This window comes from Stylophora pistillata, chromosome 2, assembly GCF_964205215.1.
Source record: "Stylophora pistillata chromosome 2, jaStyPist1.2, whole genome shotgun sequence".
Classification (NCBI taxonomy): Eukaryota; Metazoa; Cnidaria; class Anthozoa; order Scleractinia; family Pocilloporidae; genus Stylophora; species Stylophora pistillata.
Genome location: NC_142520.1, coordinates 32,119,235 through 32,180,182, shown reverse-complemented (window position 1 = coordinate 32,180,182; position 60,948 = coordinate 32,119,235). Strand labels below are relative to the sequence as shown.

At 39.2% G+C, this 60,948-nt stretch overlaps 2 protein-coding genes, 1 long non-coding RNA gene and 1 pseudogene across 6 annotated transcripts in view; 2 read left to right on the top strand and 2 right to left on the bottom strand.

The window, feature by feature from the left end:
• Window positions 1–2,087: 2,087 nt before the first annotated feature.
• Window positions 2,088–15,525, top strand: LOC111347199 (cytochrome P450 4V2). 4 transcript variants are annotated; one of them, XM_088750834.1, is made up of 15 exons: window positions 2,088–2,277; window positions 4,157–4,198; window positions 4,338–4,453; window positions 4,532–4,604; window positions 4,807–4,819; window positions 9,812–9,932; window positions 10,588–10,657; window positions 11,044–11,113; window positions 11,357–11,483; window positions 11,807–11,989; window positions 12,465–12,567; window positions 13,462–13,526; window positions 13,839–13,905; window positions 14,042–14,221; window positions 14,812–15,525. In XM_088750834.1, exons 1-15 carry the CDS (start codon window positions 2,106–2,108, stop codon window positions 14,970–14,972), a joined length of 1,563 nt encoding a protein of 520 aa, XP_088606960.1. In that variant the 5' UTR covers window positions 2,088–2,105; the 3' UTR covers window positions 14,973–15,525. The 4 variants fall into 4 exon arrangements, with proteins under 4 accessions (XP_088606960.1, XP_088606961.1, XP_088606962.1 ...); XM_088750835.1 differs by lacking the exon at window positions 4,157–4,198; XM_088750836.1 differs by lacking the exons at window positions 2,088–2,277; window positions 4,157–4,198 and adding an exon at window positions 2,403–2,830.
• Window positions 15,526–17,060: 1,535 nt separating this feature from the next.
• Window positions 17,061–31,727, bottom strand: LOC111325112 (cytochrome P450 4V2). Its single transcript, XM_088750841.1, has 14 exons — window positions 31,292–31,727; window positions 30,516–30,628; window positions 29,497–29,569; window positions 28,807–28,819; window positions 27,479–27,599; window positions 26,946–27,015; window positions 26,011–26,080; window positions 25,376–25,502; window positions 24,870–25,070; window positions 24,138–24,240; window positions 23,617–23,684; window positions 19,412–19,478; window positions 18,655–18,834; window positions 17,061–18,198 (listed from the first exon to the last, which is right to left on the bottom strand). Exons 1-14 carry the CDS (start codon window positions 31,452–31,454, stop codon window positions 18,041–18,043), a joined length of 1,527 nt encoding a protein of 508 aa, XP_088606967.1. The 5' UTR covers window positions 31,455–31,727; the 3' UTR covers window positions 17,061–18,040.
• Window positions 31,728–47,138: 15,411 nt separating this feature from the next.
• Window positions 47,139–49,811, top strand: LOC148738368 (uncharacterized; annotated as a pseudogene).
• An 8,828-nt stretch (window positions 49,812–58,639) lies between these two features.
• Window positions 58,640–60,948, bottom strand: part of LOC148738367 (uncharacterized) — a 4,613-nt gene continuing 2,304 nt past the window's right edge. The window contains exons 2-3 of the long non-coding RNA XR_015997271.1: window positions 60,813–60,934; window positions 58,640–60,588 (exon numbers count right to left, since the gene is read on the bottom strand). This is a non-coding gene — a long non-coding RNA (uncharacterized LOC148738367). The remainder of the gene's footprint in view (window positions 60,589–60,812; window positions 60,935–60,948) is intronic.

Below are 60,948 nucleotides of genomic sequence, written 5' to 3'. Positions count from 1 at the left end.
TTGTATCCACTCTTCTTTGTTGTACTGTTCCACTGTTTGGGGTACTTGCCCTAAAACTCTTCTTCTCCGTCTACTTCGTCTTCAAAAGCAATCAGCTCGCCTTATCCTTGACGCTGACTGGCATCAGTCCTCAGTCAGTCTCTTTGCCAAACTCAAATGGCTCCCCATTTTTCTCTTAGTTAACCTTAGAAAGCTTGTCCTCCTCTTTAATATTCTTAAACGGAATCCTGAAGCACCAAGCTGTCTCAAACAATCTTTCCATTACTTGTCTTCTAGACGAATAACTGGTGCTATTACTAGAGCTTGTAACCTTGACCTTCAACTTCCTTATCCCCGCTCAAACTGCGGTAAACGCACTTTCGCTTTCAGTGTAGCCTCGCTCTTCAATTGTTTTGACTCCGACCTTAAAGAACTTCTACGCTTCCCAAACCCCTGTACCTATTTTTCGACTAATCTCTCTGCCTTCAAAGGTAAAGTTCTCTCTCTTTTTCTAACCTTTACCTCTCGTGCTTCTCACCTGGAAACGTTGCCTTGTCCCAATTGTCGCTACAAACTTCGTCGCAGTTGTACATCGTAGTCTTTGGTTTTTAGTTTTTCCAATAGTTAATCTTAATCAACAATGCTCCATGATAATCTGTAAGATAAATTTCTATTTTCACTCATATGTATATACATGTTCATTTATTATTTATACTTTGTCATTATGTATTTTTTATGTCAATGTTTCAGTAGTGTGAGGGTCTCATGTTAGATAACTCCTTGGGTTAATGAGCGTCCCTCTTTACATAAAGTTTATTGATTGATTAATTGATTGATACCGGTGCAGTGCCATATCAACCGAGCTAACAAGCCAACTAGGAGCTGGTTATTATGTTGATTCGTATTAAACTCGTGAAGTGATGAATAAATGATCGCGAATATTTGAAAATCATCTATGTGAACTGCGGTTTAAGAAATGAATATGAAAGCGATCTTCGCATTAACGAGATTCGCAGCAATAAGAGATTCGAGTAAAGATGTGTTTGCACTACGACAAGTTTAATTTAGTCTTCATTGCTTCTTCCTCTCCAGTTTTCTGGTTTAAACGAGGGCCTGTATAAACAACAAGAAGGCCAGGCATAACGGGAGCTACGTTGGTACTCCATTCAAGAATCGCTTGGGTTCTGCTGGGGGGTAAATGGTTCTAACCCAACAGTTGGCTGTGCCAATGAAAATCCGATGAAAAGTAATTACAATATAAGTAAGAAATTTAATCATGAAGGATTCTTTTAAAAACCTGTGTGTTTGGTCCGGTCCGGGACTTAAAAACTATCGACCTCCCGTTCGGCACTCTAACATGGTAAGTAAATCTTTCAAATCGGTGCTGCATTAGTGGGTTGTTGCTCGGTTACCGTGGTGACGTCCTTGCTGCTTAGGAGATTTCTGCACCCTTCCTTCATGATACGGCAACCATTCCATCACTCTCTGGCTTATAACCCACATCTACACGTTTGGCGAAAATTACCTTAATCTAATGACCCACGCTTTACTACAAAATAATTGAAAATACTAACTGCACTTCTCTAAACATTAATTGACCAAGATACCTATTCTATTATGGGGTAAAGTTCTGTGTCTTTTGTTAAAGACGATTGCATACAAAAGTTCAGAGAAAATCAAATAAGTAAACGGATCGATAAATGAAAAAATTGAAAACAAAAGAAAAAATTCATAGAAAGCGAAGACACATTTTTGAGCATACGCCATTTTCTCTTTGTAATTACAAGGATTCCCTGGGAACTATGAACTTTGCTGATGTGACTCATTGTAAGACAAGGGTTCAGGGTGCTTTATTAGGAATATACAAGTCACGAGAACCAACTCATTCGCATTTAGTTTTCTCCCTCACTTTTACTTTCCAATAATTCTGCGTTGAAAATTCTCTAGTAAACTAAAGGAAGAATAATGTGAGAGGAGGAGTGAAAGCTTTTCTCGAATGCAAATAACAAGGTTTTGTAAACAAAGCCGACGAAGCTGCGATCTATGAAGCATGAACAATCCTTCGGATGTTTGATTAGGATGCTATTGCAGCTTAATCGACCACACAATTGACGTCATGATCAAAGATGGCAGGCCTCATCGCGGTAGCTGTACTGACACTCTTACTATTGTTCATCACGTTTGCAATTCTTGCCTTCGTCGCTAAATATCGATCTGTGGCTGACTTGAGAAAGTTGCCAGGCCCGAAGCCAAGTATTTTATTTGGAAACACTTTGCAATTGACAGGTGAACCACACGGTAAGTTTAGTTTAAGACCTCGGTTTAGCTGTGGCTTAGATGCATGATTAAAAACATATCCTTTTAGTTTGCGCCCGCGTCCGTCGGGTTTTCCTTTCCTAAAAAGTAACTATTTTAGGTTGAAGTGGAATACATCTATTCCTTACATCTGCGATAGAAAATGAACAAAATCATCTTCGAAATTCACCTAGGTTATTCAAGGTAGATTGTTATGTTCACATGACCCGCGCTGTAATTGGTTAGCGGGTTGACTCCTCCACCTGCCGTATAACGAGCTGTTGTCGGTGTTCAAAGGGTAACACGAACCATGATCGAATATGTGGGTCCACACGCTCTACTAGAGGGGTTTGTAACCAAACAGATGAAATTCTCAACTCCTCAACCACTGCGATCTATTTCAACACTTAATCACCAAGAAGGAGACGCATATTAGGTCCATGCGAATGAAGTCGAACCGTGGAGATCAAAACACCGAATAGACTGATCCACCTGTATTGTCAAAAACTTGATGAAACCGCGACAAATACGACGAAACAAGACCAAAAGGGGGAAGGTGGATATTTGTGCTAAGCACAGCTAAAATCGACGTATTTATCTGAATTGGGAATAAACTTCCCAGTATAATAATAATCAGTGTTGTCGATAGAAGGTGATTCAGTGTTTGAACTCACTCGTGTCAAGTTCCTTATCCATCATGCAGAAAATTAGTTCTAAGGCAAGACTGAAACACCGAAAGAAATACAAAACCAAACAAAACAAAAATGTTACTGCAGTGTGACTGAAATAAGGTAGACAAATATAGATAAACGCGACAAAAATACATGTAACAAGGTCACTGACTTCGAATGACTGACAATAATATTGCCAGTTCGGGTGAATTATTCTTTGCGAATCATGGCAAGATTTATGTAGATGATGAGTGTGATGTGTTTTTGAGGGTTTTTTTTAGGTTAAGTTCACATATTTGCCAAATATGTCATGATTAGGAAAGCAGCCACTCTGCTTATTTTTTGTGCATGAGTAAATAACTAAGAGCATGAAATTCGTCGATGTGGTCCATTATCAAGAAAATTTCTGTTCATTTGCATTACAAAGCTATTTCTGATATTCTGCACGACATGATACCAGAAAAGTTTCTTATTTTATTTGTTGTTGCTATTTCTCCAACCCAAATTGCAAAATCTTAAGGTTTTCCTATCCTGTAACAGGGAAAGAAAGGAAACAGCATCGATTACAGCATCCTTTTCAGTAAAAGTAGACTGTAACGTGAGTCACACACTGGTATGTCGATTGTATCACGCAACTACATGCGTGTCCAGTGATTTTAAAATAGCCAATAGAATGGCGCAAAAAAAATAATTGGGAAGGTTAGATGTTGGAATAGCCCTTTCCGTGTGATGGTCATGTACACTGGCGTGCTTAACCGTGAAAGAGCTTTCTCGTTTCATCACAAAGTTTTACTCAGTTTAATTAACGAAAAACCTACGTCGCGGTTGGTGTCTGAAGCAAAGTAACGGATCAGGATTTTAAGAAGCATAACACACGCCCCTTGCAGCCCTTTTCTTAGTCGAAGAGGTTAAAAAAGGGGTTGGGGACTAGGGATCCGATTAGGGTTAGGGGATGCCATCTGCGTTAGCTTTTTTTTGGGGGGGGAGAGGGGGGTTAGTGGTATACTTTCATATCCGGAAAATGGTGATGATAATTAGTATAAAAACAATAGTAATAATGAACGATTACGATAGCCATGGCGATAGGGATAACGTTGAGGACGACGGGAACGATACCGATGGCATTAGCGATGATAATGATAACGATAACAGCAATCAGCCAAACTTGACAATTCGCCGATGTGTGTGTTCTTTGCTTTTCCTGCCTCAAGGACACTACAAGATCGATCCTCGGCGGATACCCTGGATAGGAGGTGTCTTGCGGTTCTCTTAATTCACTCAGTAGAGACCAGTGTTCATTGGCGACCTTACCCTCCGAATTTGTCAAGCCAAACATTAGGATGGTACCTCTGGTTGACAGAGACTCATGCATTTTTTTTAATTTAACAACAGTTGTCTTCGCGAAAGTAAATCATTGGATGTATCATATATATCGGGAGGGAATCATGTGTCTGTGGCTGGGGCCTACTTATCCCTTGGTAATGATTTACAAGCCGGAATTCGCAGAGGTAAGTGCATTGAATTGCAAAAGAAAAACAGAAAGCGGTCGAGCTCATAATGTTTAAACATATTTTCTTATTTTTCAGGTCATCTTGAGCACCTCAAAACATATAACAAAAGCTCCAGATTACAGCTTGCTTCACCCTTGGCTCGGTACAGGTCAGTTGCTCAACTTAGCCTTGATACGACTGGCATACCTGTGTAAAAAAACATAATATTTTAGGAATTATAATTGTTGCCTTTGGAAACATAATTTCATGCTTCTTTTTTTCTCACTGGAGATTTGCACAATGAACATTTTACCATAAACATAATTTTTTTTTCTTGTTTCATCTTGGCTGATTTCTCGAATTACACCCAGGGCTATTAACAAGGTACGTAACATATGTTAGGTTTAAGTGTAAAAAATCCCCTGTTAACCTTTATATGATAAGCCACAGGCAGCCCAAGCTCTCTTTGAGAACCACACTAGGAACACAATTTGCATATCGATTTAAAAGGATTTGTATGGGATTTTCTACAAGATAGCCATAGCCATAGTTAAAAGTGAAAATATTACATAAAAATGGCTTACCTTATTCCATACGTGTGTTGCTTGCTCCTGGTGTCGTTATTTTACCGATTTAACTTGATTTAATCGGTTTTTTCGAATCCTGGTTTTCTCTTCTTAAAGAGTAGACAAGGCCGAACACTTCTGTCTAGACAGCCTCCCGAACGAAGTAAAAAATCCCGAGCTAAAATGTACCCACAGCCACAAATCCACAGCAGAATTCAAGGGCAAAGGTTGACCTTTCATTTCGATTCTCTAGCCACACAATCTAAGCCCTGCGATCGACGCCAGGTGGCTCTTCGTGTCCTCAGTGAAACGTTAAAACGTTTGTTGACATCCGAGTCCTTTTTAAACACGACACAACGACCGTTGAAATTGGCTTGGTAACCTAGTAATAATTTGGATATATCAACAAAGTTGAAATAGTAAATTGGTCACCGTAATGATTACAAAAGCTGACGTTTCGAGCGTTAGCCCTTCGTCGGAGCGAATAGGGGAATTGTGGGTTGTGTGTGCTTTTAAAGGCAGAAAATGGAGCTACGTTATTGGTGGGAGCATGGCAACGAGAAAATCATGAATAAATTAGTGGAATGAAAAGCGTTCGTTGATCCCTGTGGGATTTAGACTGCCGGTTTGAAAGATGAGCTTTGTTCAAGATTTTTACGGCTTTCCGTGCCACCTAAGTGCAAGGAAAGACCGCAGATTGCCATATGTTGCTTAGAATGATTAGTGCAGTAAATGGTTTGAACCCGGGGGTAACATGTGAAGGTGTAGTCTGATCGTCCGGGTGAGTGTAGTCCTGAGAAGGACTGTTGTCGGTGGTAGTGACTGACGTTTCGACAACCTGTGCGGAAGTCATCATCAGAGTCAAGTGAATGATTGTTGTCAGTAGAATGTTCTTATTCCAGTTCGTGTGAAATGATCGGTTGGTTTTGCCGTGATGTTATTGGCTGTAAGACTCAAGTGACGTAAGTCGGTCGTGATTGGTCTGTTTCGATCTGTGGGTAAAGTTAGGTCGTTCTTTTTCGGTCGTTTGTGATGTTTATGTCGTGAATGGGTCGTTTGTATGGAGCGGGTAGTTGTTGACATCTGTTTAGGGGAGTCTGTTCTAAGTTAGTAAACCAGCTTTCCAGAGTCAGTCGTTGAAAATAGTCAGTGCTGTAGGTTAGGCATTGCGCAGAGTCCCAGTCAATGTTGTGGTTGGTAAGTCGATGGTGTTCAGCAATGTGATTGCTGACATCACCTTTCCTCGTCGCCCGTCTGTGTTCAGTCAGTCTTGTTGTGAGGTTTCTGCCAGTCTCACCGATGTAGGAGGCTTGGCAGTCGGAACAATTGATCTTATAAATCGTTCCCTGTCTGTTCCTCGGTTCGTCTTTGTCTTTAACGTTGGTTAGTAACTGACGTAGTGTGGTGATGGGTTTGTGGGCGACGCGGATATTGAAGGGTAGTAAGATGCGCAAGATGTTTTCAGACATGCCTTTTATGTACGGTATGGTTGCTGTAGTCGTAGAGGTTGCGGTGTCGTTTGTTTCGGTAGTGGTAGTGGGTCGGTGAGTGTTTCGTCGGATGAAGTCGTTGTTGTAGTTGTTCTTCGTAAAAACACGGTGAAGGTATTTTTTCTCGTCGGATAAGCTGTCTGTCGAGTCGCATACTAGTTGTGCGCGTCGTGTTAGAGTTCTGATAGTTGTGGCTTTGTGTGATGTAGGGTTGTAGGATGACTCGTCTAGTAATCTGTCGGTGTGTCGGTTTCTTGTAAACTGTCGTCCGTAATGAGTTGTCGTTGTGGCTTACCAGGCAGTCTAGAAAAGGAAGTTTGCCATTTTCTTCGACTTCTCTGGTAAACTGTATGTCAGTGTTTTGTTCATTAAGGTTTCGGTGGAATGCGTCAATTTCGTCGTGTCGAACGGCGGTGAAGGTGTCGTCAACGTAACGTAACCAAAGCGGTATCGTTTGTCGGCAAGACTTGCCGACAAACAAACTTCTTTTCACCATGGATATTACGTCTCTTTACACTGTCATTGCTAATGGCAAAGGCCTTCTGGCCCTTAAACATTTTTTTGATCAACGTACTGTTAAGGAACCTAAATCTGAAACACTACTACGCTTAGCCGAACTAGTGCTCACACTCAATTGTTTTTCATTCGGAAACAACTTCTTCAAACAAACCAATGGTGTAGCCATGGGGACCACAATGGGACCTAGCTATGCCAATCTTTTTGTAGGTTTTGTCGAACATCAATTTTTCAGCCAATACAACGGGTCCAAACCTGAACTCTACGGTCGCTACATCGACGACTGTATCTGCGCTACCTCCTCTACCAGAGAGGAGCTCACTACATTCGTAACCGCAGTCAATTCTTTCCACCCGGCTCTGAAATATACTTGGGAAATTTCTGACAATTCTTTATCCTTTTTAGACGTCAAAGTTTCAATTGAAGGTAACGGTTTATGCACTAGTGTGTATTAGAAACCTACAGACTCGCATAATTACTTGTTACATTCGTCTTCGCATCCATCTCACGTTAAGAATTGCATTCCTTTTTCTCAGTTCCTAACACTTCGTCGTTTATGTAGTGATGACTCTGATTTCCACCACAAATCAGCGTCAATGTGCCAGTTCTTCGATAAACGTGGTTACCCTGTTTTTGTCGTTCAAGCGGGTTACCACCGCGCTCAAGTTATTGATCGACATTCAGCACTACAAACGTCGCATAAGGAAGATTCCGACCGCATTCCATTCACTCTCACGTTTCACCCTCACAACCACTCAGTTAAATCCATCATTCTTAAAAACTTTAAAGTACTTCAAAACGATCCAGAGACAAGCACTATCTTTTCGCAGCCTCCGTTCATTTCATTCAAACGCGACAAAAACATAGGCAATTTTCTGGTCAGAAGTTCTTTTCAGACTAATGACCAACCAGGCACTTTTAAATGCGCTCGTGCACGATGCAAAACGTGTCCTTTCATTCACAACACTGATAAAATATCGGGACCTAAACGATCCATTAAGATCACCGATCACTTCACGTGCACCTCCGCCAATGTAATCTATTGCATAACTTGCACTTATTGCAAAAAGATATACATCGGCGAAACAGGCAGAAGACTAGGTGACCGTTTCCGAGAACACCTTCGAGACGTGGAAAGGAATGACAAGGACACATCGAAACCAGTCGCTAGACATTTTAATTTACCTAATCATTCTAAGCAACACATGGCAATCTGCGGTCTTTCCTTGCACTTAGGTGGCACGGAAAGCCGTAAAAATCTTGAACAAAAGCTCATCTTTCAAACCGGTAGTCTAAATCCCACAGGGATCAACGAACGCTTTTCATTCCACTAATTTATTCATGTTTTTCTCGTTGCCATGCTCCCACCAATAACGTAGCTCCATTTTCTGCCTTTAAAAGCACACACAACCCGCAATTCCCCTATTCGCTCCGACGAAGGGCTAACGCTCGAAACGTCAGCTTTTGTAATCATTACGGTGGCCAATTTACCATTTCAACTTTGTTGATATATCCAAATTATTTCGTTACTCCCACCGACGCAGCCCCAAACAGTTTCTTTCGAAACTATCAGACCTTTATTCATTGGTAACCTCGTAATTTTGGCAAACCAAGACTCGCGGGGGTACTAGACCTCAACTTGTCAACAAAACTTCTTGTAAAACCCGGGGTCCCCTCAGGTTTAGTACCCCCGCGAGTCTTGGTTGGCCAACATGACGAGGTTACCAAGCCAATTTCAACGGTCGTTGTGTCGTGTTTAAAAAGGACTCGGATGTCAACAAACGTTTTAACGTTTCACTGAGGACACGAAGAGCCGCCTGGCGTCGATCGCAGGGCTGAGATTGTGTGGCTAGAGAATCGAAATGAAAGGTCAACCTTTGCCCTTGAATTCTGCGGTGGATTTGTGGCCGTGGGTACATTTTAGCTTGGGATTTTTTACTTCGTTTGGGAGGCTGTCTGGACAGAAGTGTTCGGTCTTGTCTTCTCTTTGAGAAGAGAAAACCAGGATTATTAAAAAAAACCGATTAAATCAAGTGAATTTGGTAAAATAACGACACCAGGAGCAAGCAATACACGTATGGAATAAGGTAAGCCATTTTTATGTAATATTTTCACTTTTAACTATGTCTATGGCCATCTTGTAGAAAATCCCATACAAATCCTTATAAATCGATATGCAAATTGTGTTCCTAGTGTGGTTCTCAAAGAGAGCTTGGGCTGCCTGTGGATAAGCTGAATCCTACACGGTGCACAGTGCATGATTTATTGGCGAACATACCTAGCGATGCTGTCACCATGAACAAAAGTTCCTTCTAAATTGAACGACACGAAGCTCAATTACCACTTTATTACGGTCGTTTTGAAATCGAAAAATTCAGTCGCCCACATATAAATTTTCTCAGTCTGCACAGTTTTTTATTGATCCAGTACCGAGCTGTTTTGTAATAATATCCTGTAATTTTATTGGTTACTTTAAACAAGCCTTGAAATCTGGTTGGTTGTTGTGTATTAGTAAAGCATCCTCATTGGCCGAGGAAGAGATGAGTTAAAACTTTCCATTACGACGTCTGTTCAAGGATATAGCTTAACATAATAAAACAAGTTTTCCTCAAGTACCCTGAGTGATAAAATTCGGAGTTGATTTTATAATGGTCTAATTGGTTGAAAGGCAGGCGCAAGTTAATAAGACCAATCAGTAGGCGAAGTAAAGGGAAACTAATCCACTGTTACTTTGAACAACCACTTGAAATGTTGATAAAAACGACGATAAATAGTTGTTGCGATCAATCATGTTTCTTTTTTAGTGAGGGAACCAAGTGGAAAACCCGAAGGAGATTAATAACGCCAACATTCCACTTTAGCATTTTAAACCAATTCATTCAAGGAATCGAAGAACAAGCTGAAATCCTAGTGAAACGTTTGGAGGTAAACTGTACGTTTTGCTGTACAGTATCAAAATTCAATTCAATTTGCCTTCTATTTCTGAAGCTACCAACTTGACATGATATATGATTTACTCATTCGTTCGATTGCAAGTTTATTTGCTCATTTGTGTCGGATCTACTTTAGATTGCTCAGGAATTGTCGTTTATTATTACGCTTGATTGAAGAGTGAGTCTTAAGGTGCGTGTGACATAATCCCCCTGCCCTCTAAAGTGAATAATAATAATGATAATAATGATACTGAAAACAATGACGGTGATGATGATGATAATGATAATAATAATGATGATAATAATGACAACGATGACGATGATGATAATGATGATGACGATAATGACGATGACAACGGTAACGATGACGATAACGATAACGACAGCGATAACGAGTACGACAAAGATGACGATAAAGATAACGATAACGATAATGATAACGATAATGATGATAATGGTACTAATACTCGCAAATGAGAAAAATTGCGGGGAAATCGTGGTCATGTGGTCACTCTCGTCGGTGCTAAATCTCTAATGGCGACAATGATACTGACACTAGCAATGATAATAATCTGCAATGTTATATCACGTTGTTTACGCTCCTTCTCGATTACTTGCAGTCATATTTTTTTTTTGAATCCTTGTAGGAGAAGGTAGACAAAGGTGTCTTCAACATAGCGCCTTACATAGCTTTATGCACATTGGACATAATATGCGGTGAGTGTACATTTAGTGTAAACAAATCATTCGGTTCGTCTCTTTTAGTCTGACTTTTTTTGTTTATTCGGTCGGTTCTTCGGTCAGCTAGTAACATGGTTGTTTATTCACTCCTTCGTTCGTCAGTTGCTTGGTCGCTCGATTGTTCATTGGCTCAGTCGTTGAATAATTCATTTGTATGATAAACGTTCTTCTCCACTCGCCCAATCGATCAGTTTATTGATTTTTATTGTTTTGGCATTATCAAGAAATGCTCTCTGTAAGAACAATTAGGGGAAGCTTGAATGATATCTCCATTTTATAAGTTTCTGTTGTCTCCAAACTTACGAGGGAAAATTACCTGTTAATAAACAAAAAAGTTTGTCCTCTGCCGCATTGAACTTCAGCCACTGCGATGGACGTATTTCCAAATGCACAGGGAGCTAGGAGTTCGCCGTATGCCAAAGGAGTTTTAAGGTAATAAAAATTAAAAATCTATCAAAGTTACCTTGTATTGCGCTTTTATTGTTGTAAAATATCACGACGTTTTTTTTTTAATTACGGCTTTTCCGCGAACTAACGAGCACTCCTTAATAGGTGAAATCTAAATGAGAAATAGAGGACTTTTCCTTTGTTTACATCTCAACATGAGCAGGTTATGGAGAATTCAAGAGAGCTATATTTTCAGTTGTTGATTACATGTACTTTCTTTCTGTTTAGGATGGGTGAGCTAATTGAACATCGCTTCAGATCTCCATGGCTTTGGGCTGATACTGTTTACAATATAAGTTCTCCCGGAAGAGAGTTTCAAAGATGTCTGAAGATCCTTCACGGCTTTACTAACAAGGTTATCAACGCTATGTAATACGAAAATATTTCTAATAACTTGCAAGAAGGCCCTTGCTATTAGCAGGGGGAAAGTATAAGACTTTGAACAACGCGAGTAGGCGAGAGTTCTGTTCTGGAAAGAGTTTGGTAATGAGTATTAGTACCAATCCCTCAGTAAATCTTTCCAACTCGTTTCAAATCTTCCCGCAGGAAGACTCGGCTAGTATGAGCGGCCTGTGCGCAAGCTATACCTAAACACCAAGTATCATTCCAAAAAGTCTTCAGTTCCTTATTGGTGACTTGACATCTTATTGCCTTTGTTCTTTCGTTTTCAACTTTCAGGTTATAGATGAACGAATTCGCGAAAGATCAAACAAGATAGAGAAAGAGGAGGAGAGTGGAGACGAAAATGATTTCAAACGAAAGAAGCGCCTGGCCTTTCTCGACCTGTTACTTGAAGCTTATGACAACGGAGAAATATCAAAGGAAGGCATCAGGGAAGAAGTAGACACATTTACCTTTGAGGTTTGAGGAAATTTAATACCATTGTTTTGAATTTTGTCTTGGTTTTTTTCTGTGTATCATGGCCCCCAGTAATGTGTGAAGGATCACTTGCTCCTTCCTTCCCTTCCCCCTCCTCTCACTCCCCCTCCCGATAGAAGTGGTCAAATTAGCCAGTAGGCGCCAGTCACTTTCTATTGCCAGGGGGGTGTAGGAGTTTGAGAGATAGGATCATATACTTTGCAGGGAAAACGGAGGGGACCAGTCGTCGCCAACAGGGTATAGAATGGAGGACTACAAAAAATTAACGACTGCCAACTAACTGCTGATGAGGGGGAGGTGGGAGGATCATAACAATATTACAAAGCCTTACTGGGGGATCGGGTAAAGTTTATCTTGACGTAGTCAAAATCCTCTATATCCCCTCCCCCCTTCCACTCCCCAAGTGAGAAATAACCACCGGTCCGTTAAGATATTCCATTTGTTCATCATCCCACAGGGACACGACACCACTGCAGGTGGTATGACATGGGCTTTGTACCTCCTCGGACGCCATCCTGACATACAGAAAAAAGTTGTACATGAAGTGGATTCCTTTTTCGGTAAGCACTTAATTTCCCAGACTATTGTGTCATCCCGTCTCCTCGCCCCAGTCACCTCGGGGTATTGGAGAGAGGAGACGGCTGGCTGGTACCTCAGACTCTTATAGTCCACTTCTCTCCGTTTAGTTGTAGCTATAGTCACACAATCACGTCAATTTGTATTCGATGTATTAAATGTCAGTTTACACAGCAACAATGAGAGCAAAGAGATGATAAATTAACAACTATGGCGACCAATGCAAACAGTCAGATCTCTTTGCCAAAACTAGCCTTTAGTTCTCTAATAAAATGCTATTTTCCACAAGATTGCCCATGCTAAGAGATAATTTCATGTTAAAAGTCATGTCGTGACTATTTTTTGAGAGTTGTGTAACAAACTCGTTTTGAAAATCGTGAGAGCCTCGGTTCCAATGATGGGCCTCGTGAAAATAACGCATCGGTGACGTTTTTGTTCTGTTCTTTGTGAGAAAAGAGATTGTTGAGTTCTGAACAAGATTAAGCTTTAGTGAGTTATTTGGTATGACCCGAAGAGCACTTTTGTTTCCCACGGTCACTCTTACTTCAAAATCTGCCCATAATGCTATTTGCTAGTTTCTTTCTTAAGCCCTTCTGCACGCAAGACGAAGCGCATCCCAAAAGTACGGCCTCGAAGAAGACTATCAAATAATTTGCAGTCGTGAAATGATCGATGTTCGCTCAAAGGATATCGTTCGCTCGGTAGAACTTTCTTTCACTTGTATATTTTTTCGTCAAATGTTCGCTCTCACATTCGTTTGTCCTCGTCCGTCAGTTTGCCAAACCACTCCGTATATATTTTAGTGGTTTTGTTCCTAATTGTTCATCTACCCACTCGACCAGCTTACTTGTAACCATGATATTTTTCTAATTTCCCAGAAACTCGTCCAGACACTGTAACGGTAGAGGACGTCAAGTTCCGTTACCTGGAGTGTGTCCTCAAGGTATCGCCAACACAAAATAGTTAAACAAAACTCAAAGTTAAAAAATAAACATCGCTCTGATGAAGGGCTAACGCTCGGAACGTCAGTTTTAGAAACTCACCCTAGTGGACAATTGACCCCATTTGGTAAAACTATGTTATCTCGTGGTACACCCATCGGCGAAGCTCCACACTTTTTAAGAAACTTACTCCCTTTTTCATAAATTAGAACTAACCGTGTTAACATACGCGTACATTCCATCTTGAAAATAGTGTGACTTTAACATTTTGCATATCTGCCATAAGATGGTAATGTGGTGATGTATCCTTTCAGGAAGCTCAAAGGATATTTCCATCTGTGCCATTCTTCTCAAGGTTGACCACTGAGAACTGTGAACTGGGTTAGTTACACTGGCTTCGACTGGGTTTTGCTGTTGTTGTTGTTTTGGCTATAGACATAAAACTTTCCCTACTTGTGATAAGTAGAAATTGGGAGCACGTAGCCACCTAATTATGTATCTTTGTCCGTTACCTTAGGAGGGTACTTTATTCCTAAAGGAACCACTATTGGAGTATCGACTTTACAGCTTCACAGGAACTCGGAACTGTGGCCTGAACCCTGCAAGTTCAACCCTGATCGTTTTCTTCAAGAAAACATTCAAGGACGGAATCCGTACGCGTTTATTCCTTTCTCCGCCGGACCAAGGAACTGCATCGGTAGGCTCGCCAAGGGTTCGTTTCACGATCAGATTAGTTTGAGGGGCTTAAAAAGGCAAGGTGACAGAGGCTAACAGAAAGACGGACAGAGAGCAAGCGCAATAATTGAGTGACACATGAAAAAGTAGACTGGCAGTCAGTTAGACAAACAGACAGAACGGACGCTCTACCTTGTGTTTCAGCGGACTCGTATTGACGCGAGAACGAGCAGGAAATGGAGTATCTAGCATTGAAAAGTTTAATTCAGGCAGATTATTTGAACTTACGCGTTGTCGAAAACCAGAGTTATTGGTATAGGGTCTGTATCATTTCGCAAAGGGAAGTGAGTGCACGATGAACCCAGGGCTCTCCCAGGATAGACACACACCGAGCAGTCCGACAGAAGATAGAAAGACGAGAAAAATGACTCGCGTTAGCAAAGCGGCAAATGGGAAGATGGGCCTAACTTGCAAAAAAAAAAAAAAAAAAAAAAAAAAAACAGAAACAAAAACAAAAAAAAAAACAGACAGATAGAAGGATGTTATGAATAGAAATAGAAGTTTGAAATTATGAAATACCAAGCAGTAATCGTGTGTCTTTTACTTTCGTAGGTCAGCGGTTGGCCTTGTTGGAAGAGAAACTAGTAATTGCTCACGTTTTGCGTCACTTTGCGGTTGAGTCGTTTCAGGCTCCCGAGGATATTGCCTTGGTCTCAGAGTTGACACTGAGAGCCAAAGATGGAATTTATGTTACTCTGGCAAAACGGCAGTAACATGAAAGAAAACGTAGTCAGAAGTACGATCAACTGGAAAATGGGAAAAGGGAAAAACATCTTCAGAATCAAACGGACAAACAAACAAAACAAAAGTGACAAAAGTAACGAACAGGCAAGAGTCACTGCTCTACTCCCAAGCTAATATGAGAGGCTCGTCTCATTTCGGATCTAATCTGATGAACAAGAGCGAATATAATTATTACTATTCTGGCAGACCTGACTGAAATCATTTGCGGGTCTATCACAAGCTCTCGTGTGTACCGTTATCCGTTAAGTTTTCCTAACAGTTCCTTTGTGTTCATTTATGCCCCTAGCCGAATGATTAGAGATACTGTCGGAGAATAGTGTCTTGCCCAAGAATGTAACACACTAGTTTATCGAGGTTTAGGTTCGACTTAGACTTCTCAATCTTGAATCAGCATCGTAACCATTTGATTGGTGCGCCAGTTATCCAAAAGTGACTGCATATTAAGTACACGTGTATGCAAGGCACATACACATACACATACACGCGCACAATTAAAAATGAAAATAAAAGGAAATAAATAGAGATTTGAAGTAAATCGATAAGGTGCATGAAAAAGAGGGTAAAGCATCCTTTCCATTTCTGGTACTAAAGCTTCTCTCACGTGACTTACAAAACAAAGCCAAGAGGCCAATCGGCTTTTACACCCCAACCGAGTCAGTATGCACATTGTTAAAACTGTTCTCCATACATTTCCTACGCTATTAACAGGGAGAATTTGCTTAATAATCAAGAAATTTTGAGCCCGCGATCATTTCCTTTATTCCCATGACCTTCATGTTTGACTCATGCCGGGAATGATAATACTGGGCGAAATTGGATCCTATCACTCTTCCGGCGATTAAAGAATTAAAGAACAGGAAAATACAAGGTCATTTCTCTGAAGGCGCAACTGTGCCGAATAATCCAATCCGAGGCGGGAAACAGACGCCTTAGCCTCTGTTTCGTTAGACTGAGAAAACACAGCGAATGATCAGACTACTTTTAACCGCTATAACTTTACTGCTATCGATTGGTCGACTTTTATCTGCAGACACTGTTCCTCGTTTTTTGAGCACTTGTATTCATAATTTACTTTTTCAGGCAGCTCAGGCCATTTTTTGTTGTTGTAAAATCGTCTAAATCTTATGCCACAATAATACCTCCGTGGAAGTGGAAGTAAGAAATGTAGTGGTCTAGGAAGCGTGCCGCATTAATCTCAAATACAAATAGCTTATTATAAGTGTCATCTTCTTTCTTCACCTATCATCCTTTACTCTTCTTAACGACAAGTACAGGTTTAGGTATTAAAAACCCTGTCCAGGCTAATGGCTGACATTTGCACGAAGCTATTTAGGATCTGCTTGGCCCGCCATCCAGCAATTGTAGGTATAAATGTCCCTTGCCCAATACAGCCCCCTCCCCCCAACAAACCTTATCCCCCTCATCCCACCTAAGATCCATGTATAGTCCTCAAACCTATCACTTCTAATCTTTTAAACGTCAGTACTGTAAATCCTCTACACCCTAAAATCAGTATGCGTCTTCTCCATACTGTTGCCGATACATTTCCTAAGGAGCTGACAAGGACGATATCTTTGACAATCAAAACCTTCTTTAGTTGGTGATCGTTTTCTTTATTCTCGTGACCTAAAGTTTTGAATATCGATCGATGTAAAACTTTGATGAACCAGCTTTTCTTTCATTCTTAAGTGACATTCCATGGAACACTGCTTACACCTTCGATGGTGTGAATGATATTTGGTGCCAATGGCAAAGCCTTCTCGATTTGATCATCATGCTCCACTCAAACGCATGAGCCTTAAAAGCAATCAACTACCGTGGTTGAACCCTGCTATTCAAAAGCAAATGTGCGTCAGGAATCTTTTGTATAAGAAATTCGGCCGAATTCCTACGAATGCAAACTGGAATAAGTACCGGTCTCAGCGTGATAAGGTTACAGCTCTTAAAAGACAGTCAATTAGAGATTTCTGTTCTGATACAGCGTCTTTTTCTTCTAGATGCTCTCCTGATTCATTCTGGAAAAAACTGAGGCCACTCCTACCAAATAGCAAGTCCAGTGTCAATACAAGCTCAATCTGTTTATTTGAAATCGGCAGAATTGTACCTGACTCCAATGCGTATATACTAAAATAGCCGCACTACGGAGGATTAAGCGTTGAATTCCTTTAGACGTTATGATTTTCCTTTATAAAGCCGACGTGTTACCGCAATTAGAATATTGTTGCCCATTACTTCTGGGCATATCTCAAGCCTTGAAAAATTACATCGAACGTATCAATCATTATGCGATCAAAACATTACTAAATTTAGGTAATTCGACCACCTAGGACTGTTCCTTAGCAACGGCTGATGTGAACAAGCTTAAGCAAAGGCATATCCTGCAATCGCTTATTCTATTTTTTAAATGTTTTAAACTAGATGGCCCAAATTATATTTCTCAATTTTTTGCACCTCAGCTAACTAAATACAATCTACGAAATAGTGGCTTAAATGTTGTGCAGCCCTCATATAACAGCCTTGTCATGCACAAGTCCTATTTATACCTGATTTCCCACATATGGAATCAACTACCAACTGTCACCAAATCCTCGAGAACTTTAGCACAATTTCGTGCTCGGTTGAATAATGTCAACTTCACAGTGCGAATGTATGAACTGTAGCGCTTTTAACATGAGCCTCTGGCTCGGAAGATTACGCAAGCACTTCCCACGTTTTCGACATTAAATAAATCATTACATTACATTACATTACATTACAAATGTTTGATGTGAAGGGTGATATTGAAATTAGATGCTAGTCAAAGGGTTAAGGCCTTCAACGCATTTTCACTTTTAAAAAAAATTAATCATCTTGGAAGGAAATCAAAAGGAAGAGAAGGATACAATTAGTTTACATTAACATTCAACTAAATTTCACTCTTTTGCTTTCTATATAAATGGAAGAAAGACCTTGATACATTGCACGAGGGGGGGGGGGGGGGGGGAAACAGGGAAAATAACTTGACACCAAGAGCGTTAGGAGAGACTACCATGTCTTATCATCTTCTGGCTAAAGACACGAATATTCCGTCCTTTGGTCTAGTTATTATTTCTGCGCATGTCTTGAGTTCATCAAAGGTCTGAGTGGAGTCGAGGGTAAAATTACGCATCACGTGAGCCAAGACAAGTTTCTCTTCTTGAAGAGCAAACCGCTGACCTATAGGGGAATGACAGAAGACAGGTTAACTGACAAGACAAGATACAGCAGTGAAACAGCAGAGAACAAATGAACCAGCAATGTCTGTTTTTCTTTGAGCTTCTGCTGAGTAAATACAAGTATCAGAAATGGGTCCTAAATACGACGTCTCAAATGGCGTTCAGATTCTAAACGGTTCCTTGCATTACCAACATGTGATCTGAAAAGTCACGTTCAGAATCATAAAACACTGAAACGCTTTAAGAAATGAGTGGATGATCATTTTCCCCTCTTCTCACCGAACATTTTTGTGATAATCTCGGTCCCTGCGACAGAATTTTGTCGTTTTGATCAGTCAAACTTTTTTCAGTTTCCACGGTGTAACAAGGGCTGTTACTCTTTCGCTTCTGCTTGCGTCGCTATCAAAAATTTACGACCAGCTTGGATGTGGCATGTATAAAACCTAACAAAACATACCGATGCAGTTCCGTGGCCCAGCAGAGAAAGGAACAAACGCATATGGATGGCGTCCTTGACTGTTCTCAGCAAGAAAACGATCCGGGTTAAACTCGAGCGGCGCTTCCCACACGTTTGGGTTTCTGTGGAGTCCGATTGTACAAACTCCAAGAGCAGTACCTTTTGGAGCCAGGTATCCATCTGCAAGGCAAGTGGGCGTGTTTTATTTTCCATTTCAAACAGATTTAAGCCTCCTCGAGAACTCTTCAAAACGGTTAGCTTAAAGATTTGCAAATCGGCATTGTCACTTATCACCGGTACTACATCTTTACTAACGAGATTCGTCGATGTCTACAATTATTACAAAAAAACAAGCAAACAAACAAACAAACACACGAACAAAACAATAGCAACACAATTCTACGAAAAACAAACACTATACTAACGAGGCTCGTCAGTGTCTCCAACTAGAACAACCGACCATAAAAAAACAAACAAACAAAACAATAGCAGCACAATTCTAAAAATACCCAAAACACTGAAAAATAAACCGATACAAATAAAATAAGCGAACAAAAAAAAAAAAAAAAAAACAAGGAAAAAAAAAACAACAACAACAACAGAAAAGAAAATGGCAAAACAAACAAACAAAAAAACAAGGCAGGGCACAGATACAAAAACAAAGGCAAACGAACAAGAAAATGAAAAAAACAAAAACAAATAGACAATGACAGCTTACTATCTCAGGACCACATTGCTAACCCTAACTAATACATACCCAGGTGACAGTCTTCAGTCGTCCTTCTTGCAATGAAGGGCACAGATGGAAACATACGCTGGGCCTCCTAAACCATAGAGTACTATATTAAGATGCAAGAATAGATCAACAGGTAGTAGTAAGTGAGCGAACGCTACCTGCTCACAAAGGTGAAGCTTAATATCAATAAATGACAATTTATATAGCGCGTCCTATCCAAACGCTTTAAGGCGCTTCACAATCAAGGTAAAAAGTAAAAATAATAATCAAACAATCATTCATTAAGATAACGCTAAAAAGATAACTTTTAAGATTACGCTTAAAAGCGTTAAGATCTACACTACATTTTATGGTTTTAGGAATGTCATTCCACAGCTTAGATGCAGAGACAGAAAAGGCGCGATCGCCATAAGATTTCAACTTGGAGCGAGGAATCAGTAACAAGTTCCTACTCGATGATCGTAAAGACCTAGTAGGCTTATAAGTTTCTAACATGTCACTGATATAGCTAGGGCATAAATTATTTAAAGCTTTAAAAGTAAAAAATAAGATTTTAAAAATAATCCTCTGCTCCACGGGGAGCCAGTGCAGTTCTCTCAGTAAAGGAGTAACGTGATCATGCTTGCGACCACATAAGATCATCCGTGTCGCACAATTCTGGGCTAATTGCAAACTATGAACTAAATGTTTCGGAAGACCATATAACAGAGAATTACAGTTGTCTAACCTGCATGTAACGAAGGCGTGTACTAACGCCTTAGTACTACTAACTGACAAAAACTTTCTAATCCGAGAAATATTCCAGATGTGAAAAAAATGCAGATTTATAAATAACAGAAACTTGACGTTCCATATTTAACTTACTGTCAAAGATTACACCTATGTTCCTAGCATAGTGCGAAGGCTGTATAACAGATCCACCAATCGCTGTAATAAAAGGAAGCTGAGAAGCAGACAGATTGCCCCGATCCGATGACCAAAAGCTCAGTCTTATCACTGTTAAGTTTAAGTTTGTTCTATGACATCCAAGTTCCAATATCTTATAGGCAGGCTTCGATTCTCGTAGTAGTAACTGAAGAAACTGCGTCAAGCGAAAAATAAACCCGACAGTCATCCGCATGGAAATGGAAGTTCATATCGTGCCTTCTTATAACGTCGCAGAGAGGAGACGTATACAATAATTACAAGGTCGGACCTATAACAGATCCCCGGGGAACTCCAAACATCAGATCAGAGTGAGAGGAATTTGATCCATTTATGCTAAAAAATTGACTCATGGTCTTAAAATAAGTGAGGAGAATTTGCTACCTTTCTATAATCATGAAATGGATAGATATTCCAGTCTTCTCGGATAAGGACGAATAAACCGTAGGCCCCGTCTCCTGCAGGGTTAGGGGTAAGAGACGTTAATTTCTCACGCACGAGATTACTGTGTGGTGGATGTCCTCCCCTGCCGCAGATAGATCGAGCAGTAATAAAACAACAGTACAACCACGATCCACAGAACGTAAGATGTCGTCATGAACTCTCAGAAGGGGAGTCTCAGTGCTATGCAATTTCTTGTAAGCCGATTGTAAATTCTCATTAAGGTTGTTGTCATCAATATACTGCACAAGTTGTACCGCAACCGATTTCTCAATCAATTTAGAGACGAAAGGAAGGTTAGAAACAGGACGAAAATTCTTAAATCTTCAGCATCTAAATTAGTCTTCTTTAACAATGGATTAATCAAGGCAGTTTTGAGTGAGTTTGGTATAAGAGCCTCATCTAAGGAACGATTTACAATATCAGTTATAACTGGCAGCACCCTTGGTAAACATTTAGTTAGCACAGAAGCTGGTGGTGGATCGAGAGCACAAGTCTTCACTCTGAAGGATTTAGTTAAGTTAGCTATTAGGTCGGTAGCAACACGTTGAAAAGTCGCAAATTCACAGGGCCGGGATTGAGTCGCAGAGTTATCTAAGTAAGGGACATTAGGAAATCCAGTACTATGAACTGGTAAACTATCGCGTATGCGTCGTATCTTGTCAATAAAGAATGATTTGAACTTTTCAGGTATAGCCATATCAGAACCCACAGAGGGATAACGTACTTTCGATTTCTTGTATAACAAATTATTAACTGCTTGAAATAATATTTTCTGGTCTCCTTGGTTCAATTATAGATGAAAAGTGGTTCTCTTTTGCACAACGAATCAAGTCATTCACCTCACGACAATGTTCGGTGTATAATATATGATTAGCTTCGGTGTTATGCGCGCGCCATCGTCTTTCCAGTTTTCTTCTCTCTATTTGCAACTTTAATTTCATCAGGAAACCACGGCGCATAAGGGCAAAGAGTAACAGACCTACGAACGATTGGGGCATGATTGTCGATTATAGATTGAAGAGTGGAGTTGAATTGATCAATAGCTAATGAAAGGTCATCATTTAGAGGTGATCTAATTAGCGCGGAGTCTTCCAGGTCAGAGGATAACTTATCCATGTCAGTGGCACGTAAACGTCGAAAAGATAACAAGTCTTGAGCAACAGGTTTACAAAAATCCAGATTACACCGAATCATAATATGATCAGAAAGTGCTGGATCAAAGCCTAAGAGATTCTTGATGAAAGTTTGTTCCTCTCTAGTGATAACGAGGTCAAGAGTATGGCCATACTGGCCATACTAGGCATGGAAAGATTGAAATCATGTGTTAATGCAATCATGGAGTGGGCCAAGAAAAACAGATTGCAGTGCCACCCTTCAAAAACAGAAATCATTCATTTCCTTTCACGCTTCTCAAAAAATCCTCCTTTCTGTAATATCAACATTGGAGATGATATCATTAATTTATCTAATACTGTCCGAGACCTGGGCGTCATGCTTGACTCTGTGATGAACTTACGCTCGTATATAAATTCCATCTGTAAATCGTCGTCTCTAGCAATCAGAAATATTGGTCGCGTTCGTAAATACCTCTCGACGCAGCAAAATGAAAGACTGATACACGCCTTTATCTCATCGAGACTTGATTACTGTACTAGCCTATTGTACGGTCTACCGATTTGTGACATCGAAAAACTCCAACGGATCCAAAACACAGCTGCCCGCTTGTTAGTCGGTGCTAAATCAAGAGACAGTATAACACCTATACTTGTGAAACTTCATTGGCTCCCTGTCACAAAACGAATTCAATTCAAGATACTGCTGATAACATACAAAGCACTAAATGACATGGCTCCAACCTATCTTGCTGAACTTCTTAGTCGATATATTCCAGCACGAAGACTCCGTTCATCAAATATGAATCTACTTGAGGTCTCAACAATTCGAACTAAAACGTATGGGCAAAGAGCATTCTCCTACGCTGCACCGTATTTGTGGAATCAACTACCTGAATGCATGAAAAACGCTGAATCTGTTGACTCCTTTAAACGCTTATTGAAAACTAATCTTTTCATAAATTAACCCACCAGATTTTTTGATATCATACATTGTCAAATATATGTATAACACGTAATACTTCGTTAGTTTAGATAGAGTAGCGATAATTGCATGTATAGGATTTTAATTGGAATTTTATTAATTGTAATTGTAAAGCGCATAGAGTTCAATTTTAATGCGCTATATAAGAACTTATTATTAAATTAAATTAAATTCTTATGCGTAGAATCATTTACATGTTGGCGAAGGATAAATGAATGAAGAAGGCCAGTAAATCGCAGACCAGCATTATTTTGAGAATCAACATGAAAGTTGAAGTCACCGACAATCAGCAAATAGCCTGACGCCGTTACCATATGGGCAAGATAGCCGGCAAACTCATCAAAAAACAGTGACACATCGGATGAAGGAGGACGGTACAAGACAATTCAACGGACAAAACACTTCGTAGCCCTGAGTTCCAGCTCAAGATGTTCGAAAGAGCAATATATAGACCTCCTTCGTAAGTGGCGGGCCAAATGGTTATTCTAATAAATTCACATAAACACGCCTTAAAAAAAAACCTGGGTTTTTACTAAGGAGCTTTCCACGAACGCTTAATTATATCCACCGGTAGGAATATCCTTCCTTCTAACGATAATAACACAAATAGACACAACAACAAAATATGAAGCAAAAAAAAATACTGAATAAACAATCAAAACAACCACTCGCCCCAACTGAGCCGAATAGCAACGTTCCCCGTTCCTACCGCCATAGTGCTAAAATCTAAGTCACAAGATGTAACGTTGTGCGTACCATACCTTAACAACACATTCCAAGTAACGCAAATCCTTCAGATCATTTACCGTGAGGGTTTCTGGCCGCTGTTCTAATGTGAAAAAATATCATAGAAGTCATTATCTAATCGTGAAGATTATATCACTCATGAATAAGTAACTTATAACAAAAAGGCTGAAACAAATTCTGTTAATGGATCACAATTTACAAGACAAATCAATTGTGGCACAATAAAACGGAACCAAAGAGGGTTTGTAAACACTTTTACGAAGGTTTTCGAGACTCTTCAACAAAAAGATCGAGGCCGCGCGAACTTGCCCCCATGAGGGACCTGGTAACGGGTTTGCCAATGCAAACGTTCATTAGGACGCCAATATAAACAATGATAAATTGGAGTCAAGAAGGAGCAAGAACAAAACTTTCTCCAACGCATGGATATCGTAAGTAAATTTGCACTTCGTTGTTCTTGTAGACCACACGAATACAAATCGGTAGAGAGGAGTTAATGCATAGTGCCCTTTAAGTCCTTGGGTGAGATACTCACCGAAAAATTTATCTACTTCTTCGTGGACTTGCTGCTGTATATGAGGATGGCGAGCGAGTAGATAGAGAGCCCACGTTAATCCAGCGGCTGTGGTGTCGTGGCCCTGAAAATAACAAAAATAATCTGAAGTAGCTCCCTGATTGAGTTACCAGAGTATCCTTCTAACCTGCCTCCCAAAATCGCCAGAAAATTTGATGGAATTCCCTGGATTAGAGTTTGCCAGAAATAATTATTTTCAGGATGAAAAATATAGTGAAAAAAAGAAAAAGCTCTGGTCACACAATAACCCCAAAAAGACTCAGATGGGGAACTTGAGATTTGAAGCACACCAGCTGACTGCTACACCATCGCGTCATTCAACTTGAAAAAAGCTAACGCGCGATTTCTTCAGGTCTCAGAACGATCCCAGGTGGAGGACAAGGGTTGGATAATGATGACCTTACACTGAACCAACAGTGAAGAGTATATATGGGTACAGGAGAAATGTCAAGAAAAACTGACAAACTGCTGGGGCAGCAGATGGGTATAGTGTTATAAAGATTCCTCAGTATTGCACCGAGCATCCTGTACTGCGCAAAACATCAGGTGGGGAATGAGGAATCACCAATAGTGGGATGCTTAGGTGCTACTAGGTGGACATACAGCGGTCAAGTTTCTAAGTATGGCACTACCACAAGGTAGATTAAGATGACACCCACTTCCTTCAGAATCTGGTCATAAAGTGACACTAACCTCAAACATGAACGTATCCACTTCTTCTCTGATGCCTTCTCGTGAGATCTCTCCTCTGTCGTAAGCCTCCAGTAGCAAATCAAGGAAAGCCAACCGCCTCTTTCTTTTAAATTCTCCTTCCCCTCTCTGCTCGGTGTCATTTTCTTCGGATTGTGGATCATTTCTCTTAGCTGCTCTGTCAGCGATTCGCTCATCGATGACCTTGCGGTTTTGCATCGTTACCATGGAAATATCACCGTTAATAAGGGTAGAACTGAAGACGACTTAAGAAGTTACGCTGACTGTCCTTTTGGTACGAAAATCCTCACAGCCCAATCGGATAATTTGTTCTTTTTATTTCAATTGTTTGACTTGGTTTTTACCTGCTCATACATTGTTGTCGTTGCATATGTTTCAGATAAGTAGTTGCTAGAGGAGTACGTCCCTCTTGAAAAATACAACCATCTTAAAAATAATTCAAAAGAGCTTTGAGGTCAGGATAAAAATTTACCCTTTCTGACACGCACCTTGTTGGTAAAACTATGAAGAATCTGAAGACAATAATTGTGTTCCCTCCCTGATGGCGTCAAAAAGTAAATAATGTCAGGCCAGAGCCATGGTGACCTCTGTCGCTTCTGAATCAACTCAGTTATCCTAGAATTAATGAATCAGTTTAACATCAACGCTAGCCTTCTTTTCATCTAAAGTAGAGGCTAGGAAATTAGATCTCCCATTCTTCAATCTAACATGGGTAAATACAAAAAAACAAAACAAAAAACAAAAACAAGATCAAAAGGAAAGACAAAATGAAGCAGCATTTGCAGTGGAAAGGAATTCATTTAAAAGTTTGTCCATGACAAAGCGTCTGATAAAAAATGACTATCCTCTTTTGAAATGCCAGGGCTTGAACATGGAATCTACTATGATAAAAATTTCTAAAAGGCGAAATTTGGCGATGAGACGGTTTGATGAGGACATTTGTTGCGGAACCAATATTTGAAGGGGACATTTTTGTATGAAAAGTTTGCACTGAAAATAATCGTTGAGAAGTTTGCTTTGCTAAGGAATTAGAGGGTAACAATTTTCCTTTACTTGATAATTCCACTTGACAATTAAAACCGACTGGACTAAATTCACCTTCATTTAAGTCAGAAACAGTTACCTTCCAACTGCATTGACATATGGAGAATTGACATTTCCCTGTGCATTTGGTGAGGAGTCCATGGAGGTAACTGTTAAAAGGGAGGTGAGAAACGATTTTAAATAATGACGCATGGGCTTGAAAAAATGACTGTCTATAATCAGGGACTGGTTAAAAGCGATGGACAAATTTAAGGACCCCAGGGGTACGTCTTATGTATTGTGACACATGAACTGTACAACATGATAACCTGGGTCCAGTTCCCCTCGCCCTTAATAACCCTTGCAAGTGAAAAGCATTTTGTTTCTTGTACCATTACATCACTGCTGAATAAAACTTTAAGGCCATGGAAATAAAGGCAATCAGAGTGAGCTCTAATTGTCAACAAAATTGTCCTTGTCAGTGACCTGGGAGGTATATGAAGAACCGTATGGTGAATAAATTATGCATACTGATGCTAGAGTGGAAAGGATTGCGCTTTATGATTTGACAAAGGCCTGCTGCATCACTATGAATTAGGACAAAGAATTGATTTACTCTTTGCTTTTAGAGCAGTTTTCAATTAAGTTTTGAAGGTAATCCAGGATTGCATTGGTTTTGCTTCCCTTTGCTCCTGTCAGGAAAATTGCACCTACCAGTCTCTCAACCAATCACAGACCAAACTTAAATCAATTACAATTTGGTCAACCATATTTTCCTGTGCTTAATTGACCATTGTGAATATATGTAAATTGCTTCTACAATACAAAATTGAAAAGTGAGAGAAAATATTTCCACATGTATTACACAACTGTAGAATAATAATGACAAGTATCCTTTAGTACCACTAGGGTTAGGGGTAATCCTGTGATGTGGTATCAGAGGAATACATCTTGGGGAAAGGAAGGGATATAATGAACAATAACAAACATGAACATCATAACTTAGACTATGAATGACTAGCGCAGAGTACTTACTGCATATAATATCCAGAGCACACAGAGTAATGTATGGCATTATGTTGAAAGTACCTGTCTTGACTTTTTTCTACACAAGTTGACAAGAAGGAGACAACAAATCTCATTCAATCATTGTCTTGTCTGTTTTAGTACCCTTGCATCTTCTGAGAGGATGTATTTATGTGTCAATTTATCATTTTAACTCCCAAAAGTGATGGACATGACTTGTAACCCCTCCTTATAATATCCATGTATTATTATCCAGCAAACAGGTACTCGCATTACTAAAACTTATTAAGTAGAAGTTGTTATCTTGATCTGACACCAAATTCTAGTAACTACCCATAATCTAAAGGAAATGTGTAACACTTAAAAGGTAGAATCAACAATTAGATCTTGGGAGTTAAAGGGTAATTATTGTATTTATCTGCATTGACATAGTCTGCATTGCCAAATAGATTTGCTAGGAAAGTCAAAAAACAAAACAAACCAATAAAATAATTACATCACATAAAGTATGCACAGTAATTTTGATCTTTTAAACTTTTTACCTCAAGGTTTGAGACCAGAATTTTGGATTGTTCTTCAAAAACTTGTAAGAAGGTATTCAAAATGCTGAAGTGAAAAGTTGGAGTAATCAACCTTCGTCTTGTCTTCCATTTTGATCCATCACTAAAAGATGATAAAAGGTTCAAGCACATGTAAGATAATTCAATTCTTCAATAAAAGGATTTTAAATTACACATTATATTTTTCTCTTTCTTCCTCTTGAAGATGAAAGAAACCTAATGAAATGCCAAGAATAGGGCTTATCCTTTCAATGTTCAAAAGGAAGCAAGCTACAAGAAAGGGTTCAATTAAAACTTTATTTTCTTGTTGTTGTTGTTTTGTTTTTAAGTAGAAAGCATGTTGTGGGGTCTAAAGAAAATTTATAGTAAAGAAGAAAACAGTTTACAAAGCTTAAAATCAAATAAAACCAAAATTTGTCATTTAAACTCACACATGCACAGTGTACAGTCATGTAGGTCTTAACATCATGTAGCTTAGTAATTGCCCAGTCCAGGTTTCTAAACAGGGCTATCACCTTGACCCTTCTACTATTTTGTAACATACAGGAACATAGTATGCATTGTCTCATTGGTCAATTCACTTTCCAAGTAGATGCTTTATCAGGTTGTAGAGCCTGAATGTAAATAGTTATGCCATGAAAGCAATAGAATGCATTTTTTCCAGGCTCTATAATGTGATAAAGCTTCCTAGGATTTTGGGAGTCCTCTCATGATTTGTAACCTCACCGTGTGTTCTCCCAACATGCCATGTCAAGGGCGTAGCCAGGGGGGGGTCCTGGGGTGCCTGTGACCCCCCCCTTGGTAGGCCTTCTTTTAAGCAAACAACCTACAATATTCAGGTGGTGAAAACGTCATGACAATATCTTGGCCTGCCCACTATACTCTCACTGCTCATCCCAAAACTGTAACATTAAGTAAAACATGCACGACGTGGAGGTCGACATAACAATCTGGTGAGTAGCCTCTCTGACCCCCCTTTTGAAAAATCCTGGCTAAGCCCCTGCATGTAGCTTTATCACTTTATGGAGCCTGGAAAAAATGTGTTCTATAGACCACTTTCATAAATGGCTGCCATATAAATATTCTTTTGTTTAAATTTAAATTAGCCCTACTGGCCTCGCTTGAGATAATGTATTCTTTTGAATTTTGTACTGGAGAACGAGGCCAGTAGGGCTAATTTAAATTTAAACAAAAGAATATTAATCCGGCAGCCATTTATGAAAGTGGTCTATTACTCAAGTAAGTATTAATTTGTGTAAAATGCACCATTTCTGGAATTGACATGTCACATAATGGTACATGTATCCTACCTGGTAAGCAGGCCTTGGTAAATTGGATATCCATGTTCCAAAATAAATCACAAGGTTTATAAACATAAAAAAAAGAAAAACAAAATACTGAGGTAAGATAACATTGAAAAACAACTGCCTGCATGGACAAAGACAAGGGTCTGTGACAACACTCCTTGTTTATTTTAAAAAAATAGTTTTCCTCAGAGAATAAAGTGCAAAAAGTTAAGTGGCCAAAGACTGTGACAACTGACCATAATGGACAAGTAGATGCATATCTGAGTATGCTCAAACACTTTTAATTATCATTGTAGAATCTCGGTATGTTTTTCCACACCAAATTTTCACACTTGCTTCACAGATAACTTTGATAGGCATGTGAAAGGCAAGTGAAAAGTATTGGAAAAGCACAACATATAAAATAGGTAATCCTGTTTTATTCAGTTACAATTTCCACATGCTCCTCAAATCTTTCATAGCAGGTCCACATCAGCTGATAGCTGCCGATGCAACTATTACTTTGTAACTTTTTAAATTTTTAACCTGCTTTATCAAATAAAGAATTGATTGATTGAATTGATTGAAGCCTTCATGCAAAGAACAACTGTAACCCGCGAATACATATACTTTAGAGCCTTAAAGGTAATTTGTGACCAAACTGACCAGCAATGCAGTGAAGCACAATGCTACAATGTAATCTGTTAAACTGACCTGTGCCTAACCAAGGATGCAAAAAGTCATAATCTGGAGACTTGCTGATATGTTTGGAGCTGTGTAAAACCAGCTAAATAGTAAGGAAGTACTGTTAATTTAAGAACAAAATTAAACAAAAAAAGGCAAAACAAACAATTATTTGACAAATAGTTGCAAAAGGTAAATTCAAGGGTCAGTAAACTATGTTCCCACCAATTTTTCCTGAGAATAATTTTAAAGCATCACTAGGGGCATTGCATGCACAAGGAAAAACAATCAGGCATAGCATTTGAAATTGTAAATTGGCCACTGTAATAAGTTAAAAATCTGATGTTTCGAGTGTTAGTCCTTCGTCATTCGCTCTGACGAAGTGCTAATGCTCAAAACGTTAGATTTTTAACTCTTTACAGCCGCCAATTTACAGTTTCAGCTTAGTTGATATCACCAAATTACAAACAAAAAAAAGAGTTTGGTGAAGGCATGACAGATCCCTGATATTAACCATGGCCAAATTATCCTGCCACATCTGATCATGGTTATTGAGGTTATAATTACTTTAATTGGTTGCATGGTAGAAACCACTGACTGGGCAATTTGTGTGTGGTTGTCATATAGCTGTATCTAGCATTTTATTTCCAAGTGTTCCTGTTATGGTCTTTGGTGAAAGTGAGAAAAATTTCTTAATTGCAAATCATTTACATTTTGTTGCTTCCTTCTCATAAAAATTTGCCTCTTCCTCCAAGTATTTTTGCAAAAAAAGTCACATAAACTGTCCAAAATAATTACATGCCATAAATGCTATGTGTATACAACATGTAATGTAATAACATTTTCTGCATACTTGTTTTTTGTTGTTTCATTTATTATTTCTTTTCTTTTTTAGGGAAATTTTCAATTGCTTTAATTCTGCTAAACAATTTATGACCTTAAGGTTGACAAATACATGAAAATATTTTGAGGAAAAAAGGTGAGTTTGGAGTCCTGCAGGTATACATGTGTACATCACATGAAATGAAAGATGTCAAAGACTCACTAACCTCCACCAGTTCAGGTTTGTACAAAAAGATAAAAGGGTAGGTTGGCCCAAGCCACAAACAGAACATCCCATTCTGATACTCGCTGGCCCACTGTAATATCCGCGTCACAAGGTCTATCACACCAGTTTAGCGCAAGAACAGATAAATATCAAATCAGTCATTACTGTGAAGATTACTTTGGGCAATGAAATCCAAACAGTGTTTTGCAAAAGAACTCTAGACGAAATTGAGCTTCTTCATGCTGTAAATTATAACATCCATAAATTTAGGGTAAGGAGCAATTTTAATTGATGACCATGCTTTCTGCTTCTAATCTGGGGCACTTTGCTTTTCATATAACTATAGAAATCTTTCTAAATTTGTTTCCTCATTTATTCTTCAATTTGGCAATCCTTACTTTTACTTCATGTAGACTTACTCAGCCATTTTTTTATTCAAAGATTACAGATTAAAAATTGCCAAGTGAAAGGGCCTGGGCAATTTTGCGGCTCTTGGTAAAAAATACCGTATTTTATTCCAAATTGCAAGCCAAACCATGTGATAACCTGTACTAACTAATCACGCCTGGTGGTGTGCACAAGCTGTTTTCTTTGCCAACTTGAACAGAGGGCGCTGCAAAAGCCAGTTTGGTAATTTTCTTAATTTCCTATTCAATGTATAGAAAATTAACAAATAGATTCCACGTTGTCATATGTCTGACAGAAGATGGCAAGTTATTTTAGGAAAATAAATGACTTTACTTCACATAAGTCATTAACCAGATCAGTGTCACTTACCATTCGGTTGACTTGGAAGCTGCAAAGCATTACCAGATAAAAAGGATGTCTTAGGGCCAGGCACCTTCTTTACTGGATCTGCAGATAGATTTCTTCCAAGCAGTACTAGAGAGATCAACACTACGGCTGCCAACAGCAAAGAAACTGCCACCACTAAAGACATGATCACTTGACCCGTTGAAAACGAAATAAGTTACAGCTTTAATTTGCACAAATCGATTATCGATTTGTAATCTGTTGTAATCCGAAGAAATCTCTGAATCCTCTTGAGCACCGAGTGGCTTCCTGATGGCAACAGCAACGGAAAAATCCACAGGATAGTGCGAAACCACAAATAAAATCTCTATTTATGGGCATCGGAGGAAGCATGACCTTGAATGTCCGTCGTGTTGGAAATAACTGTCTGCCATCTTTGTTATTTTTACTATTATTTTGCAAAGCATGCTGGGAATGAAGCCGTCGCCAATTTCACTCACCTTGAATGACCTAACACGATTTATAACATAACCAAAGTAAAGCGCGCGCTCTGATTGGTCAATTTAGCGTTCCCCATTTGCCCATGGGTGTACGCTGCTGACGTGAGCAAATGCAAAGACTATTTTTCCGCGCGCGCTTGTTTTTTCTGGTCGCGTAAGATTTGTTAAATAAACGGGAACTCTTTAGCTACAATGTATCAATGTTATGTTATAAAACAAATGGTAAACACCACAGCGTACACTATTGAGTTATGGATGCACTTGGGAGGTTTGCTAAGCACTCAAGAAGCTAGAGTCGCTCTCGGCTGTCGCCTCGAGCGACTCTTACGCTTCTTTCGTGCTTAGCAACCTCCCGCGTGCATCCATAACTCAATAGTGTACGCTGTGGTGTTTACCATTTGTTAATTATGTTTGTCACAGACTTGAATTAAATTCAGGATTTTAGCCCAAGAGTAGGATACTTTTTAAAATCCTCGAACGTATTGTCCTTATTATCGAGGTATTGGTCAAAAACCTTCAACTATATTGTAGTTTTATCAGACTCTGTTGATCTTTAATGTCCTTAACTTTTCTATAAAAACTCATTATTGCGAAATACGCAATGTACTATTTTTAAAATCTACCCAATCTAATCTAGAACCATTACATCAGGCTAGAAATCATATCAATGCAACGAATTCTGTTAAGGCCGTTATCGTGAACCATTAAGTTATTATGCAAGCGAGGACAAATTCCGTTAAACGAAAGTCAGCTGCTTCTACTTAGACTACCTTTTCAACTTGCAAGAAAGTAAACTGGCCCGTGTTTGTTTCAGTTGTCACGAAATGCACAATGATACTTTTCAAAAGTTTTCAGAAAGTTCTAGCACTGGAACTTTCCGAAAACTTTTGGAAATGCTTTCATACATACATACATATGGCCGCTCCCCATAGGGGCTTTTCAGGGCCAACACCACCCATCCCACCCAAGGGAGGACATCCACCACACGGTAATCTCGCGCGTGGGAAATTAACGTCTCCTACCCCTAACCCTGCAGGAGACGGGGCCTACGGTTTATTAGTCCTTATCACGGAGAAGACTAGAATATCTATCCATTTCTTGATTATAGAAAGGTAGCAAACTCTCCTCACTTATTTTAAGACCATGAGTATTGGTCCGGCCGGGGCTCGAACTCGACCTCCCGCACAACACAATCCGGCGCTCTAACCAATTGAGCTAACCGGGAGGCGGGAGGCGGTTAACTCAATTGGATAGAAAAAATGCCTCCAATCGCTTATGACAAAAATTAGTAATTAACAACATTGAAAAGGGGGAGGAGAAGGAGGGGTGAAAGAAAATAAAAGCTGTTCTGGGCGAGTGTTACAACTAATTATTTGTGAGAGTGTAGTATTTCTAAGCTGCAAAAAACTTCCGCGGATTTCCAAATTTGCGGAGATCTTCTGAAGGCTCCCAAACTGCCAAAGATTACTATTTTATTGCATTCATAAACAACATTAACTTCTAAGGGAAGCAGTTGCCTTCGCTTCGCAATCAGTCCTAGCATTTATTTTGTATTTGAGATTTTTCCAAAATATTAAATGCTATTTTATGAACGTGGCTATGACTTTTGCTGGTTCTCATTTATGGTTAAAAAGGAAAATTCTTCCGAAGTTCAAAAGTCTGAGTTTTGAGAACATGCTCAAATGTCTTCGCAAAATTGCTTCATAATACTCTTACAGAATACCCAGTGAAAATACCTTGGAATCTACCCAAAAGAGGTTGGACTACACTCCTTTCTCTAGTTTTCTTTTGGTCAAAATGACTGTAGGTATTTAAAATTTGGTGGAATGCTTGCGATGGCTTTTGTGAAAAGATGTCGGTTATAAGTTTTCTGGAAAGCGTGATGATGGCCAATAACTGGGAGCTCTAATCATTTGAATTGGAGCTGCATGAGCCAAATTGAACCATTTTTTCCCTTCTGATCATGAACCAGATACATCGTAAATTTCCGAATTTCCCTTGTCATTGTTACAGCCTCCATTATTTGTCATGCAAGTGAATCTAGTAGCATGCAAAATTTAAATCAATAGACTCTCTAACGGACACTGTTGGGGATCCGGACATTGGGATGACAAGGATAAGGGGGTTTCCGTTGCAATTTCAGCGTCCCCTCCCACTCCTTCCCATGATAGTATTGCGTCCTAAGTAAGGCTTTCCATTCAAACAATTAGAGTGTTTCTGTCGAAGAACTATCGGCTGATAGTTGCCCCGCGGAAATTTGATGTTCCTAAAAAAAAAATCTCTGCCCAAGAGGCGAAGCTTCGGGGGAAATATGCCAGTTTTAAGAACATCAATTTCCAAGGAGCAACTATCAGAGCGATAGTTCCGAGACATAAACACTCTATTGGTCTTTATTGTTCACCACTAAATTTTCTTCCGCCCTTCAGTTGAAAAACAGTCAAAACCCACTAAATGCAGATCAATAAAATATTTATTCATGCGTACAATCTGTCACAAATGTCAATAATTCGCAACCGTACATTGGCTAAATAATACGTTATACCTGTCAGAATTGAAAAGTCTGACAGTCAGATCTGCCTAACTTCGCGGCCGTCAAACCATTCAAAACTTTTCACGGATAAGTACAATCCATCCGGGTATTTTCCGCGGACGGGCACTATGGGTTTATAGTGTCTCTCTACGGATGAACACTATCGCGTCACGTGATCAATTTAGACCAATAAGAATCGGAGAAAATTTAGTGGTGAACAATGATTAATGATAGAGTATACTCTTAGCAATGGCAATAGTCACTTACAAGCTCGTTACTAAGATGAGTTGCATTCAAGATGAGATTGGAAACGCATCTCATATTTGACCAGAGATAAAGTCAGTAATTACTGTATGAGCTCAGAGATGATAATAATATTTATTGAAATTAAATGAATTTAGGTAACCTTGAGGTGGTAAACTTTGTGATATTGGTGCCGGACTAAGAGTCAATAAAATCAAGCGCAAATGCAGGTAACAGCAGGCGGACAACTAATGAGACATCAGTATTTGACAGCAAGCAGATACGTACTCTGAATTATGTACGCAAAAATGAATTTTCAACACCGGACAAATCTAAGCTATCTAATTCACTAATATCCGAGCTTATTACTACATTAAAACCCGTGACAGTTAGTGTCAAAGTATTTCACAGAAACTCATCACCTACGCGGTATTGTTCATGCAATTTCTACTCGTAGTCATCAGTAATAAAAATATTCATACAATGTAACTAGTTCTGCTTATATTCCATATATAACTAGCGGTGAAATAATAAAGTAACCTGCACTGCAATATTTACATTATATCTACTAAGGGCCTCTTCACATAAGCCAGGTTTACCGAGCTGGCCCATTCATTGCGATGAGTTTTGTCGTGGGTTCATATGAGCAATTTCAACCCGCTCAAAATTATTATTGCATTCAGCTTCGCCATCATCACTCGCAATTCCTGGTATTGGATTTGTTTTCTTGTCAAAATCAAGGATACTACATTCTATTTTAGATTTGTAGCCATTCAAACAGTCAATCAAGCTGCTGATCACATCGTTTCATCAACGGAATCTTTTCGATCTCGAGGGAGAAGAAATCTGCTCACTTGCTACCATTTTTGACCACGTCTTCTGAGGTCGCGCTCCGCCAGCGGCTTAATCGTTAACAAGCGTAGTTGAAAAAAAATCATCCGGGTAACTGAGAAAAAATGTTCATATGGGCGAGTAAGATTTGATATCCACCATTACGAGTACTCTTGAAAGAACAGTAAAACAGTTTTCACCAAGCTGAAAACCTACTAACATGTGCGGAGTAATAAAAATGGTATTAATAACTTTGACCATTGTTCATTGGATTATTACATGCATATAGCCTTAAAAACTATCCAGGGTATAGAGACTTTTCACTGAAGTTTCTTGAGTTCTACGGAGAGTTGCTTAGAGTCTTAATGATATATAATTTACTCCAAAACTTTGACACTCAAAAACGAGGACAAATGCCCTAATCACCTCCCCTCTGTCCAAAATCAAAACTGCCAAATGATGTTTTAAGTTGACATAAAATCAAGATGCAGTAAATGGTTTGAACCCGGGGGTAACATGTGAAGGTGTAGTCTGATCGTCCGGGTGAGTGTAGTCCTGAGAAGGACTGTTGTCGGTGGCAGTGACTGACGTTTCGACAACCTGTGCGGAAGTCATCATCAGAGTCAAGTGAATGATTGTTGTCAGTACAGAACTGGAATAAGAACATTCTACTGACAACAATCATTCACTTGACTCTGATGATGACTTCCGCACAGGTTGTCAATACGCCAGTCACTGCCACCGACAACAGTCCTTCTCAGGACTACACTCACCCGGACGATCAGACTACACCTTCATAAAATCAAGAGTAACAGTGACTTTTGAGTTGGTAATTAAGGCGACGAGAGGAAGACCTCCAAAATGCTACCACCCTTTATTCGTGAAAGAAAAGCACCTCAGTTGAATCGGTTGTCATAAGAATCCTTCCCAAGGAAATAGCAGATTCTGTCTGCAAGAAAGGCTCAAGACTAGCCCATTTGTACGGTCTCCTCAAGACCCATAGAGAACCACAGGGAGCCCAGACAAGCGACGAGTCTAGTTGTTTATTCGAAATATAAAGGAATGTATGGGAGAATATTGAAGAGTCTTATTATCGTAAACTTAAATCATGAAATGTCTGAGTTAAAGCTCAAAATAAATGTAAACCTGCCTCACTTGCTGTGTATTGTCGTTCCTGTGGATCTAAATGGCGAATTGGAGCGATTTGGTGGGTTTTGCGTCGACTGTTACTATACGTTATAAGGAGACAAGGGTGGAAAGCTCATTTTCGACCGCTCTAGCGCGAAGCCGATTTTCACCCAGAAATAAGAATCGCCCGGCTTCCAAATCAAAAACCAGATAAACTGAAAGGTTGACGCCTCTTCTCGTCGCATTAAATCGAAGATCCATTCAAAATCCAAGCGCTAACCGCCAAACAAATTTCGAGAAATGCAGCTTTTGAAGCGATCAGCATCCGCGGCCCCGATTTCGTGCGCCAAGGAGCAACCGTCACGCTGTTTGCCCCACGCTGATTGGATGATGCTAAACAATGCCCGATTACAAATGCCTCATGTGGGAGGGGAGTCAGGGGAATATTCGCGCCAGCGGTTCATCTACTGACTAGCCTGGCAAAGTGGCTGGACGAGAAGTTGAAACCGTTATCGATCAATGAGTACACGATATCTGACATCTTTCAATTCTTCGAAGAGATCCAACATTTGCAAATCGATGAGAATGACTTCCTAGTGTCGTTGGACGTCACAGCCCTTTTCACCAACGTACCGTTAAAAGAAACCATCCTGATTTTGGCAAAGAAAGCATTAAATGGGAACTGGTTTAACAACACACACAACCTTAACATCTGTGAAGGAGACCTGATCAAACTTCTTACAAGTGCAACCAAAGACCAGCTTTTCCAGTTTAACGGCGACTTATCTGAGCAAATAGACGGCGTTGTAATGGGCTCACCATTAGGACCACTAATGGCAAACACCTTTGTGTGCTCCATTGAGGAGAAACTTGCTCATAAAAACAAGCTTCGCAATTTCTACAAAAGATACGTCGATGATACCTTTGCCCCAGTTCCTAACCTTGCCGCTTCTACTGACTTCCTTTCAGTTCTGAATGATACACATCCAGCTATCAATTTACAATGGAAACAGCGGTTAACAACAGCTTATCTTTTCACGTATGATGCGCGATCCTCGCAGTAGATAGCGCTATTTATGCAATAGCGAAAATCAGACCTGAAAAAAATCAGGCCTGTACGGGACTCGAACCACTGACCTCTGCGATACTAGTGCAGCGCTCTACCAATTGAGCTAACAAGCCAACTAGGAGCAGGCCGTTAAGTTGATTCGTAATAAACCCGTGAAAGTGATAAATGAGATAGAATAAATATATGAAGTTCATATATTTTGAACTGCGGTATTAGATACGTATGATGCACGATCCTCGCAGTAGATAGCGCTATTTATGCAATAGCGAAAATCAGACCTGAAAAAAAATCAGGCCTGTACGGGACTCGAACCACTGACCTCTGCGATACTAGTGCAGCGCTCTACCAATTGAGCTAACAAGCCAACTGGGAGCAGGCCGTTAAGTTGGCTCGTAATAAACCCGTGAAAGTGATAAATGAGATAGAATAAATATATGATAGCGCTATCTACTGCGAGGATCGTGCATCATACGTATCTAATACCGAATTACCTTGCCTTTTGAAGATCAGAAATCCGCCGACTCCGTACGTAGGCAACTAAGCGACCTTGAAAAGAAAATCGATCGTGTATTACAACCAGTTTTCACAAGTAGGAAAATCTCTGAAGAATTGAAAGTCACGGAAACAAAGCCTCACTGGTTAACGAACAATGCGTTGTGTATGAATTTCAATGTAATAGACCTTATTCCAAAATGGCCACCAACTGGTAAAATCTGGGGCAAGTGGCACGAAAACGAAGTCATAAAGGCCAAACCTAAGAAATTTTACAGTTTTGACTGAGAAGTGATCATTAAACGCATCATTTAGTAACGTACCTTTCCGGTCAAGAAGAGAAAATATGGCAAATGCTTTATATGGACCCTGTTTACTAACCGAAGAAGATATTCCGGGAAGTTCGCTTGCTGGAAGAAAACCCTCAAGACTGAAGAACTCCAAATTGCAGTTTTGGTTGCGCTGTCGCGGCGACTCGTTCAAAGGTCTGTCAGCTAAAGCCCAGCTAGTAAAAAGGTAAGACGTATTGAATATTTAGGATCGTTTGCCGTGTGCGTTATGCAGAGTTATGATTTGGATTCTTTTATTTCAGGTTAGAGGAATATGTAAGCAACGACCTCAAGGACTTTGCATACCTCGTCAACGTTTAAGCTAGTATTACATGTATTTACTTCGAGCTTTTCGTCGGCAACCTTGTCAACATTTAAGATTGTACTATTTACCTCGAGTTCTTCGTTGGCAACTTGAGGCCCCGCTTTAGAGACTACATACCGGGGTTTTGGTGGTTTTCGCCTCTTAGGAGAATCTTTCTTCCACGAAAAAATGGAAGGAACAGCGGTAGGATGAAGTGTTCCTCTGCCAGCGAGTGTGCCCTGAAAATCTGAATCCTTGAAGTGTCTCGAGCAAACCCTCGTGTGCGAAGATATCCTAAAGTGGTGATCCACATCTCTTCGAACAGCTCGAATCCATGCTGCTAATAGGTCTTCATTTTTCATAAATTTGTGGAAAGATATCTTTAAGTCTTCCTCCCGATAAACCTTTTTCTTACAATTCGTAACACAGCAGTTTTGCGACATTTTGTTTACAGGACAAGCAAACTTGGCCCTTATGACCTCGTTTTAGTGCCACTTTATGAGATGCTTTTCATAAAGAAAAAGAGACCGACTCTTAACACTCAAAAAGACTCCATGCCAGCGAAACTTTTTAATTAAAATGTTTAGTTATGTTCATTCTTTTTGTTTATTTTCGCCTCATTAATATGTATTTTCACACTTTTTTCTTATATAACGTTACTGAACTTACTATAATTTGCATTTGATTATGGTGACATGTCGTCGCCGAAATGCCATGTTTCAACTCCCTACATTTTTTGGTAATGTTTAACATGCGCTTTACTGAACTTATGTCTAAAAGAGAACATAATTAGTAGAGTGAGATGGTAAAGACTTGACATTTTTCCCCAGACTACTAGTTTCAGAAATTTCGTGAGCGTCCTGTGTGGAGGCGAAGGAAGAAAGATGGGCGTTCTTAAGCTCCTAATGTCAGGCATCTCGCACCAAAATGCACCAAGTCTTTTTGACGTCTTTTATTCGAGAACCCAAGCTTTATATCCTGCATTCTTTACAACTTTCCTATATAATGGCATTACAGCAGCCGAACTTAGTTTACTTAATTTAAATTTGCAGCCTATGGGCATAGGCTCAGTCCAACACTAATGAACTCTATGTTGGATACATTGCATAAACACGGGAAGTATTTGCGTCGCATGATTTCTTTTCATGAATATTCGACCTTCTTTTTACTTCGTTCCCTTCCCGTGTTTGAAAATATGATCGATAATTCATCAGTCCTTGCTTTGCAATTAAAGATTAGGCTATAGGGCGTTGATAAAACTAGCTTTGTTTGATGCTACATCTAATCTCAAATACACCGTGCACCATGTTGACATGACCGTCCGTCTCCAGTGTATCCTTCCTTACAGGTACAGTCATGAGAGCCATCGGTGTTTGTACTGTTCGCATTTACGTCACAATCTTGGCATCCATTGCTGCATTAGTCATAGTCATCGTCATCGTCATCGATATCTGGGAGCATGAGTAATGCATAAGCCACAATTTCATGAAGATGCACAATTTGGATGTGAAGCCAATTCAGCTTTCACTTGGACATGAGGTTAGTTACGAAGCCTATTTTTTATAGATAGTGACTGTATACAGTGGTTTCCGAAAAATTTCTAGAATGCTTAGTCACGGTGACATAGATGCTTGAACTTTTTAATGACAAACCGCAAAATGTCTCAGAAAATTCTCTTAGGTTATGTAATATTAATGTTATTCTACCAAAACAGTTGTGTTGAAAGCTTCTGAATGCTCAAGAATACGTTGTAAATGTATATGAAGACTCCCCCATCTTAGGGTTGTTTTTTCTGTTGTCGGCAAAAACCGACAGTCTGGAAAGCCATACTGAGAGAGCTACAGTAACTGTGAAATACCGCTAAGATTGTGGATTCCAAGGAGATTTAGAGACAACAGTGAGTTTGTGTCAGTGATAAACTGCAATATGTCCAAGTAAGGTTTTGAAGGATTAAGATTGTACTGCTAATAGAAGTCGCTCAGTAAGAGTTATTTCTCATTGCTTAAAAAAGTAGCTGGGTTCGTAGGAGTGTAGTAGTTTCTCTTTCGGTTAAAATACACCATAACATACTGATATTGTGAAAAACTGTTTTGCTTGAATCTAGAGGCTGACTTAAGGTACCTTGGCATGACTGTCCGTCTCCAGTGTATCCCATTAGAAAGTTCGAGTATCCATATCGCCGTGTCTAAGCATTCTAGAAAATTTACAGTCACTATCTAAAAAAATAGGCTTCGTGACTACGCTCATGTCTACATAACCTAAGAGAATTTTACTTCGTTCCCTTTCCTTCGTGCTCCCAGATATCGATGACGATGACGATGACTATGACTAATGCAGCAATGGATACCAAGATTGTGACGTAAATGCGTCACTATCTATAAAAAATAAGCTTCGTGACTACGCTCAGTTGTGAGAACCATCAGAGTTGGTACAGTTCGCATTTACGTCACAACCTTGGTATTCATCGCTTCATTCATCGATATCTGGGAGCACGAGTAATCCGTAAACCATAATTTAATGAATATGCAAAATTTGGATGTGAATGCAATTCAGGTTTCACTCGGACATGAACGTAGTCACGAAGCCTATTTTTTATAGATAGTGACTGTAAATTTTCTAGAATGCTTAGTCACGGCGATATGGATACTCGAACTTTCTAATGACAAAGTGCGCGGAACGTTCTGGAAAAATCTATTAGGTTATGTAATAATGATGAAATTTTACCACAATAGCTGTGTTTTAAGCTTCTGATATGTTCCAGAGTATGTTGTAGTTGTACATAAAAAATTCAGTCATCTAGGGGTAGTTTTTTCCGTTGTCTGCAAAAACCGACTATCTGGAAAGACATACTAAGAGAGAGCTACAGTAAGTGGGAAATACCTCGAAGGTTGTGGATTTCAAAAAGTTTTAGAGACAACAGTGAGTTTGCGCTGGTGATTAACTCAGTTAAAGTCTGCAGTATGCCCAAGTAAGGTTTTGAAGGATTAAAATTGTACTGCCAAAAGAAGTCGCACCTCAGTAAAAGTTATTTCTCATTGCTTAACAAATAAGTTGGTTTTGTAGGAGTGCAGCATTTTCTCTTTCGGTTAAATTATACCATAACATACTGATATTGGGAAACATTGCTCTGCTTGAATCTAGAGGCTGATTTAAGGTACCTTGGCATGACTGTCTATCTCCAGTGTATCCTTCCTTACAGGTGCAATGATAAGAACCACTAGTGTTGGTACAGTTCGCATTAACATTACAAGCATGGCTGACATCGTCACATTCATCGAAATCTGTGAACACAAATTATTTACGAAAAAAATGTTAATACAGATGAAAACCTGTTTAGATTCTGAGCCGTCAAGGCACAGTTAGTGTGAAAAGTCGCTTTGCTTGCTGCTAAGGCTGATCCAAGGTTACCTTGTGATGTGTATGACATATATGACGTAATGAGTCATGGGATTCATGGGTAATAAATTATCATTGAGTTCAACCACCGAACTAGAATGTTGTGTCTCAGTACATAACATAATTGGCGACGAGGATTTTGATGCCCAAATGCCTAAATAGGTTTTTAAAATTCATTCCTTTGGAAATAGGAAGTAAATTTTCTAATCAAGTCGTCCAAATTTCTACGTAATTCGGTCAAATCCCTCCTAAAATAGTTCAGTCATCGTTTACAACAGCCACGTGCTCTTCGACCGATACAGGAAAATGCCGGAATCCGATCAACCTGGTGGATCTACACCACAAATTCCTACACAAATGACCACAACTGTTGGCCAACTGGATAATTTCGATCCAAGCAAAGAAAATTGGGAGCGCTACTTCGAACGATTCGAGAAATTCACCTTAATCAAGAACATCGCGCCAGAGCGACAAGTGGCATGTTTATTCGCGGTAATAGGTCCATCGACGTATGGCATTCAACGAAACCTTGTTTACCCGGAAAAGCCCAAGGATAAGTCTCTAGATGAAATTTCTAACATTCTTGAGGAACGTTTTATTCTCAAATTCAAAGCACATGCAGAACCTGCGAAGGTTGTGCACTTACACAAAACAATCCTCCTGCTGCTCCAGTACATAGATGGGAATTTCCAGAAAAACCCTGGTACCGAGTCCACATAGACTTCGCAGAACCCTTTATGAACTCTATGTTTCTTGTAGCAGTCGACGCACACTCAAAATGGCCAGAAGTTCACATCAGGTCATCAACAACATCTTCCAAAACAATTGAAGTGCTGAGAACCATAATTGTCGCACCTGGTCTGCCAACTCAAATTGTTTCTGACAATGGCTAACAACTCAGGTCAAAAGAATTTGAAACCTCTCTAAAGATGAATGGAATACAGCATCTTACTTCAGCCACTTACCATCCAAGAACAAATGGATTGGCTGAATGCTTTGTAAGGACAATGAAGGAAGCTTTGAAGAGTGACAAAAGCAATGCAAGTCTCAGGTACAAACTTCACACTTTCCTTATGAAGTACCGCAATTGTCCACACACTACAACTGGTAATTCTACAGCTGTCATGCTGATGGGACACCCTTTACGCTGTCGTCTGGATCTATTAAAACCAGACATAACCCGTACAGTTGAAAACTCTTTTGTCGCAGCACCACCATCCAAACAAATGCGTCATTTCAACATTGGTACACCTGTTCTAGTCAGAAATTATGGAAGAGGTAATCTCTGGTCCAAAGGTATCGTATCAAAACAAACCGGTCCAGTATCATACCAAGTACAAGTTGGTACTTCAACTTGGCGTCATCATCTCGATCAATTAAGAAGATCTGAACTACCAAGTACTCATGTTACCATGACAACTACTGAACCACAGGTTTCTCAAGAGAGCTACCAAGAGTCATAGACAAATATGCCTTCGACAGTTGATACTCCTGATGTCAACACATCACAAGTTATCCCAGAGAGTCAGAACAGAACCCCTGATGATGTAAAGAGCAACGAAAACCCCAACACTCAAGCTCCAGTCATGCAAGATCCCGAATTACGAGAATCAAGACCAGTGAGGAACAGAAAAAGTCCAGTATGGATGAAAGACTATCTTGCAAAATGACATTGTTTGAGCTAGCATGAGAATGATTTAGAAACATTCCTCGTTTGAATTTGACTTTAAATGAAGTGACTATAGACATTTAGTTTTTTGGCTCTTTCAGTTATATAGCTTTATTGTTAAACCTGTTAGTTCAATTTTTAGTGTGGGGGAATGGTGTGTATGACATATATGACGTTATAAGTCATGGGATTCATGGGTAATAAAATATTGAGTTCAACCACCGAACTAGTATGTTGTTTCTCAATACATAACACCTTGACATGACTTTCCATCTCCAATGTATCCTTCCTTACAGTTACAATTGTGAGAACCTTCAGTATTGGTACAGTTTGGGTTAACATCACACTCAAGGCCGCCATCTATGCACTCATTAATGTCTGTGAAAAAAAATTGTAATTAAACGAGAGACTTAATGAAAGAGAAGAAAAATTGTTCATATCCCGAGTCACCAGGATATTAGCTGATGTGAAAATATGGCATAGTTTTATGCTAAGGCTAGTCTTATTTACCTTGGCATGATTGCCCATCACCTTTGTATCCGTGCTTACAGCTGCAATGATGGGATCCATTGGTGTTGGTACAGTTCGTATTGCCATCACAGGCATGGCTACCATCTTTACATTCATCGATGTCTGTAAACATAAATTATATACGAGAAGTATCTTAAATAGGGAAAAATTCTGTTCAAATTCTAATTTATCAAGGCATTAGCTTATGCGAAAAGATGTTTTGCTTGCTTCTAAGGATGATCTAATGTACCTTGGCATGACTTTCCATCTCCAATATATCCTTCCTTACAGTTACAATTGTGCGAACCCTCAGAATTGGTACAGTTTGCATTCATATTACACACATGGCTGCCATCTTTGCACTCATCAATATCTGTGAACAAAAATTATTTATTGGTGCATCTTGATAAATACAATAAAAGCTGTTCAGATTCTGAGTCACTAAGGTATAAGCTAAAGTGAAGAGTTGTTTCGATTAATAGCTAAGTCTAATCTAAAGTACCTTGGCATGATTCTCCACTCCCAGTATATCTTTCCTTACAGATACAATGATGGGATCCATCGGTGTTGATACAGTTGGCATTAGCATCACAAGCATGGTCATCATCTTTACATTCATCGATATCTGTAAACACAAAGTATATACGAGAAGCATCTTAATTAGAGAGAAAATCTGTTGTAATTCTGAGTTATCAAGGCATTAGCTTATGCGAAAAGATGTTTTGCTTGCTGCTAAGGCTGATCTGATGTACCTTGGCATGACTTTCCATCTCCATTGTATCCTTCCTTACAGGTGCAATTGCGAGAACCCTCAGTATTGGTACAGTTTGCATTAATATCACGCACATGGCTGCCATCTTTGCACTCATCAATATCTGTGAACAAAAACTATTTATAGGTGCATCTTGATAAAAGCAATAAAAGCTGTTCAGATTCTGAGTCACTAAGGTATACATACATACATACATACATACATACATATATACATACATACATACATACATAACCTTTATTAACGTGTCTAGTCGTTCTAGTGCCTGTAAGCACTAATTGGGGACACCCAATAAGCTAAAGTGAAGAGTTGTTTCGATTGATAGCTAAGTCTAATTTAAAGCACCTTGGCATGATTGTCCATTCCCAGTATATCTTTCCTTACAGGTACAATAATGGGATCCATTGGCGTTGGTACAGTTCGCATTAGCATCACAAGCATGGTCACTATCTTCACATTCATCGATATCTGTAAACACGAATTATATACGAGAACCATCTTAATAGAGACGAAACCTGTTCAGATTCTGAATCATCTAGGGCTGGTCTAATGTACCGACCTTGGCACGACTTTCCATCTCCAGTGTATCCTTTCTTGCAGGTGCAATTGTGAGAACCCTCAGTATTGGTACAGTCCGCATTAACATCGCAATTATGTACGTCATCGCTGCACTCATCAATGTCTTCAAATATAAGAGAGAGATAATAAGAAGAAAAGCAACATGGTTTTGCTGTGGTGATAGATTTTGTCATCACTGTCATAAGTTTATAGCACTTACTATGAGCTTTCGGACTAAGATAAAACTATCTGCGGTTTTCGCGCTTCATAAGTCAAGAGATAGTTTTTTCATTGTAAAATACTTCACTGAAACTCAAATCTCGAAGTCGTCTTTTCTTTTTATCGTCTCACTCAAAGCCTAATTCTACCTATTTTTGGTATGGAGTTTTTCAACCCTGTAACTTATGTCGATCAGAAAATAGTACGCAAACCAAGGCTTTTTTCGGGTTTCCTTCAAGTAAGTAAAAAAAAAAAAATCAAATACATAAAAGCCACAGTTGTTTTGAGTAGTAAACTAAGATATTTTTTGCCTTGTTGCTTGCTTTCATTGTATACTTGTATGACGATACTTTTGTTGTTCATCTCTAGTGAAATTTTTGGTAAATAAAAATGGTCCAATAAGAGTGAATCGCCTTAAAACGCTCTTTTTTTCTTTTTCGTTGCTTCCCCGCCATGGAACAGACGCTCATGGTAATTAGTCATGATCTTCCTCACCGATGGCGAATTTCCAATTTATCATAGGCGTAGATATCGCGTATTCTAAGTGTATTACGACTGTAAGTCTTCTTTAAGTCTGTATCGTCCTAAACGAGCCATATTTAACCATTATTCGCCAAAGGCGAGGTGAATATCGCCGAATAATCCCCGAGACGAGGTCGAGGGGATTATTCGACTATATTCACCGAACCTGAGGCGAATAACTGTTTTAGCATATTTCAGAGGTGAACAACAGAGAAATTTCTAAACTCATAACATTTTAGTAACATTTATTAACATTTTATTTTAACATTTTATATAAACCGCGTGGAGCGGTTTACGTAGCATCATATAAGGAACCGCTCGACCAATCACACTGCATAAAATACTCTGTATAAGGACCCTTCCTTGGGGTGTATAAAGTCAGTATACGCAATTGTATACGGTAAATATATGGATGTGTAAGGTCCGTATAATGACCAGCACACGTCAGGGTATGCTAAGAAAATACTAGGACAGTGTACACAGGTGGTATAATTCCTTATATCTCAGTATTCATGCCCTTAGACATCATGAATACTGTGTGTGGCATGCGATATACTGGTATGTACACTCGGCAGATGTACGGGTTCTTATACTTCATGTTGAATTCCTTACAGCTAAGGATACAAAGCAGCGTATACGTATATCGGAGACGATTTAAAGACGAATGAATCCCGGGATATTTACGGGGTATACGAATCGATATATTTGTGTTTGGATTTATTGCCTCCCGGCCGAGCAGGGTATCGACGTAATGATATGGAAATATTAAAAAAAGCAGAAAAATTCATTGAACCTTGGAACCCAGAAAGGAGTATAGAGTGTTGAATTGAGATAAATGCGTATTATAAATGACACAAATTAAGGAAGCAAGTTTTCATGAGTGAAATTATTTTATTTAAATTTAGCGGCACCATGCGCATGCATCGTTCTCATCAGGAACTCCAGAAAATGAAAGATTAACAAAAGAAAAAGAAACGAAACTTGAAGGCAATTTTCGAAAAACTTGCGGTGAGCTACACAATCTCTATCTCTTCGTCTGAGCTGCCTTCCTCGTGTCTGTCTTCTTGCTCGTCCCCAGAGTCGTCCGCTTCATTTTGTCCTGAATCATTGTCTCTGTAGACGATACAGAAAAATGTGGTTAGTTCGTTGAAGCACGAAAAGTTTAATCGAAAGCGTTATTAGTTAGAATGCACAGTAAATCCTCCTCTAGGTTTTGGTCACTTCATGCATCAGTCATATGAATAATTTCCCATTCAACTCCGAAATTTAATTCTAGAATGGAGGCCATGATTACTAAATAACCATTTTTTGCTTTTGATGAAAGATACACATGAATAGGCGTCTTTTCAATATTTTTTATATTAACACCTTTTTCAATAGTTAAGTGCATTAAACATTTAATAGACCTCTGTGCCGCCTCATCCTCTTCTACTTGCTTTAGATGGGCCCTCTACTCGTCATTGAGAGCCCACTTGGGCGTACCAACTGGTGGCTCTTTATCGGCCTCCTCCCCTACTTTTGAATTCGTTCGCTGCCACCTCTTGTTAACAGAGCTTTCTGCCCTTTGGTCGAATTCCATCGAAAATAGCATCAAGCTTCAAAGGTTTCACTACAGACCAATTTAAAAACTGGGCTCTGGTATTTTCCACATTTGCTCTAAAAGACATCCTCCCAGACAGGCATTTGCAGTGTTGGAAATTGTTTGTAAAAGCTTCCAAAATATTGTGTTCTACCATAATACCAATATCACAGGTCAGACTTGCAGATGAACTGATTGTAAAGTTTTGTCAATCTGTGGAGAAATTATATGGTTTATCAGTTATTACACCAAATATGCATCTCCATTGTCATCTATGTGAATGCATTCTTGATTTTGGCCCTGTGTGCTGCTTCTGGTGCTTCTCATTTGAGCGCTACAATGGAATATTAGGATTACTACATGTAAACAATCATCAGATAGAGGTGCAATTGATGAGGAAGTTTCTTGAACGGCATCAGCTGGGTAGCATTTCCTGGCCAGGAGAATTCAGTGGGTTCAAAGAGATGTTATCAACCACTTCCAAAGGATCTCTGGAGTTAGCCAAAGAGAAAGCTCTTTCCTCAGCTGATTATAGAGAAAGCCTTATTTTGAAAGGTTACACTGGACCTAATCTTTTTCACTTGTCATTTGTGGATAAACATTTCACTCAAGCCCTCCCTCCCTACAAGGATGTTTACATGGCTGATGATATGATGAAGTTGACTTACTAACACAAATGTACAGTTACCTGCATAAAGAAGACAGCATTGTTTATTTGCCAAAATTTACACGTCAATTTTCCCAGTTGCAATTATATAACCGGAGATTTGACTCTCGATACTGTAGAAGTGAACGCTCTGCCTGCATTCTCGCACGATGGCAGGGTGCAAATGGATTGGACCCAAACTCGTTGGATCTAAGACAAGGTAAACTTTGAAATTACTTTTGAGATTGCTTAGTCAATACTTGTTTGGTTTAGGAAAAGTATTGGTTTTTAGCTTTAGGCTAATTGCCTTTGAGTAAACCACTTGCAGTTAGCATCTAACATCTAACTAACATCTAAGGCAATGATGCTGTACATACCCTGTGCATGAATTGGCAAGAACTGCATGTGCAACTATTAAAGCATATTTCCTTCTTCATAAACAGGAATTGTACAGTATTTCTTTCAGCACACTGTGACTATTCGATTCCCAAGTGGTGAGATTGTAGACCTCCCATACACGCTGGCTTGTGTTCATTGGTAAAAAATACACCCACACTCAAGGTTTTATTTTGGTTTGCCCATTCAAGTGTGTTTGCCATCATATGAAGTTGAAACTGTTGGAGCATTCATGCCAGTGTCGAGGATTGACAGCATTTGTGTTGTGGCTGATCTGAGTAGTACTATGATCTCAAAACTCCAAATGGAAAAGAGAAGGTAATTGTAGCTGTTCCACTTGATGTTAAATTGCATCTTTAAAGATATTCTTTTCTATTTTTAGGAACTTTTCACTTGATACCCCGGTCTTAACAAAATTGGCACATGCATGTAGGGCAAGACCTTGCTCCTTGGTGATTGACTGTTCAGTATAAATTTTGCAACATCTAAAAAACTTAACCTTTGAGCCCAATAAGTGTTCAGCTTCAACCTTCCCTTCAAAATATCAGCCTATTATCAGTAGCAGTAGACCATTGGGCTTAAAGGGTTGAAATGTTAAGTTTTTACTTTGTAGGTCTGATAAGTCAATGAGTGAAGGGTAACCCTGTTGAAATCATGATAGTGTACAGTTGTACATGCATCTCTCTATGCTTCCATCACCTGATGTCTAATTGCACATTTTCCTTATTGTTGGTCGTTTATTGTTAGATGTGCAAGTATTAGGGAAAATAATAAATATTTTTGGTTATCAAAAGGCATTTACTCACTATTGTCTTCTGGTACATGTTTCTCAGACAAAAGAGGCAACCATATAGAATTCCCAACCTGCTAACTTTCCATAGCCATGCAATTATGGATATACTCAGATAATTTAATAATAGCCACTCAAAATGTCTCAAACTCTCTAAATGATACTTCTGCTTATGAGATAAACAGGTACGAATGACCCAAACAACATATAGGAGCCATTTGGCAAAAATACTCAAACAGGCACAAAGGAGTCAAGTAATGCAAATGAGTGTCTAGTAATCAAAAGCTAACAAATAACCTATCTGGCTCAAATGATCCAACCAGCATGGATAGCACAAATAACCCAGCCAATGCAAAGTACATGAATGGTTTAAATAAACCAGTAACCCTACCAACAAATATAACCCCAATGGCTGAAATGAATGAAATAACTTGAACAGGAAACCTTACGTTGTGTACGGTCAAGTATAATTTTCATTACACACAAGGATAAGGACAATTATATCAAGTATATCCTCAACTATCTAAACTGTTTTATATCAGTAAATTGTTTCGTTTGTCGTCAGAAATTGGTAATTAATTGGTTTCTGTTGGTGTCTGTTGGATTGGGGGTGGTGGCTTGGCAGTGTTGGATATCTATTGAGGTTTTATTTAAAAGAAGTTGCTTACATTTTTTATTTATATTTTTAGTTGATAACACGACCCCACAAGCCTCTGGCTTTAAATATTTATCACGTTTAAATAAAGTGTTAGTATGATTATTATTATTATTATTATTATTATTATTATTATTTACTGAGTGTATACTGCCTCATTATACCACCTTATATTCGACATTTCAAACAACCCAATTTGCCAAATATATTGCCATAGGTAATTTCTGTGGGCAAGAAGATATCATATCACACCAAATATATCCAGTTAAGAGCTTTTTCTAAGTACATTTAATTAATGTATAATTAACCTTACACTTTGTGTAAGGAAAGTGTAATTTTCAGTACACACATGGATAACAAAGAGAAATATACTGAACAGTATACAATCCTTATTCAACAAAATCCTTATACATCAGTATATCGTCCCGTATACACGGCGTATAATGCTTCATTACACCTCCTTATATTCGACATTTCATGCAGTGGATCAGATTGCTGGAAACTCTTTGCTCAGCTCTGAAATTATACTAAATTACATATATAGCAAGAGCGTAGCGTGAGATTTCGAAGGTGTATGAACAGTGCGGAGATTGGGAGTGCCGAAGGCGCCCCAAACTAGTGCCTCTGGGGGCATGCTCCCCCACAAAAATTTGAAATCTAGGGTCTCGGAAATGCCATTTCGAACTATTTCCGCGGAAATTTTTTATAGAAGGTTCGCTGCTTCGACTCGTGGAGCACAATTTTGGGAAGAAGAAAGAAGGATAACCAAGAAGCAAATTGCCCGAGAAAAATTTAAAGTCAACCAGAATAGAGTTAGACAGTAAGGTTTGTTTTTAAACACAAATCTGTTAAGTTCATGCGAGTTAAGTTTTCGGCAGTAGCGGCAAGCCGTCGCAAACACCAACAAACCGCTACTTTGGTCCCATATTTCAACCAAATTTTGTTCAACTTTCGAGAGTTCGTGTGAAGCATAAACTGAATTGCCCGAGCCAGTTTTTACATACGTTTTAACACAATATTTAAAGACCTTATGGCTTGAGTATCATGGTAAACCAAGGTGTAGCACATGCCTAAAATTTTAATCGCGACTTTCAGCTAAAATATAATTTTCTTTCGGTTAAGAATAAAGCAGCTCTAAAATATCATTATTCCCTGTTCAGATTACTGCTAAGTTGAATATTTTCCACCAAACTAGAAGTAATACCCTCCATAAACAGACGCATCGGAAAATATTTTACCTCTCTTCCTTCCCTTTAGCACGCAAACGAAATTTTGAGAACGACCCATTTCGTCTTGAATTTTGGCTCTTCTGAAGTCGCCGACACCAAAAATAGATTTTTTCGATTTTCTCCAAATTGAAACGGCCTTTCCGAAAACAAACTACATCCCGTTTAGTTACGTACCAATACCTATTCATGGGCAAAATATCAGGGAAAACAAAATTTCCACTCTGGCCGTTGGTTGCTGAATTTTTGCAGGCATTTACTCTTAAAAACGGAAAATCCGCAAAACGCAGTGAATGGCAAAACCAAAAACCCGACGTTTTTTAGCACAAAAATCGAAAAACTGATCTAAACAATAGCCAAAACCACAAAACCAAAGATCCTAATGTCCCCCTCTTTAAGGTTTTCACTTAGGTTTCGCTAACAAGTTGGCGAAAAGGTAAATACGTTCACACTTTCGAAGTCGTCTTTTCTTTTGATCGTCTCACTCAAATCCTAATTCTACCCATTTTTGGTACTGAGTTTTTCATACTGTATTCTCATCGACGTAAGTTACAGGGACGCAAACCAAGGCTTTGTTCATTACCATTTTATATAGACTTTCAGCGAAGCGTGGAATAGGCTATAACATTAACTCTTAATCACTGCTTTTTGAAGGGTTTGGACGCCTTGTAGTTTGACGATAATGGCTAAAATTGTGACGTGGTGAACGCGGTTGGTAAATTAAAACAACTGTTTTTGAATTACCTGTCTCACAATAACTTCTGTAAAATCCTTTAACCTGATGTGTACAAGATCCTCCGTTCTTGTAGGGCGTGCTGGCGCAGTCATCTGTGCCTGAAGTATATTAAATATATCTCTTAAAATTAGTATAGGTCAAAGCCGCCTTTCGCACAACGGTTTTGACTTTGCTATTGTTAGAGAATAGCAGGGTGTTTTAGCACTTCCTCGTCTAATCGTTTCAACTTCTTTCATTCTCACAGATCACTAGGTTCAAGGAGTCCTGAAGAGCTACAAGATTTGGTCTTTCTTGGATCTTTTAATGATGTTAGACATAGCATTATAGAACACAACCGAGTGTTTTATTCTTTGCAATTTTCACAATGATTTTAGTGAGTTTTTGTGGAAAAATCTATATATCTGTCTTTAAGGCATATTAATGTTCACACAGCAACCAGGTAGACAATCAGTCTGATGCTACTCTGGTTTAAAGCTTTAACTAATGTAACCGGGGAATTACAATTCATCGACCCAATGTTTCTAGTGCCTTCATCAGGGATGATCTGATCGTTGCAACAAGAGGTCCTTTTATATGCTGACTAATCAGCTGCCCTTTTTTTTCTAACGAGGTGTAAATAAGCGTCAGGTAGTAAGCCACCATCATCATGAACTAAAGGAGCGTGAGTGGAGTTGATATGCCAAGCTTCCATAGAAAGGCGCTGGTGGTAGTGGCGATTAGAGGTGACAATTTTAGAATTATCCCACCCAATTGTATGGTTAGTTAGGCGGGTGTGCTCCGACAAAGCTGAATATTCCTTTTTTGCAAAAGAAGACCGCTTTCTGATGCTCTTTCGAACGTGTACCAAACTCACGTTTGGTCTGTCCGTTTTGTATGGTATTCTGATAGGTCTGATCAAGAGAGATCTGGCAAAATATGGCCAAAACCTTGAATTTCGCATTACTAATGGTGGGTGCAGTCTCTGTACACCAGAATGGGGTTCACGCGCAGAATTGCGACTACCGTCAAAATTTGTCACAACAGAGAATGTAACAATGGCAGAAACCAACTCAAAACACGTGGCGAAGAAAGGAGGAAGTGACAAACGGGGCATGACTCTCACTTTAGTAGAAACAGTGGATGGATCTGTTTTACTATTCCAGTTAATCTATCAAGGTAAAACAGCTAGATCTTTGCCAGCCACAAACTTTCCAGAAGGATTTTGTTTGTCCTGCAACGAGAAACATTGGAGTAACGAAAAGGAAACCTTACGATGGATAAATGATGTTCTTCACTCCTACATTCAGCGAACCAAGGCAAAGCTCAGCTTTGACGAGAACGCCAGAACCGTTTTGATCTGGGATGCATGCATTTAAAGCTCAGGCATCGAAGCTTGTTGAAAAGCGACTAAAAGAACTAAACACTATCAGTGTCATGGGGCCCAAAATGTGACACATCTCCAACCTCTCAACAAATGGAGCTGTAAAAAACATGGAGAAACGTGCAATTAGTATCATGTATCACGGATGAAATGTTGCGTAACCCCTGGAAAGATGTTACAACAATATGAAATTGACTTGAGGCTATCAACCTTGAGCCCCGCAACGGAAAGCTAATGAAAGAAGTCTACGAAAGGAAAGGGCATTATTTTATCGGAGTGGAGATCAGCCGGTAACATGGACTGCATGAAAAACGCTAGAAATGGCCAGATTCCGTCAACTAACCCCTATCTCTAGAATTTTGCGTACTGTTGTGTCGAGCACTGATGGCTCAGTTTTGTTCAGTTTTAAATTTATTGGCATCCAGTGTTGAAATAAATCTTTACCAGTTGTTACCACCGACCGTGTCTTAATCGCGTTAATTTCCTTTAATGTGAAGTTCTACCTCTTCTTTCGCGTTAATTTTCTTTATTCGAAACTCGTTTTCCATTAAATTCGCGTTAATTTAAGTCGGTATTTCAGTGTTGAAGAAACAAGCTCTCTACTCTCGATGTCTTGATTAAAAATGAATGTAGTCTGATTCATTTGCAATCAAGAGAACCTGACTTAAATTTATGCTCCATACTCATCTATAATGTAGCACCGAAAATTGTTTTGAACTCGTTCCTTTTCCATAGAGATCAAAAACTTTCTAAAACAAAACTATATTTTTGTTATTTTTGTCAGAAACTTTCGTGGACGTCATCGACAGGAAAGCGTTGATACGTCTGTTTCAGTTCATTCCCACATACTTTTCAAAGATCATGACGAGCTTTGGCCCCGGAAAGAATGGGCAGCATGTATTCTATAGAAGCGCTATCATTTCTGTCATCAACGTAGAGAATCAATTAACACTTGCAGTCAGTAGGTGATGTGGTTAATCAAAACTGGGCATGCTATGAAGATAAACCCACAGCTTACGAAGAATTAAACGAGCCCTTGAATCATGTGAGTAGTACCTTAAAACAAAAAAATTTCAGAAAAAGATTTTAGGCGATAAGGAATGCCAAAAAAAAAGAAATAAATGCGTGTAGCCTCCTCAGCTGTAATTTAAAATTCGTGGCAAAACATTGGTGCATTTTCAAAAATACCCTTGCATTTCTTTGTATTTTGTAACCTTGCCATAATAAATGAGGAGTTACTGAAATAGGCAAGAGGCAGGTTGGAGGTCGTGGGAGGAGGTGCGGACAGCAGCGACCAATCGAAGAGTGGAAAAGCTCTGTGAAGGCTCTATGTGCCACGAGGCAGGAGAAGGATTGATGATGACGACTGGAGTATAAAGTTTCAGCTACTCATGTCTGTTGTATTTGTGAACAATAACGCGCGCGTTAGCGTTTGGAATCCAGATCACTTGTTTCGTTTGCATGTATAATGCATAACGTCAGGTATTGTACCTGTGCGTCACGGACAGTTCGGCGAGGAACCTGCCGTCCATTGTGATTGTTATTTTATAGTTAAAGGTTTATCTATTAATTAAAAACTCACAATGAATCTTTGATCAGAATCACTAAGCGCGATCTCATCATGGAGGCTGAAGTCTTCAATCGATCGGCTGAACTTTCAAGAGTTACAGGATCCAATTTCGGCCTGAAAAAGCTCTAGTGTCTGCTAACGAAAAATAGATGTGGAATCGGGCTGAATGCTTCTGCAAAGAACGAAACGTTTCATTGATTCTCCGATGAAATACGTAGTGTCACGCCAGCGGTCTCAAGCCCGTCAACAAGGCTGTTCGTTCAACAGCAGGCAACTAAACAACTTGTATGTTGCATCTTCATTTGGTCTCTGTGCTGCACTACTTAAACAGCGAAAATCTCCAGCAGATGTATTTGTGAGTTCTTAACTGAATTATTATTCCTGTTGTTGATACGGTAAATCAAGTCTCTTTTGACTGTAAACTACCGGATAGATTTGGCGGGAAATGCCTACAGTCGAATGATCACAGGGAACTCATTCAAGAATAGCCGAGCTTGATACCAAGATTTAGGAATTGGGAAAGAATAATGGTTATATAAGTTAATTCTGTCTTGCTACCCTCCTTTAGCAGCTTTGTCTCCGCTTTATTTTTTTAAATGAGTATTGCACCAACCGCAGTGTTATTGAAAAAGTATTGAATGGTCCTCCATGTTTGAGTATTGTATACATGTACCTGAGGGTTATTTTAAATCTATCTATACCCTCCTGGGTAGTGTATACCTGAGGGTTACTTTTAATCATTTCTCTACCTTCTTGGGTAGTGTATACCTGAGGGTTACCCTCTTGGGTCGTGTATACCTGAGGGTTACTTTTAATCTTTTCTCTATCCTTTCGGGTGGTGTATACCTGAGGGTTACTTTTAATCTTCTTTATACCCTCCTGGGTAGTGTATACCTGAGGTCACTTTTACTCTTTTCTATTCCTTCTTGGGTAGTGTATACCTGCGGGTCAATTATAATCTCCCCTATACCCTCTTGGGTAGTGTATACTTGAGGGTTACTTTTAAGCTTTTCTATACCCTCTTGGGTAGTGTATACCTGAGGGTTACTTTTAAGCTTTTCTATACCCTCTTGGGTAGTGTACACCGGTGAGTTACTTTTCCTTCCACAGTAGACGGAGAAATAGTCAAACAGCATGGTGCATTGATTAGGGATCATGAATGGGTTGAGGTAGCGCTTATCAATGTAGAAGAAAAATAGTCGTAACCTGAACGTTACTCTGTGTAACCTAAACATATTTATGGGTGACATAACCCTATTTCAAAATAGTTGTCACGCATGAAATATTTCTCGCTTTACATATTTTTCTGCCTGTTTCCTGAACGCTTTACCGTGTGGTTTGTGAGCGCAAATCCGTCAATGTAATTTTTCACGAAATGTAATATTGTGTTTCGGTATATATACTAGTACTGCCGTTCCAAAACCGCTGCATTTAAAAGGTCATAATAAAAATAGAGCGTGTAGACGGAACGGAAACCGTCCGTTGAAAGCGATGTGTATTCTCTGGCTTATTTAATCAATGCGGTTTATGGACCTTTAAAGTTCAAAATATGCACTGTTCATAGACCTGCTTTTCGGAGTTAGCCTTAAATAGGCCGTTGATCATGGAAGTGATTTTTCGTGTTGTATTTTGCAGTGACATTTGGCCTGGACTATTCCTGGACATTGTGTCAGCGAATTACCTTTTGTTTCGCTTTATACATTGTTTCGACAAAGAGAATAAGCTTAGTGAGTCGCTCTTCAGGTTATTTCGAATTAGGTCCGTATGGGTATCTTACGAAATTTCCCTTGACTATTTTATCTGGACAATGTGCAACCAAATTAGTGTTGCATCTAGAAAATGATTTAAAATGTAATTATCGGAAGTTGCGGCTTTTTTCATTTTAGTCAAGGGTAGCTTTAATTACATTTTTGTGGCGGTTATCGAATGTCCTGGAGTGTTCAGCGAACACCTCATACCACTGAGGGGTGTCAAACCTTGGCTTTAATTACTTATGCAAATGACTCGCTGCACATCAAGTGTGCACCCAGCTCATTTGCATAAATTTTTTTAAGGCGGAAAGCTCGTCATGTAATCAATGTAAAGCCGTCTATTTTTAGGGCTGAATGTTTGATGCATGGTTCATCGTGGGTTCATCTTTACATGCTCACTTTGGAGGCTGGTTGGCTGCATGTGATGCTTTAATGTGACAGCGTGATGCTGTTAGTGAGCTTCTATGCGCTAGCTGATGTTTGGCTGTGTAGCTGCGTGATGCGGTTCCAGTCAATACCCACTAATTGACCCTTGCTCACTATAGAGTCTCCTGTAGCTCAGTGGTTAGAGCATCCGACTAGATCAGGGAGGGTCGTGGGTTCAAATCCCATCTGGAAACTCGATTTTTAAAAAAGAATGTTTGATAATCCATGCTGTGCATTTCCAGAGAAATTGAAAAGAGAAATTAAAAAGAGAAATTTAAAGAGAAATTAAACGGTATGGGATTTCATGGGCTTTCCTGCCTTAGGGAATGAATAACTGTTATCATGGTAAATGATCTCTGAAAGAACAAGCCGATATTTTCACATTAGACTTCAAAGACGAGATAATGGCAATCTTTGAAATTTTTTTATAGAAATAGATATTTTTTCTTCTTTTTCTTTCGCTTTTATCTTTTTTTTTTTTCATTGCCTTCTAGTATTTGTCAGTATAACAACATTTTCGAATTATATTAGATTTATATAGACTCTAAGGATATCGGCAAAAACATTATCATACGGTAGTTTTACGTTTTTTGTCATAGTCTAATTATGTAGCTATGGCTATGCAAGCCGGTGAGACTACTCACGGACTTCTAGCACATACGTCTGGCTCACCACCTCAGGAGTTGTGGGCTCCATCCTAGAAGTAGGCATTACATGACCAATTACCCTGAACTTAGTTTTATTGTGGAAAATTCATCCTGACTAATCGTTGCATCTAGTTCAAAGTCCCTTTCGTGAACATTTTTTTCTTTCTTTAAATTTCCTTTAGTTTCATAGATTCAGACTGGTAACATCTGAATTTTCCGAAAGGGACTTTAAATGACAAGTTGCTCAACAATCTGCAAACATTCCAAAAGTGTCCAACGAGACTCTTAAAGCGTCACGTTAAACCAACCACGAACTATCTCAATTTGAGTGATTTTCTTTCGTGTTATTTGCCTGGTTGTTTCTTTAATTTTCCCTCATCTGGTTTACATCTTTCCCAAAATAATAAAATTGAAGTGATTATTAAGGAAATGTTTTAATGTTTGGTGGTTAATTCCCATTTATTATTAAAACAAAGGAAGTTCTGCCGTAGTTAAACATTCGGAGTTTTGAGAACCACTTCAAATACATACCTCATATTTTTTAATGATATATTTTGCAGACCTAATTCTGCTGGAGTTTACGTATACATACATTGATTTTAAATGCATATTTCTAAATTTCCCTTGGCCTTATTTCCGGCCTCTAATCTTTACCATGCAATTTACATGCAAACGCATCGTAAATTATTTGTCATGCGATTGACTTTGCACCGATCTCCCCTTGGATGAAGAGATTTGAAGTAAATGTGGATCCAGAAACTGGGGTGAGAAGAAGTTTAATCCTAGAGATTAAATCGCTAATATTATTCCTAGCAGGAAGAATATTTGCAATTAAATGCTTTACTATGACGTGGAGACAAAATACCTCTAGAAGTAATTGTGATGATAAGACTCAGAAAGAAAATCACCATACATACAGGTTGTGCTTTAACGCTTTCACTCCCATGATCTCGTTAGTGATTCCTCTCACTGCCTGCCATACAATTCTTGTGATGTTACTTGGGAGAGTTTTGAATTAGATCAACTAGTAATCCTCTAGGTGATATTTTCCTTTGTTCTCATCAGTTGTCTATTTGATATCATATTGGTATTGTAAGGAGAAATTCTGTCTTAATCACCCATGGGAGTTTGGGACTAAGTGGGGACAGCTTACGATACATTGATGTTAAGATAGGTAATCGAAACAGCATTTGTTAAATGTATCCTGCAACACTAGTGTTACACTAAACATAGGCTTAAGCTAAATATTTATTATTTGTTATTTACAAGAAGTATCATGGAGGAAACTAAACTACACAATCTTGTTGATCACATTAATTGACTCGTCTCCATTGCACACCTAAATTCGCGTCATTGAGCTGAAATCCGCAAAAAAAACGGACTTGAGATATAATTTGACGATAAAACATTATAAAAAATGTAAAAATATATCGATGCAAATTATGTCGAGTACTCAACTCGACAGCTAGAGCGGAGCAAGTCATTAGAAAACTTAAACGAAGTTTGACTGCCTGATTGTCAAAATGCTCTCAATTAGGAAACTGCAAGTTAATACATCAATAGGATCCCGTTCGGGCCAATCTTTTCACGTGACACCACGTGCAAATACTTTATCACCCTTTTTGTATTACAAGTTTGCTCTTCTTGTTGACGTGGGTGTTTTATCATTATTTCACTTTGCTACAACATTCATACCTTGGAGAAATTCCTTCTACATTAAAATGTACATTTAGTCTTTCATCTTGACTTAATGATGAAGTTAGGCAAACGTCGAAACGTCATCGTTATTAAGACATTTTTATTCTATGATAGATACTGTTTTGCGAACCGGGCGCGTTCACAAGGAGGAAGAGAAGAGAACCGTCAATGACTCAGTACTTGAAAAGAAGGTGGTAAGGAATTGCTCTTGAAAAGAATATGTGCTCTAAATTAGATCTTTATGAATTGAGGTTGTAATTTGAGAACTGTTTTGAATTCTGGCAGTCTGGTCTTTTGTAGTATAGGGAACTCACCTCCTTCCTTCCTCCCCCCCCCTCTTCCATTATTCTCTGTAATTTCTAGAACTTTCTGCAGTTGATCCTAGTGACGACTCTCAAATGTATCACTCAGTGCTACAGTATCGTTGGTTGCAGGATTTTCGTGACGTTAGTTGGTAAACAAAAAGAAAGATCCGCAGTTTCTCACTTCAATATAAGATGATGTTTGTAACAGCCTGTACGACCGCGAAAGCAAACCACCCTCCGAACCTTTCCATCAGCTACTGTCGGATGACCACCCTTTAGCCAACCAGTAGAGTCGGTGCCACATTTTTTGTAAGGTACACATTCGGTTGGTATTTTCGATCCCGCTTCTCCCTGGAAACGGAACCAGCCACGACTGAGGTCTCTATCGCAAGTTTCGCTTCCCACTGGTGCGCTGTAGGTAATTTTCCTAGTTCCACTGGTCAGAGTTGAGTAGCTCAAGCATTCTAAATGGTAGTCGAATATAATAATAACAATAAAACAATAGACAGAAAGAGTTTAAAAATGGCTGCTTTTTTACTCAAAGTCAAGAAAAGTAAAGACTTTATCAATATCCTTGAAGGGGTGAACGAAGGGGAGACAGAGGCATCTCCGGCGACAGCCGTTAGGCAGAACTAAACCTATTCATGATCATAATTAGTGATAACTTTTATGCTGTCAAACTACTTACCTTCTGGCGTGCAAATGTTTTTTCAGTCCCCTTGGTAACCATCTTTACAAACACAGTTGTACGATCCAATCGTATTTACACATGTTGCCGATTCCTTGGGGCAGTCATGGATTCGTCAATATCTGTAGCACAGATG

Coding starts and splice junctions, on each gene's coding strand:
- LOC111325112 (XM_088750841.1), bottom strand. CDS start 31,454: ATGTCTTTAGTGGTGGCAGTTTCTTTGCTGTTGGCAGCCGTAGTGTTG. Junction 23,685..24,137: donor AGAAGTAGATAAATTTTTCG/GTGAGTATCTCA, acceptor TTTTCACATTAG/AACAGCGGCCAGAAACCCTC. Junction 18,199..18,654: donor TGGGCCACGGAACTGCATCG/GTATGTTTTGTT, acceptor ATTCCCCTATAG/GTCAGCGGTTTGCTCTTCAA.
- LOC111347199 (XM_088750834.1), top strand. CDS start 2,106: ATGGCAGGCCTCATCGCGGTAGCTGTACTGACACTCTTACTATTGTTC. Junction 11,484..11,806: donor TTCACGGCTTTACTAACAAG/GTTATCAACGCT, acceptor TTCAACTTTCAG/GTTATAGATGAACGAATTCG. Junction 11,990..12,464: donor TAGACACATTTACCTTTGAG/GTTTGAGGAAAT, acceptor ATCATCCCACAG/GGACACGACACCACTGCAGG.